Source organism: Eublepharis macularius, chromosome 5 (genome assembly GCF_028583425.1).
Source record: "Eublepharis macularius isolate TG4126 chromosome 5, MPM_Emac_v1.0, whole genome shotgun sequence".
Classification (NCBI taxonomy): Eukaryota; Metazoa; Chordata; class Lepidosauria; order Squamata; family Eublepharidae; genus Eublepharis; species Eublepharis macularius.
The window spans coordinates 18,957,992-19,029,250 of record NC_072794.1 but is presented as its reverse complement, the minus strand read 5'-3'; the positions used below and the strand labels follow the sequence as shown (position 1 = coordinate 19,029,250).

General features: G+C 44.2%; 3 protein-coding genes across 3 annotated transcripts; all 3 read right to left on the bottom strand.

The window, feature by feature from the left end:
- Positions 1–7,526: 7,526 nt before the first annotated feature.
- Positions 7,527–21,189, bottom strand: LOC129330270 (vomeronasal type-2 receptor 26-like). The gene is made up of 5 exons (XM_054980309.1): positions 20,899–21,189; positions 18,938–19,744; positions 11,577–11,804; positions 10,783–10,909; positions 7,527–8,428 (listed from the first exon to the last, which is right to left on the bottom strand). The coding sequence occupies exons 1-5, from the start codon at positions 21,187–21,189 to the stop codon at positions 7,527–7,529; spliced, it is 2,355 nt and encodes a 784-aa protein (XP_054836284.1).
- An 8,951-nt stretch (positions 21,190–30,140) lies between these two features.
- LOC129330269 (vomeronasal type-2 receptor 26-like) lies at positions 30,141–48,476 on the bottom strand. Its single transcript, XM_054980308.1, has 5 exons — positions 48,334–48,476; positions 36,369–36,660; positions 34,856–35,719; positions 33,389–33,611; positions 30,141–31,045 (listed from the first exon to the last, which is right to left on the bottom strand). The coding sequence occupies exons 1-5, from the start codon at positions 48,474–48,476 to the stop codon at positions 30,141–30,143; spliced, it is 2,427 nt and encodes an 808-aa protein (XP_054836283.1).
- A 7,844-nt stretch (positions 48,477–56,320) lies between these two features.
- On the bottom strand, positions 56,321–67,455 carry LOC129330268 (vomeronasal type-2 receptor 26-like). The gene is made up of 6 exons (XM_054980307.1): positions 67,313–67,455; positions 65,569–65,860; positions 64,063–64,926; positions 62,575–62,802; positions 61,161–61,287; positions 56,321–57,225 (listed from the first exon to the last, which is right to left on the bottom strand). The coding sequence occupies exons 1-6, from the start codon at positions 67,453–67,455 to the stop codon at positions 56,321–56,323; spliced, it is 2,559 nt and encodes an 852-aa protein (XP_054836282.1).
- Between the last annotated feature and the right edge of the window lie 3,804 nt (positions 67,456–71,259).

The window sequence follows — 71,259 nt, the reverse complement described above, 5'->3', positions numbered from 1 at the left end:
GGAGGAAGGTGAATGTCAGGGGGTGTTCAAAAGCTTTCTGACCAAAAGCTTGGCTTTGGGGAAAAGGGATTCCCAACTTTCAGGCCCCAGAATAGCTCAGAAGAGAAATATTAATGATTCAGCATTCAGGTCAGACACACTGGGAATGATTCCAAAGTCTCTGTAGAAGCCTCACTATTCATTACTTAGCTTTCTTTCCCCCCTCGAGGTGTTACACAACACTCAGTTTTTCTTTTCAATTGCAAAGGACAAGAAAGACAGACAGACAGAGGTAACAGCTAATCCTTCAAACAGAAGAAAGTCCCCAATAAGCTGAAATTTCACTCTGCCAGGTCCTTTTTTACTTCATCCTAAGAAGTGGGGAGGGGGGACTTGGAGTTAGGGTTGCCAGGTCCCTTTATCCTCCTGGTGGGAGAGGGGACTCAGTATTCACCTTTCTGTTCCCCCTTGTGCATGCTTTGCACATGTGCACTCCCAGGGCAGCGCGATGATGTAACTTCTGGGAAGTGACACCATTATGCAGGCCTCAGGAGCATGCGAGTGGCTTCACAGCGGGCTGATTGGGGCCCGAAACAGGCTTGATCCAGCCCACTGTGAAGCACAGGAGAGCTCCCAGGGTGGCGTGATGATATCACTCCCAGGAGTGACATTGTCACACTGCCCCAGGAGCATGCCTGGGAGGCCTATTCCCTGCCTTTCCCCCCACCCATCAACCAAGTGAGTGGTGGTGCAGGGAGGAGGGTGGGATCTCCTGCCCCCACTGGGGGACCTGGAATCTCTCCTGAGAGGGGAGATTAATCCCAGTCGCAAATCAGAGGCCATTAAATATTGCAAATCAGAGGACATTTGAACAAAATATTCATCAGAAATGCACTTGATGAACTTGGACTTCTTAAAACTGTCTGGCAACTTCCCGGTAAGGAAAGCTACAGTCAAGCTGAAGAGGAACAGAAGCCCCATGTAGCCCAAAACAATATAAATCATAACATACCCTCCAATACGTTCTGCTACGATCTTGTTAGTTAATGTCTGCATATCCAAATCCAGGAGGAGAGGTGAGGTTTGTAGCAACACTGTATAAAGGACTACTTAAGGAGGAGAACAGAAAAGGGCAGTGGAGGGGGTCAGTTTTTCTCCCACCCGTTTCTTTATGAAAGAAAGAAGAAAAGCTAATGTTTTGTAGTGTTTAGTTATCATTTGTTCCAGCTTATATGAGCAGCAAAGGGAAATACATGGTAGCTGTGAAGATCTTCTCTATCTTAGCCTCAAGCACTAGATGGTTAGCTTGTATCTTTCCCCCCAAATTCTACATAATTCTGCTAGGATTGAATTGAACAACAGGGAACAGCTAATATCAAGAAAGAATTTAAAAAATACAACATTCCTATCAATGTTTCTAATCTTGGAGTTATCTTGGGTTGCCATAATGTAGAGGAGCTTTGACTGGAGTAACAGCTAATCCAGTAATTGTTGTTTAGACTAGGGATGCTGTGAATTTTGGGTCAAAGATGTCCAACAATAGAAATCACTGTGTTCAAATACTGTGTACAAACACTTCCACTCCAAATAGATTGGCAGCTATTTACAGACATAAATACATAAAGCTGCCTTAGAATGAATCAGACCTTTGGTCCATCAAGATCAGTATGGTCTACTCAGACTGTCCGAAGCTCTGCAGAGTTTTAGGATATAGTGTCTTAGGACACAGAGACCTGCTGTAGTATAGTGGTTAAGAGACTGGGCTGTGAATGCCCCCTTTGCTGGTTTGAATCCCACTACTGCCATGAGCTCAGCAAGAGCTCTTAGATAAGCCACTCCTTTCATCCTCAGCTCCCCAGCTGTATTGTGGAGATAATAATGACACTGACTTTTTTCACTGCTCTGAGTAGAAAGTAATCTGTTCAGAAAGACAGTATATAAGCACACTTATCATTATCATTATCATTATCATTATCATTATCATTATCATTATCGCTATCGCTATCGCTATCGCTATCGCTATCGCTATCGCTATCGCTATCGCTATCGCCATTGTTATTTACCTGTCTATGGCGATATCCTCACAACAAGCCACCATTTCCCTGTATTTTCCCATTTCTCAAAAAATAGTAATTGCTACAGTTTTAAAGGGGAATGTGATAGAGGTTTATAAAATTATTCATGAGATAGACAGAATGTACCTGGAAGGCCCACGTAAGCCTGATCTTGTCAGATCAGCAGGGTTGTCCTTCGTTAGTAATTGGATGGGAGACCTCCAACAAAGGCCAGGGTTGCAGAGGAAGGGAATGGCAAACCACCTCTGATAGTCTCTTGCCATGAAAACCCCACCAGGGGTTGCTATAAGTCAGCCATGACTTGAGGGCACAACACACACACACATGTATGTGCTTGTACAGTTTTTGTTTCTATATTTAAAAAAAGATTATTTTCATTATCTACAAATTTTGCAATGCCTCAGAAATCTGGCTTTTAGGGAGTTTCTTTTTCAAGTCCCTTAACTTTTCTTTGTCATATCCTTGTAAATGAGTGTCCTGCATCTAAATGCACCCGTAATTGCCCCCCTCCTCATTTGGAATGAAGACAGAAGGCTTGGCTATAAATCTGGGCAATTTATTGACCAACATTAAACTTAGTAACAGCAAGGGCATACTAGCAGTACAGGTCAAGCCTCGGGGACACTGAACGGAGCCTACTTTGCTAGCCACGCAAGGCAACAAAAGCAGCATCAGTATGACTGCCACCATCTGACAGCACCAATTCTGCCTGGACACAGGATCTTGTGCACATCTGCAGATGGCAATGACTTCCTTGGATGGTGCCTGAGCCAGCCAAAGCGCTTCTTCAAAGAAAATGGATTGACCTTCTTTTCAGTATCAACAGGGACCAAAAAAGAAATGAACACCTGGATTCCCAGTGGAGACAGCAAATATTCCTGATTTCAGCTCTAACTTATTAAAGAAAAAGATAAAGCTCAAATTAACAGAGCTTTGTCTACTCCTTCCTCCCACCTCTCCAAGGTTTACACACACACACACACACACACACACACTCACACACACACAATTTCTTTCAGTCTTGTTTATTGAATATTTTCTGGTGTCTTCTGTAAAGCCGCTGGAGTTTTGGCCAAGTGAGCAAATTACAATGATTTCAATAATTCCAGAGGGAAACAATTATCTTAGTCAACTTGGCTATGACTGCTAGATTCCCCTTTCTCCCTCAAAAAACAGGCTCTAAAATGATGTAATTTACTTGAATGGAGATGGTGCGATTCTAAGAGAGTGACCCTAAGCTAAAAATGCATACAATGATAACTAAGCCCCATCCTGGCGCAGCTGGTATACCTAGAGATGTGCTGGTGGCCACCCCCACTAGCAAGGCCTAGGTGCTGCTCAGGTGTACCTGCTTCACTGGAGTAGAACTGGGAATCACCAAGGGTATACCATGGACAGAACTGCAATGAGTCAGCTTCCTAAGCCTCTACAGCCCTGGACCTACCCCCAAAATGGCATAAAGTAACACCAGCAACAACCCTCATGTATCCTGTAGAGTTTGCAGGAGGGAGGAATCACTTGAAAGATCCCTGTCCCCCAAACCTGTCTCTCCAGGGTTCTGCATATTCTCAAACTTGAATAGACTCCAATCCCTCTCTCCTTTTTCTTTTTAATAGGCTCTGAGCCACTCCTACTATTTGGTACCTCCTGGACTACGTTCAGTCCTCAAAGGTGTTTTGTCTAGTTGTGTATGCTCCTTGTGCTGTTACAGCTGAGAATAGAAATGCCTGTGTATTGGCAACAGACATCAATAGGAAATAGAGTCTGTGCCTTTAAGAACAGACTTATGGGGATTGTAGTCAGATACTCCTTTCTGCCCCTCTTCTCTTTGGGATGCAACAGAACATATGAGCCTTTTATTGCCCTTTTTCCTGTCTTTGTTTCACTAATTATTTCTCACCAACGAGGGATGGAGGAATCAATCCATTTTTAATGCAAGTCTTGAATGAATTTCACTAAATGAATAAAAGTATTTACCCATTAGAACTAATGTCTGCACTGATATGAACTGTTAGTAGAACTCATTTGAAAGCCAGAATATTTAATGTCTGCATGTTGAAACTTTCCCAGAACTAGCTGAGTAGCTGCAGTATAGCGATACTCCTTATTGATCAGTGTTCAGTGACAGGAGGAGATCCAGATATTCAATATGCATTTTCTGTTCTGAGATAAAATTCAGCTACTCCACAAGGCCATGTAGAGGGTGGGTCATGGAGGACAGATCCATAAATGGCTATTAGCTATATGACTTAATAGAATCTTTCTGTTCACAGGTAGTAACCCTTTGAATACCAGTGCTAGAAGGCAACAACAGGGGGAGGCTTCTGCTTCCATGCCCTGCTAGTAGGTCGTAGGGAGCATCTTGACAGCCAGTTTGGTGTAGTGTTTAAGAGCAGCAGGACACCAATCTGGAGAGCCAGGTTGGATTTCGTGCTCCTCCACTTGAAGCCAGCTTGGTGACCTTCAGTCAGTCACAGTTCTTCCAGAGTTCTTTCAACCCCACCCACCTCACAGGGTGATTGTCATGTGGATAATAACAACAGACTTTGTAATCTCCTCTGAGTGGGTGTTAAGTTGTCCTGAAGGGCGGTATATAAATTGAATGTTGTTGTTGTTTGTTGTTATCATCATCTCGTTGGCCACAGTGTGAAACAGTGTGCTTAACGAGATGAATTGCTAGTCTCATCCAGCATGCTTTCTCTTATGTTCTCATGACTAGACATGGGCACGAATGGAAAAAAAACCAGAACAGTATGTTCAACATTCGGTGCCATCCACAAACAATGAACATGGACAAACATTAACTGTTCCCAGATATGTTTGTTGTTTGCGGGGGCCAGAAACACCCAACCCCCCACACTTAGCCCCCCTCCCCTCAAACACACTTACCGGGCCCTTTAAAGATCCCTTTAAATCCACTGGCAGGCGGCAGGGATTCCCCCTGCCGCCTGCCAGCTGATAGTTTAAAGGGCCCTTTCCTGCCACGTGCAAGGAGCAGGGCCTTTTAAATATCCCATAAACTGACCTTCCCAATGTCCAATACCCACCACATTTGCAGGGGACATAGTCCTCACTATCCTCCGAAGATCCCCCAAGTTTCAGAGAGATTGCAGTCTGGGAAAGGCATGATCCATGTGTCCCCTCCCCTTGCTGTCATTTTCTCTTCACAGTGGGGAAAAAAGGGGACAGCATTTTGGAAGGCAGCTACTTTGAGGGGTTACAAACTGACCTTCCCAATGTCCAATACCCACCAAATTTGCAGGGGACATAGTCCTCACTGTCCTCCAAAGACCTCCCAAGTTTCAGAGAGATTGTACCCCGGAAAAGGCATGATCCATGGGTCCTTCCCTTTGTTGTCATTTTCTGTTCACAGTGGCAAAAACGGGACTCTCTGGTGGAAGCTAATTTGAGGGGTTACAAACTGACCTTTCCAATGTCCAATACCCACCAAATTTGCAAGGGACATAGTGCTCACTGTCCTCCAAAGACCCCCCCAAATTTCAGAGAGATTGCACCCCAGGAAAGGCATGATGCATGGGTCTCCCCCTTTGTTGTCATTTTCTCTTCACAGTGGCAAAAACAGGACTCTCCGCTGGAAGTACTTTGAAGGGTTAAAGCCAGAAGGAAAGCCAGAAGGAGTTCAGAAAGAGTTCAGTCCCTCCCTCCCTCCGGTTGCCAAGGGGATTGATTGCAGCAGGCGCCAGACTGCCTGTCTTGCCGAAGGGCTGCCAAAGGCAATGAACAAGGCTTTTAATGATCACCTGTTCATTTAGAATGGGGCCTCACGAACAGCTTGCTCGTGAACAGCAGATTGGGCTGTTCGTGTTTTTTTTCTGTTCGTAATGCTGTTCGTGCCCATGTGACCCTCAAGTGGAAGCAACATATGTTGAGAAATGCAAAAGTTCTAGAAATACAAATTGGTCATATGTATGTTTGGTGAGCCAGTTTGGTGTAGTGGTTAAGAGTGCGGGACTCTAATCTGGAGAACTGGGTTTGATTCCCCACTCCTCCACTTGTAGCCAGCTGGGTGACCTTGGGCTAGTCACAGCTCTCTGGAGCTCTCTCAGTCCCACCCACCTCACAGGCTGTTTTGTTGTGGGGATAATAATGGCATACTTTGTAAACCGCTCTGAGTGGGCATTAAGTTGTCCTGAAGGGCGGTATATAAATCGAATGTTATTATGTACATGTTGCCTGTTTATATGCCACCAGTGAAAAAGTTTGTGTATGAACTGTCATTGCGTAATTTTTGCCAGCTCCATATAGGTCAGACCAGACTATTATTCTGACTAAAGTTATGACTATCACATTTCTGGTTCACATAATCATAAATTTATAGTCACCTGGTGACACCGTGGTCTCTGAACCGCTGTAGTTGAATGGTTAAGGGAAACCAAGCTGAAACTCATTCCAGACAAGACAGAGCTAAGGCCAGCTGGGAAGCCCAAAGACCCAAAAGACATTGGGAATCTCCACTTTTGATGGGGTCCAATGGTATCTCACGGACTATAGGTCAGTGGTGAACCTAGGGGAGATTTATTGCTGAAGAAGCAAGCTTATGCAGCTGTAAAAAGGGCCTTCTACCAACTCCACTTAGCTTGGAAGATGGCACCCTACTGGACTTGGCTGACATGGCCATGTGGATCCATACTATCACTTACAAAATCCTTCATGGCATTGGACCCTCATACCTCCAGGACTGCCTCTCTGGTTAGGTTTCACTGTGACAGCTTTGCAACCAGTGCAAAGCCTTCTGAAGGGGCCAGCCAGCAAACAGGCAAAATCAGCAATGCCTCCATGCTTCTATCATTTCACAAAATGTGCAAAACTAAATTGTTCAGAAGGGTATTCTTATAGAAGAATAGAGTTGTGATGTAATGGGCCAGCACAGGAGATGACCTCTGTTAAGGATACTGTTTTTTTCCCTTCAGTTCTTCAATACTACTTGACCCACCACCAAATTATGTTGTTATGAGGATAAAATAGAGGAGAGGAGAACGATGTAAGCTGCTTTTGGTTCCTACTGGGGAGAAAGGCAAGGTATAAATGCACAAACAAAAGTGTAGTAATTACTATTTTTTGAAAAATGGGAAAATGCAAGGAAATGGTGCCACTCAGCTCCTTATCCTATAAGGGGGAAAGCCTCCCTTAAAACTCATCCTCTAGAATCCTGAGTAGAATTCTGACCTTGATGGATCTGAGTCACTCTAAGGCTTAGGCAACTTCACGTGCTAATTGCTGCCGATCTATTCAGAGTGGAGGTGTTTGTACACAGTATTTGCACACAGTGATTTTTATTGTTGAACATCTTTGATACAAAATTCACAGCATCCCTAATCTTAACAATGATTACTGGATCAGCTGCTACTCCAATCAAGAGCTCCTCTACCTTATGGTCGACCAAGCGGTCTACGTTCTTCAGTTCTTTGCAACACAGCAAAAAAGATGCACATAACAGGACTGTTACTCTTATTATTTCTTTCTCAGTATTAGCTGTTCCCTGTTGTTCAATGCAGGCCTAAACAGAATGATATAGCATTTGGGGGAAAAGATACAAGCTAACAACCCAGTGCTGGAAGCTAAGATAGAGAAGATCTCCACAGCTACCATGTATTTCCCTTTGGTGCTCAGATAAGCTGGAACAAATGATAACCAAACACTACAAAACACCAGCATGCTGAAGGTGATGAACTTGGACTCATTGAAACTGTCTGGCAACTTCCTAGCTAGGAAAGCCACAGTCAAGCATATAAGGGACAAGAGTCCCATGTAGCCCAGGACGAAATAAAGCATAATTACTGACCCTTCATTACATTCTGCTATGATCTCTTTAGTCAGTGTGTGCATATCCAAATCAGGGAAGGGGGGTGAGGTTCCGAGCCACACCATACAAAGGACTATTTGAAGAAGAGAACAGAAAAGGACAATTGAAATGGTCAGTTTTTTCCCCACCCATTTCCTCATGTTGGACCCTGGTTTGGTTGCCATGAAAGCTACAACCACAGTGATGGTTTTGGCCAACAAACAAGATATAGCCACTGAAAAGATGATACTGAAAGTGGATTGCCGGAGGATGCAGGTGACCTTGCTTGGTTGTCCAAGGAATAGCAAGGAACAGAGGAAGCACAGGAGAAGGGAAATGAGAAGAGTGTAGGTGATATTGCGGTTGTTGGCTTTGATAATGGGTGTATCTCTGTGCTTAATAAAAATTCCTAGAACCAGACATGTGACCAGGGAGAAAGAAAAAGTAATGGAAGTCACAGTCACCCCTAAAGGCTCTTCATAAGACAGAAAACTTTTAATCTTGGGCATACATCGATCACGCTCCATGCTCGGGTATTGATGTTCTGGACATTGGACACAGTCATCCATATCTGAAAAAAAGAGCATTTCCCTTCTTAGTTTCAGTTCACAGATGATTTATCTCTGATTCTAATTGTTACATTTGATGTTAGAGCAATGAGCGAGAAGTTCCTAATGATGTGTTCTATAGGATATTTTAGTTTGAGCCAGTATGGTGTAGAAGTTATGAGCAGCAGGACTCTAATCTGGAGAGCCAGGTTTGATTCCCCACTCCTCCACTTGAAGCCAGCTGGGTGACCTTGGGTCAGTCACAGCTTTCTCCATAGCCCTCTCAGCCCCACCCACCTCATAGGGTGATTGTTGTAGGGATAATAATAACATATTTTGTAAACTGCTCTGAATGGGTGTTGTCCTGAAGGGCTGTATATAAATGGAATGTTGTTGTTGTTGTTGTTGGCTCTTTACTCATAAACATACCCTGCAGTTTACAGTTTTACTTACTCTTGGGGGTTTAGCAGCAAGGCCATGTCTTGTATTCTCAAAGTGTAGTACATTTTGATGGTGAAACATATGTCCAAAGACATAGAATTATCACCAGATTCAAGGAACTTCTGGCATACCTGATGACCCAAGAACCAAACCTGAACCAGAATTGTAGCCAAACAGTGAACTGAGTTTTAAGGAGGAACAACCCAATCCAACTCAATCCATATATCAACTCATGGACCAGCTATGTCTCCAATCAACAGAGCTTCTTTGTTGCCGCTATGAAGCTTCAGTATTTTTAGCACTGTTTTGAAAACTTGGTTCGACATTCTACAACATTCTTTAGGAATGGATGAAAATGAGAATAAAACAGAGTATAGTTGATAAGGGTGTGCACTGAAAAAAATTCCATTTCAGTTTTGGATCTGGGGGTTCCAAACCAACTATGCACCATTATTGTTTTTTTCCGGCTGGGGAGATGCTGGTCATCCCTATACTTTGCAATGAGGACTTCCAGGCTCTTTGGGGCACCTGTTTTTGCACTGAATGGCACCAATATCACACAGAACACAATCCTCCCTCTAAACCATTGACCACAAAATTTTCCCTCCATTACACTACACACAACAACAACAGACCCTGAAGAAGGCGAGTATCAGCAGGTATACATGGTGAGAAACTAGGTTTCTAAGGGAAAGTGGGGCAGAAATAGCTGCATTAAAAACATTATGTTCACTTTTTTCCCCCTATAATGCCAGTAAACAATTACCTTTGGTGGCATGTTTCTTTGGGCTTTCTCCCAGGGAAGTGTCTTTGGAATTGCAATCTACATAAAGTTTTCCAGGGCTTTTATCAAGTCTGATTGATCAAACAGACCTTTCCTTCCCCACCCATCCACCCCGCCACCATCCTCTCCACAACACTTTTCATCATAGTGATATCAAATGCCCTGATTTGGGGTGAGGGAGACTGGCCAGTGCCTGGGCAGCACTACCAAGATGCAGCCCAGCAGGTCTACTCAGATGCAAGTCCCATGTTATTCAATAGTGCCTACTCCCAGGGAAGTGTCTTCTGAATTGCAGCCTATGATTGAAGTCTCCCTATCAAATGTTTCCAAAGCTGATAGGAAGGGACAGGAGGGTTCTCCCCTTGCAAAGACCCAATTGGCTGGGAGAGAATGCTATTTCTCAGGTAGCAATGGGGTGGCAGGGGGGAACGCACTCATGTGCATTGCATTCACTTCCCCTTCCCGCCAACAAGGGCTCTTACCCCTTGGGATCCAATTGGTGAATGCTGTTCAGGAAAACAATATACTGGCCTGAAAGGCAAGCCCAGTGCCTGCCAATTGCAGCAAGGTATGAACTGAAACAAAACACACAAATGTTTTGGTGGATGGGACTCATTACAATTTAGTTTCAAGATTCAGTTCAGCTTTTGGAAGCTGCTTTAAAAAAACAAAACAGCAATTTCAGGGTGTATTTTTTGCTCTTTTTTCTGTTATGCATACCCCTGATAGCTGGATTACATAAGACACACTGCCAAACCTAGACAACTTCATAGGCCAGGTCACCAGGAAGCTGACCACCAAAATAATGACTCAAGGTCATTGGTGCCTTCAGACTTTTGAAATCCATTCCTAACCACATAAGAAAATTCTGGAGCCATCAGGCAGGGCAATGGGTATGTGAGCATATATTTATGTGGCGCCACTTGTATTTTGCTATATTTTGTAATTACTTTTTAAAGAAAAGAAATGTTTTGGAGATGAGCTCTGCCAAGTTTGCAATCCTATACAAAAATCCTACAAATGATTTAAGAGAATAAAAACTTAGCTGGGTTATTGAAGAGGTTACAATCACAAGGTGATGAGATAATCTTTGGGAAATAGTCATCTGAATTTTTCAACAGGCTGGAAAATGTGTTGCAATGCATCACCTACCCTTCTGATTTGAAATCTTCCCTTCCTGGCATGGAGCACAATCATAGCAGCAAAATTTCTCCCCTTCTTTCTTTTTCTTATGATAACCAGGCTGACAGTAGTCATTACAGACAGAACTAGGGAGCACCTATTCATAAACATATCAACAGTATAGCATGTACCAAATGATTTCATTTACTAATGAGCAGTTAACATTTAATTATGCCTAACACAGTCTGCTAGTATCTGTTTGATTATGGTGTATATTACATTTGTAATCTTTAAATTAGAAATGAGAAAAAAATGAATACTAATATGGAGCCAGTTTAGTGTAGTGATTAAGAGTGGCGGGACTCTAATCTGGAGAACCGGGTTTGATTGCCCACTCCTCTGTTTGAAACCAGCTGGGTGACCTTGGGTCTGTCACAGTTCTCTCAGAGCTCTCTCAGCCCCATCCACCTCACAGGGCGATTGTTGTGGGGATAATAACATACTTGGTAAATCGCTCTGAGGGGGTGTTGTCCTGAAGGGTTGTATATAAATCGAATGTTATCATACTAGAGGTTGAAAGCCAACTGGGGGTGATCAGTTATAAACCATGACTAAGTTCTTATTTTATCTAAAATTGCTTTGCAATGTTCAAATGAACAGTTTTAAAACACTTAACAAAGTCACATCTCTCTTTAGTTTTGCACTTCTTCACAAAAGATTACATGGACTTTTGTATGGAGCTTAACTTTAAATAAATGTCAGAATCCTTGCTAGCAAGTCATCTGCATAGAGAAAGATCCCTCAAAATACCCTAGAATCCACACCTGGTTGAACAGTTGAGGCCACACAATTTGATCCTCATGAATGATGAACTCCTGTCCTTTGGGAGCATTGGGATTCACTCTTCCAACTTTCACTTTCAAGAAGGAATTATTTGGAAAGGTGACCACATTCATTATATCAAATCCAGCTGCCATTTCCTTGTTATCATTAAAATATACTGTTTCGCCTGCTGAATTGTTAAACAAAATTCCTTGAAGAAATGGATGAAGCTAATTTTTTTTTTAAGAAAAGGAAGAATGGATTGACAGACAAATAAATCTTGACAAAACTCCATTATTTCATCTCAGTCTAGCCCATGGTGAAAAGTTAGCAGTAAATTTTCACATTCCAAGTATCTGATGAAAATGCAAACTCACAGAACAGTCCTCTCCAGAAGGGGTGTGCAACAAGAAAGTAATTCGTATAATTTTGGGTCCATGATTTGGGGGAGGGGCGAATCCAGGATTTTACCATGATTACTGGTTTGGGGATAGGACATTACTGATCCAGGGTTCAAATCCATGTATGCTTTTTGTTTGGCTCCAGAATTTTGGGACCATTATTTTCAATGACGAACCAATTCAAGGGTATGGGACAGCTGCTTTTAAAGATAATGGCACCAAATTCTCACAAAATGTAGTCCTTTCTTGAATATAAAGACCTGCTAATTTTTTTTCATTGTTTAAATCTTTATTCTATTAAATATCTTAGCAAGCAATATTACAATTATTTAAGTATATGATGATGGCGACAAGAGTAATATTTGCAGCAAAGCAGAAGGCAGTGAAATGTCCAAATCTGAAGAAATGGAAGAATAAACTGAATGAATATATGACAAATATGGCAAAATTTACATTTTTATACACGATAGAATGTCAAGAAAAATAGATTTTTAAAAATGATATAGCTGAAAATCAAGATTAAAATTAAATCAAAACTGAGAATGACTAAAGAAAGACTTGGGTAATGCATATTAAGAGATGGGAAAGAGAAAATAAAAGCATTTAAACAGAAGTGAAATATTAAAAAGTAAATATAATTAAAAGTAAGTAAAGTAAAGCATAAATGTATGATTTGATTGTAAAAGATTATAGATTATGAATTTTATGTCTGTATGTTTCTAAAATGAAATAATCATAATCCTAATCCTAATCCTAATCACAATCCTAATCCTAATCCTAATCCTAATCCTAATCCTAATCCTAATCCTAATCCTAATCCTAATCCTAATCCTAACCATAACCATAACCATAACCATAATCATAATCATAATCATAATAAACACCTGCTATGTTTCAAGCAGAATGGACAACAGGGTTTCGCCAACGACAACAGCCTTCGACAACGTCAATTGGAGGTTTATGGTAGAACAACTAAAGGAGATGAAATGTGGAGCCTAATTTATAAACATGATTCAAATGATATATAGAGAACAAAAGGCAAAAATAAGTGTGAATGGGGACTTAACAGAAAGCATAAAAATAGGAAAAGGAACAAGACAGGGATGTCCTCTATCACCACTCCTATTCATCTTGACACTGGAAGTGCTAAATAATGAAATTAGAAAGATGGAAGCAATAAAAGGAACAAAAATAAAAGGAGAAGAATACAAGCTACAAGCATTTGCAGACGATATGTATTCTGGAAGAACCTATAGAAGCAATTGATCCTTTGATGGAGGAAATAAGAGCATTTGGCAAAATGGCAGAAATGAAAGTTAATTACCAAAAAACAAAGATAATCACCAAGAATATGACAAAAATACAAATTAAGTTAATGGAGAAATTTGGCTTTCAATGGGGAAAAAAGTACCTTTACCTACTTAAGAATCCACATAAATAACAGAGTTACATCTTTAATGGAAGACAATTATCAGAAACTACTAAAAGAAGTTAAGGAAGACCTGAATAAATGGAAAGACATGAATATATCTCTCTTGGGCCGAATAGCTACAATTAAAATGAACATATTACCAAAATATGTTTCTATTTCAGACATTCCAATTATAAGAAACAATCATATTTTCAAGAATTAAACAAAATAATTTCAAAATTCATATGGCAAAGTAAAAGACCAAGAATAAGATTCAAAGTCCTACAGAACTCTAAAGAGAAAGCAGGCTGAGATTTACCTGATTGGGAGCTATATTATAAGGCCTGTAAATTGGTATGGATAAAAGAATGGATCCTACTGTGAAACTCAAGACTTCTAAAATTAGAAGGGCATGATCTTAAGCTGGGATGGCATGTCTTCCTCTGGTGCCAAAAAACAGACACACGTAAATATTTTAAGGATCATATAAGAAAATCCCTGATGAATGTTTGGGAGAAAATAAAATACAAATATACACAAAAACGCCAAGATGGGTATCACCAGTGGAAGCATTTACCCAAACAAACTTACTAAAATGGGAGAATGTGAACACTTATGAACAACTACAAAGGGGGGATGGAAAGCTAAAGTCAACAGAAGAGCTAAAAGAGCAAAAACATAGAGACAGGATGGTGGCTAAGAGTGCAAATAGAATCCAGATTTACCAAAGATAAAACTCAAGGATTCTACATGAAAAGATGCCCTTTCGATAAGCTGCTGCTAGAAACAAATGAAAAACTAATGAGAAAACTATACACCTTCATAAAACAATTGAGACGAGACTCCAGGAAGATGGCGGAGGAGTAAGACGTGCCGCAGGAGGCTCCGCGTTTTATCTTTATTTTATTGCTATTTTAACTAGTAGCAGCTTCTTATCTATAATTTACAGCTGTGGACTTTGTATTTTAACCTTGACCTCCCTAGCGGAGAGTATTTTAAGAAACTAATTAAATTAAGGAGTCTTCAGCATGGCAGCTAAGAAGCGAAGACGCTGACCATCCCCGGAACATTCTGCCTCCAAGGCTGGTAAGCAAATGAGAATGGACAATTTTATAAAGGAAAAAGAAGAAGAAAATATTTTAACTAAGGATTTAAGCCAGCTACTGTCTTCAAACAGATATGCCTCCTTGCAGCATAACACCTCCGCCCAGGAAAGTGATTTAGAGCAACAGAGCTCACCCGTGGCGTCTCAGGAGCTGCTGAATACAATTGAGCATCTGAAGAGAGCAAGTAAGGGAAACATTCTCTCTAAGCAAACTGCCCTCATTGCTGATACTCTGATAAGCCTGTATACTAAGATAGATGAGATTAACCTTAAGGTAAACAAACTGAAAGAAGCAGTTGAACTTTTCTCCGGGAAGCTGCAAAACTTACAGGCGCAGAGAGAGAGTTCTCATTCCACCTCTACGAAGTTAACTTATGTGAGCCCTACAAACAACACAGATATTAAGGAACTAGAGGACTCCCAACCTCTCTTTTCCCATGGTATGAGTAGTCGAATTCTGCAAAACAATCAGTTGGCTTTTTGCATAGGACATCTAAGAATAAATTATGGTCGTTGGGGCAATAAAAGAGCAGTTGAAAGCTCACTTAACCAGATACTGCAAATGGATTGTTTAAAGGTGAACTTGAGTCAATGCTTCTGGCTTCCAAGTAATCACTTCTACAAGAGGGTGATTGTAACGCTGAAACAGAAAGAAACCTACTCTCGGCTTTTGGATAGCCGTAAACATCTCGAAAGGTTTCAAATTTATGTCACAAGGGTGTTCAAAGATAACAGGCTGCATTCAATGTGCAAAAAAAGAACGAACCCCCATTCAACTAATAGCAATGGTTTACCAATCACGGGAAATATTGTACCAGCACATCCTGGACATTTAGCCAGTCGCTCTCAGCTTCAAACACCTATAAAATCTGCTACTAGTGTTGTCACCCCTAAAGACTATAAAACAGGCTTCCCTGCATAACACAGGGGGAAGATCGAAGCCTCTCTGTAGAAGCGATACTAACAAGATTATGCAAGAACGGTGCGCCAATGCCCTCTTAATGTGCTCCCCTCAGCCTAGTACCTCCTCCTGTTCCCAGGAGGAAAAGGATCAATCTAAACTTAGCCTGAATAAGTCCACAGAATTGCAAACAGCTGGTTCCCTTCACGAATCCTCCAGTGTTATGGCAGTAGAAGAGTCTCCATAAAACAATTGAAGATAGAAGAGGAGGCACTAAAAGATAATATGGCAAAGTGGGAACAAAACCTGGGATATGAAATAGATTTGAAACAATGGGTACAGATATGGAGAATAAATGTCAAAATAACAAAATCGGCCACATTCAAAGAAAACCTATATAAAATGTTTTATAGGTGGTATGCAACACCAGAAAAATTAGCAAAGATGTATCCTGAAGTACCCAATAAATGCTGGAAGCGTAAAGAGAAAACGGGCACCTTTTTCCATATACGGTGGCTATGCAAAAAGCGAAGAAATATTGGAAAGGGATACATGAATTGTTGCAAGAGGCACTAGAAATGAATATACCTTTCAAACCAGAAATGCTCCTACTAAATATAATGCTGGATGAGATAAACAGGGAAAATAGACATTTGATAATTCATATAATAACAGCCAGATACTGGAAAAATACAGATATACCGACAAAGAAGAACTGATAGAGAAAATTTTAGAGACGGTAGAACTGGACACACTGACAGAATTAATAAAAGAAAAAAATAGACATAATGGGAAACAAAAATGGACCCCACTCTATAGATGGATTGAACGAAAATATAAAGTAGAGACTTAGCTGCACGTTAGCAAAACACAATTAAATGAATGGGAAAAGGAAAAAAGTATTAGAACTAAAAGAAGGTAGACTTACAGTGATAATAACTTAGTGAAAGGTAATATAACTATGATGGAATTGTAGAAATGGAATGAAGTGCATGGTATATAACGTAACAAAAAATGTAAGATCTTGATTAATTCTGTTATCAGAGTGAACTAGAACTAAAACCAATTAAAATATATATTAAAAAAAGAAAAAAGAAAATGCCAGCCAGGGTCACCAGAAGTTGGCTATGACTTGAAGGCGCATTCCATCACTACCCCATTACTATTTAAGGAGTTGCTAGAGGAGAAGGAGGGGGTGGTGGCAGGAGCTAGAGCATGTGATTCTGAAGGTGAAGCTACATGATACATTTGTATACAAGTTGTCTCTGAGTTCAGTGCTTTAATCAGAGTCACGCATCAGCTCCGAGAATGTTGTTTAAAAGCCATAGAACCGTGATGGCGAACCTTTTTGAACCCAAGTGCCCAAACTGCAACACAAACCCAACTTATTTATTTCAAAGAGCCAACACTGCAATTAAACCTGAATACTGAGGTTTTAGTTAAGAAAAAATAATTCATACAGTTGTCCGAACTAATTAACATCTCTCTCTCTCACTCACTCACTCACTCACTCACTCACTCACTCACTCACTCACTCACTCACTCACTCACTCACTCACTCACTCACTCACTCGCCACGAATGAAAGTAAAGCAAGTTAAATCAAAAGCAGTTTGCCCTTCTTTACACCAGCAGCCCTGCTTGAAAGCTCTCTCTCTCTCTCTCTCACTCACTCACTCACGAGCCACAACTGAAAGTAATGCAAATTAAATCAAAGCAGCTTGCTCTTCTTTAGAAAGCCAGCCCCAGCAGACCGGCTGCTGCCTCCGCTTCCTGCTGCTAAACAGACGGGCAGCAGGGAGGCAGCCTTGAGGAAAAGGAATCACATGGGCAGGGCCAAAACCCACGTGATCTCTGCTCAGAGCTACTGGAACGCTGTTCCAGGCGTTCCCCCTTCAAATGAGCCCTGGACCTAGCGATCCGGCAACTTGGCTCATGTGCCCACAGAGAGGGCTCTGCATGCCAGCTGTGGCACGTGTGCCATAGGTTCGCCATCACTGTCATAGAAGCTGATTTTGCTTCTAAAAGGAGGGGAGGGGTAGAGGAGGGGGCTCCTGATTCCCATCCACCCAGCCAGCCTTTTGTGTGTGTGTGTAAAGTGCTGTCAAGTTGGCGACCCCAACAAGAGGCTTTCAAAGCAAGTGAGAAGCAGAAGTGGTTTGCCATTGACTTCCTCTGCAGAGTTTTCCCTGGTGGTCTCCCATCCAAATGCCAACCTTGCTTAGTTTACAAGATCTGATGAGATCGGGCTATGCCAATGCTGCCTTCTCTCCCATGCCTAGCCTTTTCCCTGATCTTAAAAAAAAAGTGGTAGTTAGTTGCATAAATCTGGAGCTTCACATGGAGTATTCTGACCACTGTCAGCTCAACATAGACTCCTCCATAGAAATTCCTTCCTTTGTCTCCAAAGAAGATTGGCTGGGGGTACTTGCCTCCTGATCCCTTGCAAAGATCTAAAGGAAGGAAGAAATGCCACTGCCTGGGTAAACAGGAGAATCAAAGAAAAACAAGACACCAGCTACTGCTGATGGCAAGTGCCAATACATCAAAAACTACATGGAATTTTTGGGGGTGGGGAGGGAGTAATAATGTGTAAATATCCTGGCTAGACATGGGCACGAATAGGGAAAAAAACCCTGAACACCCTGTTTGTCATTCGTTGCCATCCACGAACAACGAACGTGGACGAACATGAACTGTTCCTGGACATGTTCGTTGTTCATGGGGGCGAGAACCCCACCCCACCCCAACGCCACCCCACTTAGCCCCCCTCCCCTCAAACCCACTTACCTGGCCCTTTAAAGATCCCTTTAAACTATCAGCTGGCAGGCAGCAGGGGGGATTCCCCCTTGCCACCTGCCAGCTGATAGTTTAAAGGGCCCTATCCTGGCAAAAACAGCAGTGTCTGCTGGCAGCTAGTTTAAGGGGTTACAAACTGGCCTTCCCAATGTCTAATACCCACCAAATTTGTAGGGGACATAGTTCTCACTGTCCTGTGAAGAACTCCCAAGTTTCAGAGAGATTGCACGCCGGGAAAGGCATGATCCACGGGTCTCCCCGTTGGCTGTCATTTTCTCTTCACCATGGCAAAAACGGGACTCTCTGCTGGATGTACTTTGAAGGGTTAAAGCCAGAAGGAAAGCCAGAAGGAGTTCAGACAGAGTTCAGTCCCTGCCTCTGGTTGCCAAAGGGATTGATTGCAGGTGCCAGACTGCCTTGCTTGATGAACGGCTGCCGAAGGCAACGAACGAGGCTTGCAATGACCACCTGTTCGTTTGGTCACCATTTCAGAAAGATAGGGCAATACAGTTTTTCTGTTTAGCATGGACTGAAACTGTACGTATGCAGAATGCATTTCCCTGCTCACATTAAATTGTGACTGTGTGTGTCAGGTGTATCAAGGCTATCAAAACCGTATACCCAAACCACAAATGCGTCCAACATCCTCTCACAGTTATTCATGTTAGAGGAAGTTGGGATTTATAGCAATTAATGTACTACCTGCCAGGGCTGAAGATCTTGAAATTCAGTTCCTTTCCTGCCCACCTTCGATCTGTGGTTGGATCTGGAAGAGTACATGGACTGCAAAGCATGTGCCACGGCATAGACAGCATTATAGATGCTATAACTCTGGCCAGTCATGCTCATTTCAAAAACAGACCCAGGAAGATCATCAAGATTCTCCTCCCCAGAACATGTCTTTTTGAGTTCCATCGATTCCTGGGTCTTTGGAAATGAACAGTCAAATGCTTGTTCCCAGAACTGCTTGAGGAAACTATCTCCTTGGGCCCAGTAAGATTTCATATTTTGGAGAAATTTCTGAAAACCTTCAAGGTTTTCTGAGTGAATTGTGAAGAAAACAGCACCGTGATAGAACTGAAAATCCCAGTTCCTTTGGAGGCCTGTCAATGCAAAATCGACCTGGCCAGTCATAATCCACACCTTTTTAAATGGAGCATTTTCCTTAGCAGCACCTTCAAAGGATATTAAAGTCATCAGCCAGGTAATTGTAGTAGGTCTCCCATAGAGGATAAATGTACTTGGTTTGCTATATGTGAAAGGAAGGTATGCTTTGGAACTTAGATAACTGAGATAATCAACACTCACTATAACAGATCTGGTTACGATTCTTTCTATGAAGGCTAAACAGATTCCATTTTGGGTAAGTAATGGCTCCAGAACATGCAAGAAATAATCTCCACTGTCATCATCCATGATGAAAAGCCCAACCCAAGTCCACCTGAAATGTTTAAGTAACACCGTGGTCTGATGGGCTTCATTTAGCACCATGTGGTAAAAGGAAGGGGGGTGTCTTGTCTCCTTCTCCTCTTGGGCAAGCAACCCATATGCGAGCTAGAAGTAGATAAAGATAGAGATGAGACAGGACAAATATGATTACAAACATGCCTGGTAGTCAATAAATATTTGTTGGAAAATATTTGAAGATTCTGTGAAAGTTGAAGCTCTTTCTGTCTGAATGTTCTAAGATCATGAGCATATCGTGGAAATCCTGGGAAAGTAATTGTAATGATTTCACATAAATGTGTGCATGTATCTTTAAATGCTTGGTGTGAGATAGGTGAAGACTGGGGTGAAAGAAAGGGATGAGTGAGTGATATGATTGGTTGATGACCGAGAGTGTGGGCACAGTGAATGCAGTTTGAGACTGAGAGTGGAAAGCAAAGATTTAGTCAGGAAAAGAAAGGCTAGCTGTGTGCTGCCTGAGCATGTTTAAGTGTTACTGAGAGAAAAAATAACCTATGTGGAAACCTGAACTGAGTATGTTTGTGAAAGAACATTCAGTCAGAAGAAAGCAGGCAAGCTATGTGCTGCCTGAGCAGTTTAAGCATTTCTGTGAAAAATATTTAGTCAGGGAAAGAGAGGCTAGCTGTGTGCTGCCTGAGTAACTTTAAGCACGTCTGTGAGAAATATTGAGCCAGAGAAAGAGGCTAACTGTGTGAAGCCTTAGAAGAGATCTGTGTGAATGAGTTTGAATGAAGTAACTTTAAGAACCGAGAACTACTTTTATGAAACAGATACCCTTCTCGGGGAAAAAATAAAAGTTTGTTTTGTCTTTGTTATATCCCAGAGTAGCTGCCATTGCTATATCCCATTCCTATCCTCAGGGCCACATAGAACCACGAAGGAGCCTGACGCTTAGGCACGTTACCAAAGGGAAAACTTAAATAAAATATCTTGGAATATAATATTCCTGGTGGCAGCAATCTACCCAGAGCGTGTAAGGGAAAGATTAAAGGCAAAATCTACCCTAGAGAAAGTAAGGGTCGTAACAGTAATCTACTATGAAGAACTTACTGTATCATGTACTTCCTGATACCTCAGGACTCCTTTCAGGTTTCCACGTAGTTCTTTTTCTTTTCTTGCTTTTTTTGCATCTGATGAGACTTCTTTCATTCCCTCTACTCTTACCTTGCAAATCATAATATAACTCCCAGAAAAATTGATATCTTTGATGAAATCATCAGTTTCCTGTGCACAGAGCTTACCTGAGGAATCTTGTTGAGCTCTAGAATATCTGCAATATGAAAGGAGATCTCAGAGCTAACTCCTCCAATGACCGCAATTAGACTCTTTTCAGTGTCACATCTGTAGTTGGGGACAAATCTATTGGATTTGAAGAGCAAGTTCAGAGTACTGTGATAGGTTATCCACTCATCATAATAGCTGTCATAGATGCGGAACCCAAGAGTGATGTTTGGCAATACCTTCGGACTCTCATTGATCTCCTTGACAGCAAACTTCAGTGCCAGAATATTTTGGTAGTTCTTTGTCATCATACTGTAAGCAGAATTTGGTGTTCATAGAAGAATTCTGAACTGTTTAAATGGTTTATAATCTATTTCAACGTATTGGGTATGTATAATTATATTAGGAAGGATTCCTCTTTGTAGTGTTTTATAAATGAATGTAAATAAAGAAAGCAAGTAAAGAAATACTGAAGACATTGAAAGGTGCCGCAAGCTTCATACTCTCAAATCCTGGGATTAATTAAATTTAAAAGTTCTCAGAATTGAAGAGGAATTTAAGAACCATACAACTCAAGACCAAGTGAAACAACCACACAATAAAATGTTAGAATAATGGTCACCCACTCAACCCTAATATACACAGAGATCATTTTAATAATGAAAGTCATTTGATATGTCTAGCAATTTTTAAGTAAAAGAAGAATCATCTGGCTTTCCAGCTGCAGCAGGAAATTTGAAAACAGAGCTTTCATTATGACACAAGAAATATGCAATAATTAATAAAAAGACACAAAAAGTACAAATGATTGGGAGTGCATGGACAAGGATAAATTTTATCTTGCAAGTACTTATTCTGACTGTGATTAAGCCTAGTTCACTGGAAGACAGAGGGAAAAAATTCTTACATTGCATTCTCAAACATGTCCAAGGAATTAAATTCCGTGAAAGAAAATTCAGGGCAAAGGTTAACAATCAGAGAGACAATTCCACCCAAAACGATGTTCCCTAACTGATAACTCTCATGTAAGGCAGGGATGAAATCTTTCAAGAGACATGGATCTATTTTGCATGCTGTGAGAGGCAACAGAAAAATCCAGGTGACTACCTGTAATGCCATCTGATACAGCACCCGCCCAATTTAAACCACTGGCTGGGATGGGAATTGACAATGCTGATATACTTCTCAAAGAGGGAATGTATCCGGCAGCATTTTAGCCTCAATGGAGACAAAACTTCATGCCTCAAATCCTACATGAAATTTAGTGTGGATTCTGGATTATCAAAGCAACATGCGAGAGATCAAAGTGACAAGCGCTGCCTGCCTCTTCTCCCTTCTTTCATTTTTCAACAACGAAGGAGGTGCTTTATTGAACCAACACAGACATACTCAGTCATTGATTTCTATTCCCTTCTGAAAATTCTCTGGAGCTTTGGCTTCATGTGTACATTACAGTAATTTGAATAATTCCAAGGGGAGGTAATTACCTTTGCCACATTTGCCTCAGGTTGGCAGCATTAGTAGGAGAAAATATCTGTTTGCAGACCTCCTCTGAACTTTAGTGGGATATTGGGAAATAGAATCTGAACCAGGGGTGGTCCAAGTGTTTTGGGGGCCCTAGGAGAACAATGCCCCCCCCCATTCAGCACACAAAAAATGAGAAGGCCTCCCATCACGTCCCTATTAAAGGGATGGGACATTTTTCTCCAGGTGATTGGCAATCCTAGACAGGACAATCGTCTGACAGTATAAGACAGCACATCAATCAGTACAGACTTTTGGGCACTCCACTAATTCTGGCACCCTAGGTGATTGCTGATCTGAACTTCTATGATGAGAAAAAAAACAAGAAGAAAGTTGGGCTGGTAGATTGATCAAGGTGACAGAAAGCAATCCGAAGCAGGTCTTCTCTGCTGAACCTATTCCAGTCAATTCAATGGGGCTTACTCCCGGGAAAGGGTTCTTAGGATGGGTCTGATAAAATAATCCATATTTTCCACCACAATACCTAACATGGACCAACACCACCTCATCCAGTGGAAGGCATGATGCAGTTTCTATGAGAAAAATAACACCAGCTGCCCCAGTACCAGTTCAGTAGAACTTTGAACCCTCATCCTGGAATTCTACGAGCCAAAGAACCCCAGCCGGGATTCCTGAGATGGGTCCCCCTGAACTGGAACCCCAAAGGAGAACTTGCCCCCATTATTAGACATGGGCGTGAACGGGAAAAAAGACCCAAACAGGCTGTTTGTTCCCGATGACAAACACAAACAGACGAATGGAACCGAACATGTCCCGTTAACGAATGTGTTCGGTGTTTGTTGTTCATCGGCATCAGAGCGGCCCCCCCCTAGCACTGCGAGAGCGCATATTCACAGTGAATGTGGAGCAGGCTCTTCTCCAGCCATCACCCAAGTTTGGTCAAGATTGCAGTATGGATCTCAGAGTTATACATTCCCAAATTAGATGCCCCTAGGAAACTCCCATTCAGTACAAATGGAGCCACCCTCTCCAGTTCACTTTGACCCCGTGCGGTGGACCTGAAGGCAGACCCCCCTTAGGGACAGGGGATGTGGCCGCTGGGCAGCGGCACCCCCCCCCATATGCCCGCCCGCCAGGCCTCCGGGCCGGAGGACACTTATCCGCTCACACAGCAAGGTGGTTGATTACTGCGGCTGCCGGGCCTGGTGGGCTCAGGGAGGTGGTGGTGGTCTGCCTCCCCTCTCAGGGATAGGGGGTCTGGCCACTCACTGGCAGCAGCCCCCATCTGCCCGCCCACCAGGCCTCCGGGTGGGCAGTGTCATGGGCTGGTAGCCCAGGTACTAACACGAAGCCAAGGAGTGTTCAAGAGTCACAAGCTGAGTCCAGTCTGTAGTCAGAGCCCAAGGTAAACACCAGGGGTGTGTTCAAGATCCAAAAAGCCAAGCCAAGTCCAGTCTGTAGGTCAGAGCACAAGGGTATCAAGGCAAGGTGCTGGCAAGAGCAAGATGCAAGGTACCAGGAAGTGGTTGCAGGTAATTGACACAGTGCTTCCAGGCCTGGCAGTTGCTCCTGACTGGCTTTTATAGCCAGGCGTGATTTTCAGCCAGCTGCTGGGGCTCCATCCTGATGCTACTCATCGTTGCTCTTCAGCAGCTGGCGTTGGCTCAGGAGACAAGCACTGCACCGTCTCTCCTGCAGTTCCAGTCTCTGGCAGTGTCTGTGGTGCTCTCTAGGCGTGGGTGAGCCTGGGGGGGTGGAAGCCCCTGGCTGGGCTTCCCCTGTGGTGCTGGCAGTCCCTGACTGAGCTTCCCCTGTGGAAGTTCCTGGCTGAACTTCCCCTGTGGTATTGGGGCTAGAGGGTGCTGGTGTCTCAGCTGCTAGCTGTGAGCTTTGATCAGCCAGCAGCTGCTGCTCCTGATTGCCGGCTTCTGCTGAGTCAGGACTAGGGCTGGCTACACAGAACTCTTTTTCTCCTGAGGAGTCCTGGCTGGCTACACGAGGCTCCTCTCCTCCAGAGGAGACCTCACTCTCAGACTGGGCCATGACACCATCCCCCCTCCCAAGGCCCCCCCTCCTCTGATGCCTGGGCGGCCCCGGTTTCTGAGGATAGGCCCAATGGAATTGTCGGACTAGGCATGAACGTTCACGGCAGGCTCCCATGAGTGGTCTTCCGGTCCATACCCCTTCCAGTCTACCAAGTACTGCACTTGCCCCCACCGGTGACGGCAGTCCAGGATCTGGGCGACCTCATATTCTTCTTGCTCCTCAATGGTAATCGGAGGTGGACGGGGGGGTGGCCCGGAATGGTGCGGGTCCAGGGGTGATGCCGGGACTAGAAGGGACCAATGAAACACAGGATGGATCGGGAGGGCCGGTGGTAGTTGCAGGCGGTAGGCTACGGGGTTCACCTGGTCTGTGATCACAAAGGGTCCAAGGAACTGAGCATCTAGCTTTTTGGAGGGTCGTTGGCTGCGGATATGGTGGGTGGATAACCAGACCTGATCACCTACGGACAGGGGAACACTAGGTTGCCGTTTCCGATCCGCAGCCCCCCTGTAGTTTTCCTTGGCAAGCTGGAGTTGCTCCCGCAACAGCTCATGCATGGATTGGAGTTCCTGGAGGCGATCGTCTGCGGCTGGGATTCCTGATGAGGGTGCGGTGCTAGGAAAGAAGCGAGGGTGATGGCCGTAATTAGCCATAAAGGGGGTCTGTTGGGTGGAGGAGTGCACTGCATTGTTATATGCGAACTCGGCCAAAGGCAGTAGGGCTAGCCAGTCATCCTGTTGATGGTTTGTATAGCATCTCAGATACTGCTCCAGGGTTTCATTGGTGCGTTCCGTTTGCCCATCGGACTGGGGATGGTGTGCTGAGGATAAATGGACTTTGGTGCCAAGAAGGGAGTGCAGTGCCCGCCAAAACCTAGAGGTGAATTGAACTCCCTGATCGGAAATTACATGGTCTGGTCGTCCATGAAGTCGAAAGACGTGCTGAAGGTACAGGTGTGTGGTGTCCTGAGCGGTGGGGGGTCCAGAACAGGGAATGAAATGGGCCATTTTTGTGAACAAGTCCACCACCACCAGGATGCAGGTATGGCCTTTGGAGCAGGGCAGGTCTGTAATGAAATCCATGGAAATAGTCCTCCATGGCCCGGTGGGTGTGGGTAGCAGATGCAGAAGGCCAGAGGGTTTGCCAGGGGAATCCTTGGCCCGCCTACATGTCTCACAGACTGCCACGTACCGGGCCACATCTGATTGCACCCGGGGCCACCAGAAGTCACGGGTCAAGAGATGGGTTGTCTTGTGGCAGCCGAAGTGCCCAGTGGGTCTGGAATCATGGACCAGTCGCAGGACTTTCGTTCGCAGCGAGCCTGGTGGTACATAAATCCGGCCTCGGTGGGTCAGTAGCCCCTCTTCCTCTGCGAAGCCATCCACCTGGAGCTGGTGCGGCTCCCGGACCTTCGGGAGGTATTTCTAGGCAACTGGGTCCAGTACCTGTTGAGCCTGTATCTCCTCAACCAGCCCCTGGGAGGGTTGCGTGGCAGCAAAAGTTTTGGGAGCCAGGATAGTAGTTAGAGGCTCTTCCCAGCTCGGGGGTGAGTTGTACTCCGGTTTCTGGGACAGAGCATCGGCTTTCTTATTCTGGGAACTGGGGACATACGTGATCCTGAAGTCAAAGCGGAAGAAAAACAACAACCAGCAGATCTGTCTCTGGTTGAGGCGGTGGACGGTTTGGAGATGTTCAAGGTTCTGGTGATCACTGAGCACTCGGACTGGGTGTTGAGCCCCCTCCAGATGGTGCCGCCAAACCTCGAAGGCTGCCTTTATTGCCAGCAGCTCCCGCTCCCAGATGGTATAGTTCCTTTCTGCGGGGGTAAGCTGGCGAGAGTAGTAGGCACAGGGTTGGGGGACACTGGAGGAGGTTGTGCGTTGTGAGAGCACCACTCCGATAGCAGTGCTGGAGGCCTCTGCCTCAACTGTGAAGGGTAGCTGGGGATCTGGGTATCGGCGTACCGGTTGTGTGACGAAACATGCCTTCAAGGTCTGGAATGCCTCATTGGCTTCCAGTGTCGAATGGAAGGGTTCTCGAAGCCGGAGAAGCCGGGTAAGGGGAACAGCTATGGATGCAAACCGGGGGATGAACTGCCGATAATAGTTGGCAAACCCCAGAAATTGTTGCACATCCTTCCATGAGCGGGGGGCTTGCCAGGTCTGTACAGCTTCAACCTTAGCTGGGTCCATTTGGATGCCCCGGGGCAAGATCACATGGCCAAGGAATTCTACGGCAGGCAGGTGGAATGCACATTTTTCCAGCTTAGCAAACAGGCCATGCTGCCGGAGTCTTTGCAGCACCATGCACACGCGCTGGGGGTGTCGAGCCGGGTTCCGGGAATAAATTAATATATCATCCAGGTAAATGATGATGAACTGATCCAGCTGGTCACGAAAGATGTCATTCATAAACCTCTGAAACACCGAGGGCGCGTTAGTCAGGCCAAAGGGCATTACCAGGTACTCGTATTGTCCATATCTGATACCAAAGGCAGTTTTCCACTCATCACCTTCCTGGATGCGCACCAGGTTGGAGGCTCCCCGAAGATCCAGCTTGGTGTAGATCTGGGCTCCCTTAACTTGCTCCAGGACGTCGGAGATCAGCGGCAGTGGATACCGGTCTCAGACAGAGATTTTGTTCAGGGCCTGGTAGTCATTGCAGAGCCGGAGTTCTCCACTTTTCTTTTTAACAAAGAGGACTGGGGCAGAGGTGGGCGAGGTGGAGGGGCGGATGAACCCTCAATGCAGATTGGTTGTGAGGAAGTCCCGGAGTGCGGCCAGCTCAGGCTCTGATAACAAGTACAGGCGTCCCACTGGCAGGGGGGCGCCAGGGATTAAGTCAATAGCGCAATCATACGGCTGATGCGGGGGGAGTTGGTCTTCCCCTTTTGCCTCAAACACATCTGCAAAATCTGCATATACCTCCAGTAGTGCAGAGGCCCCTTGTGCAGCGGCTGCAATTGGACCCGTGCGTTGATTTTCATGTGGGCATGGCGTCCAGAAGCGAAGGTCCTGCTGGCCCCACAGAATAACCGGATCATGGCAACAGAGCCAGGAGAGCCCCAGGAGCAGCGGAAAGTGGGGGATGCCCACAACATCAAAGCAGAGCTGCTCACGGTGATGCTGGATCTGCAAGAGAAGGTCCTGGGTTTCCTTGACCACTGGCCCAGAACGCAGAGGCCGCCCATCAATGGCCTCAACTACGGTGGGGGTCTTCTTTGCCCGCAAGGGAATCCTGCGCTGTATGGCAAACTTGACATCCATGAAGCAGAGGAATGCCCCTGAATCTACCATGGCATACACGAATAGCCATCGGCCGTCGGGCAGGCACAGCTTTATAGGCACTAGGAATGGTTCGGGATGGTCATAGGAGGCGTTCGCTGTTCCAACAAGTTGTTTAGCAGGAGCCCGCTCCAGAGCTATAGCTGGGGGCCTCCTTTTTGCAGGGCAGTCATTGGCGTAATGGCCCACTCCACCACAGTACCAGCAGAGGTTGTGGGTGTGATGCCGCTCCTTCTCCTCAGGAGGCAAATGGGTACAAGGCATGCGCGATGGTGCTGGTTCTGCTGTCTTGGCAGGCGAGGCCTGGGGCGGAGGACAGCTTAGCACACGGGCTTGTCTCCGGTTCTCTAGCTGCCCATCGATTCGGAAGCATAGGAGAATGAGCGCTTGTAATTCTCTTGGTCCTTCGGATCGGGCCACTTCATCCAATACCTCCTCAGATAGGCCCTCCGGGTACTGGTCGGCGAGGGCAGCTTTGTTCCAGTCCAGGTCCTGGGACAGTAACTGGAATTCAGTGGTGTATTGGGCCACAGTCCCATTCCCCTGGGTGAGGGCACGCATTCTTTGCTTTGCTTTGATGGCCTTCAGGGGGTTCGCAAAGGCAGCAGAAATGTGGACCACAAAGTTTGGGAAATCCCCTAGCAGTGGGGATTTGGCCAGTAACAAGGGTGTGGCCCATCTTGCCGCCTGCCCCTTTAACAAGCTGAGGATAAAGCCAACCTTGCTTTTATCTGTGGGAAACTCTCTGGCCCGGAGTTCAATATACAGCTGGCAGTGGGCAAGAAATGCTGGGAGTTCCTCCATGTCGCCCTCAAAACTGTCAGGAAGCTTCACTGGGCATTTAGCAGGTGGAAGTGCAGCAGGGGAAGCAAGTAGGGTGGCAATCTGCTGCTGCAAAGTCACCAGTGCTTGAGTCAATTGCAGTACCTGGTCCTGCAGCAGTGCCAGGCTCCCCAGGGTGGGCGTCGCCGTGTCCATGCTGGGAAGTTTTGCGGTGGAAGCAATCTGTCATGGGCTGGTAGCCCAGGTACTAACATGAAGCCAAGGAGTGTTCAAGAGTCACAAGCCGAGTCCAGTCTGTAGTCAGAGCCCAAGATAAATGCCAGGGGTGTGTCTAAGATCCATAAAGCCAAGCCAAGTCCAGTCCGTAGGTCAGAGCACAAGGGTATCAAGGCAAGGTGCTGGCAAGAGTGAGCTGCAAGGTACCAGGAAGTGGTTGCAGGTAATTGACACATTGCCTCCATGCCTGGCAGTTGCTCCTGATTGGCTTTTATAGCCAGGTGTGATTTTCAGCCAGCTGCGGGGGCTCCATCCTGATGCTACTCATCGTCGCTCTCCAGCAGCTGGCGTTGGCTCAGGAGACGAGCACTGCGCCGTCTCTCCTGCAGTTCCAGTCTCTGGCGCTGTCTGCGGCACTCTCTAGGCGTGGGTGAGTCTGGGGGGGGTGGAAGCCCCTGGCTGGGCTTCCCCTGTGGTATTGGGGCTAGAGGGTGCTGGTGTCTCAGCTGCTAGCTGTGAGCTTTGATCAGCCAGCAGCTGCTGCTCCTGATTGTCGGCTTCTGCTGAGTCAGGGCTAGGGCTGGCTACACAGAACTCTTCTTCTCCTGAGGAGTCCTGGCTGGCTACACGAGGCTCCTCTCCTTCAGAGGAGACCTCAGTCTCAGACTGGGCCATGACAGGCAGACACTTATCCGCTCATGCAGCAAGGTGGATGATGCCTGTGGCCGCCAGGCCTAGCAGGCTCAGGGAGGTGATGGTGGGCTGCCTCCCCTCTTGGGGGCAGGGGATCTGGCCACTCACCAGATTCGGGTTTTTGCCCCTGCACACCAGGACATCACTGGCATGGCACTGCACAGCACAGGGGTCATTAGGAAGGGCCCGAAAGTGCCTCCATATGGAGGCATCGAAACGTGGACCACTTACTGTCCCAGGGGAAGGAGGATGAATGGTTACAGGCTGCGCTGTGGAGCTGGCCACAGACAATGGAGTGAGAGGTAGACTGCAGGCAGGGACACGACTGAGAGTTTGGGATGGGGATGGGAGGGATGTTTCATAAAACACAAACCATTCCTCCAGGGATCCATTACCCACCTCCTCCACAAAATGTTGAGAGAGATCCTCTCCCCCCAGAGGAAAGACCTCTTTGGCCTCCTCCACAGAGGGAAAACAGCAAATAAGAACTGATTGATAAAGCATGGTTGATGGAAAATTTAATAAACAACTGATCAAGAGACAACACATTTACAATGGAGGACAGACCTCAAAAGTCTGCATGTCAAGAAACAATACTCAGTAATTGTACGATCACAAGTTTAATTCATATGAATTAGCCATAAATTGGTTGTGTTTCCTTCAGATGTGCGAGATGAATGGATTAGACTGACACTTCTATTAGACCCATTGTCATTTTTCCATATATGATCAAGAATACAAATAATAGGATGGTTTTAATATTTTTTCCTCCTAATTAGCTGTTCCCTATTATTCAGCTCAGGTCTCAAAACAATAATGTAGCATTTGGGGGAAAAGATGCAGATCAGTAACCCAGCACCGGATGCCAAGATAGAGAAGACCTCCACGGCGACCATGTATTTCCCTTTGGTGCTCAGGTAAGTTGGAATGAAAGACACCCAAACACTGCAAAATACCAGCATGCTGAAGGTGATGAACTTGGCTTCATTAAAGCTGTCTGGCAGATGCCTGGCTAGGAAAGCCACACTCAAGCTGACGAGGGACAGAAGTCCCAAGTAGCCCAAGGAAATGTAAAACAGGACGGCGGATCCTTCATTGCACTGAACTATGATCTCCCTGGTCAGCGAATGTGAGTCAGAATCTGGAAACGGGGGAGAGGTTCCCAGCCACACGATACAAATGGCTGCTTCGATAAGGGAACAGGAAAGGACAATGAAGTTGGCCAATCTTTTCCCCACCCATTTCCTGATGTTGGATCCCGGTTTGGTAGCCATGAAAGCTACAACCACAGTGATGGTTTTGGCCAGCACACAGGAAACAGCCGCTGAGAAGATGATACTGAAAGCAGATTGTTGGATGGAACAGGTCATCTGCCCAGGTCGTCCAATGAAGAGCAAGGAACAGAGGAAGCACAGCAAGAGGGAAATGAGGAGAGCGTAGGTGATATCGCGGTTGTTGGCCTTAACTATGGGGGTATCTTGGTGTGTGATGAAAACTGCTAGAACCCAAAATGTGATCAGGGAAAAAGAAAGAGCAACAGCCGTCAAAGTGATCCCTAAAATTTCTTGATAAGACAGAAACTGTAGAGTCTTGGGCACACATCGATCACCTTCTGTCCTTGGATGCTGATCTTCTGGACATTTGATACAATCCTCCATATCTGGGGGTAAAAAGGGGGAAATGGGTCATTTCTCAGTCTCAAGTCAGGTCCAATTTTCAATACTGCCTTTGCTATCAGGTCAAAGAGGGGAAAATCCCTTATGATGAATTTTCAGTGTTTGTTTTTTTAAAAAAGAGGCATTTTACAGGCTCTCGTTCCGGCTTCTTTTTATTATCAATGAGTGAGAGTTGCAGTGACATTTTCAAGAGCATTGCTAGGAGGATGGGATCGCATTGGGCCAGCCCTTACATCTCAAACAAGGCTTAGGGCACTAGTGGCTAAATTGTATTTGTGAGGGAGTCTAGTAAGAAATAATCAAGACCCTTCCTGGGCTGCATTCAGACTTGGAAACAGACTCCTCAGAGGACAAACACCTCAAGGGAAGATTCAGGGCTCAGAATATATCCAGCAACACCAGACTGGACCCACCTCCAGTGTTCCGGAACTCCGAGGCCTTGGCTGAAGGCCTTTCCTGAGGCCTCAGCTCAATGAACCACTCTCAGCTTCTCAGACCCATGAGTAACTCCCTTGGGCTAGACCCAGAGAATCAGCCCCCAGGTTCTCCCCCAGGGCTACCAGCTTGCAGGTGGGGCCTGGTGTTCTCCTGGAATGACCACTGACCTCCCTTGGAAACAAAATAGCAACTTCAGAGGGTTGACTCTGTTGGGCTCCTTCTTCTCCTCACACTCCACTCTCTCCAGGCTCCGTCCTCAGATCTCCAGGAATTTACCCACCCTGTTCTTCCCTATTCTCACCAACAAAGACAGCAGGCCCATGAAGAGATCACACAATAGTGAAGAAGAGACAGACTTGCAGCCCTTCATCCTGTAGTGAGCCAGATGCCTTCTGTGGTGTATAGAGTCCTAGTTCCTTGCAGGAGTAGATTATGAAAGGCATTATGTGCACAATGTGGCCACACATCAACTACCTGTCTTGTCTGTGATCTTCCCTTCTGGGCATGGAGCACAATCATAGCAGCAAAATTTCTCCCCTTCCTTCTTTTTCTTCTGGTAGCCGGGCTTGCAGCGGTCATTACACAGAGACAGGGGCTGTCCCTATCGAAAAATGGGGGGAAGGATTTAGGATAGGACATTAGCTGATGTAACTGTAAAGGGGTTTTGGGGGACCCCCTCCTCTAAAACTAGTATGTGAGCATTCATTCAAGCAAAAACACACAGACACATGAGGTAAACTGGCTCTGATGGCAAATTCTTTCTCCCTCACTTCTGAGATTAACTGCAGATCTCATGGTAGGCAAGAAAAGTCTCTGAGCAAATGGTAAACATCATCTTGTTTTCATTCCATGACCAAGATTTTAGCCTTGGAGAAGCTTTTTCCCAAAAGTGTTTCCAACTCATAACAAAAATATGGATTCGGCTTTTGAAACGTTTGTATAACTGACCTGTCACTTAACTGTTTCAGGGACCATGCATTCTGGGACAATACAATTTGGAAGGGTTGTTTGTATTAACCTTTTTGATTTTTTATTCTGTAAACAATGCAACGGTAGATAGGATTCTCTGATGTAACTGTTATTTATGCTTATGGGCTAAGGATCTGAGCTTTATTTGGAAATAATAAAACTCATATTTCTTTTGTAACACTGTGATTGGAGTCTTGGGGAAGTGGTAGTAGGGAAATTTATAATTGATAGCAGAGTACAATTATTTTTAAAGTTCTCCCATCAGAAACCAACTGCTGAAATAGAATTTCATAGAACATTAGGGATCCAGTAACCTGCTAGTACATTTCAGATCAGAATATTATTTTTGCAGCATTTCTCTTTCCTGGGGAAAATATAAAAACCAAAGAAACGAAATGTATTGCTCAGCCTTCACTCCATAGCAGAAATGTTATCTGGCTCCTTCACAAACGCTCCACATTTTATCAAAGACATGAACAAGAGGTCAAGGTGTTTTGTATGTTTTCAAATATTTGGCACTTTGAAGTCAAATATCTCTTTTGTTTTGAATGTGAATTAATGAGCTTTCTCAGCATAAAAAACCTAGAATTGGGACTCTTCAGCTCCAGTCATCCAAATCAGTATAACTAATTTTGAAGACGGTCAGATCTGTGGATAATCTGGAGACGGGAGACATGAACAGACAAGGCAGATGGTTCTACAAACCTGAAAAAAAGACCCAGATTTGTGAGAAAATCTGAAATCTAAAAAGAAAAGTCTATTAGGAGATTAACTCTCCCTCCAAATAATAGAAGCAGTGCCTATAGCTTAAAGAACCTCAGTATCGTTGTGGCAATTGCTTGGCAACCACGAGAGTATTGTGAGATGCCCCCACAATTCTTTGGGGGTCCCCTGCTTGTACTTTATAATCTTCACCTTACTAAAACTTCTTGGCCAGACAATCAAATTCTCATGAATCATGAATTCTTTCCCTTCCACACCACTGGGATCCACTCTTCCAACTTTCACCATCTTGAAGGATTTGTTTGGGAAAGTGACAAAGTTCATTATGTTCAATCTAGCTCCCATTTCTCGGTTATCATTAAAAGATATTGTTTCACCAGCTGAGTTATTAAATAAAATTCCTTGAAGGAACGGGCGGATCTGGTTGAAGAAGAAAAAGAGATACAAATATACCGATGTCTTCATGCCAAGATTTACAGATATTGATCCTTGCTGATACATTTTGTGTCATTGCATCTAGACCCAGACTGGCAATGCAGCCATTTTGTTGTGCTTTGTGTGGAGTACCTGCTAGATCACACCAGTGGTTCAACTACTGGGTAGTTCCTAAGCTGTTTAATAATTCAGTCATGGAATTTGCCTATGCTCTGTTTCAACACTGTTAAAAACCTTTTTTTTCATTCTTTCTTTTTCTATAAATCTTGCAAATTGCATAGATATACCCATTACATGTACACTGAAATGTCGACTCATGATATTGACTGTACTGACTCACACTATGTAATCCATCTTGCGTCTCAATGAGAAAGGTGGCCTATAACTGATATATATTTTTTAAAATCCACTTTTTCCACCCTGGCATAATTTTTTAAACCATTATCCTGTCCCCCTTTTGGTCATCTATTTTTCTAAACTGAAAAGCTCCAGATTCTTTATCCATCCTGCAGGCACTCCAGACAGTTAATTCTCTTGGTTGACTACAATTTATTTGTTTCTGTTAAAGATGTTGCAATTAGATATGAAGCAGGGGCTATTGAGCCTCATCTCCTTGTGCCTCCTGAATCACAGATGCAACCCCTTCTAAAAACTCCTGCTCAGCTCTATAATAATAGGAAAGGTTTTTGCAATAGCCGGGCTGTGGTTGTTTCTTCTTTGTCCATACTTTAATGTGAGGGATAAGTGAGAACAGGGTCCGAGGATTTGCGCTTATACCACTTTTCCTTTGAGTCCTTGCTTGCATGCTTACACTTCAATTACGTTAGTAAACTCTCTCTTCATTTGGATGCTGTTAGCCTGGACTCCAAGATCATTCCACACCCAGTTGGGACACACTTCCCCAGGAGAGGCAAGGGGTAGAGGGCAGAAGGTGATCTCTTCAGCCCCAAGTTGCATCTGAGTGGAGCCTTTTAATGGGAAAGCAGTAAAGGGTGTGAAAACCTAGCTGTTTAGGAGGAGGTGCCATTTGAGAGCCAGAAGGTGGCAGAAACTCAAAGAGAAGGAAAAGGGGAGCAGAAAAAGAGAAGGGGCCAAGCTGCAGAGGGATCCAGGAAGGCTGGCTAGCTTTTTTCTCTCCCATATGCCCAGAAATTGAGAAACCCACAAAACCCCAGAAGCAATCGGATGTGACCTCCACCCCCATCCTGACATGCTTGTGGAAGCATTACCTGCCAAGGCGAGACATCTTGAAGTTCAGCTCTTTGACCACCCGTCATCAATCTCTGCTTGGATCTGGAAGAGTCAATGAGTTGCAAAGCATGCCCTATGGCATAGACAGCATTGTAGATACTGTAGCTGTGGCCAGTTGTGTGTATTTCAAAAGCAGACCCAGGGAGGCTCTCCAGTTTCTCCTCCCCAGTACATGAATCATTAACATCCATTGGCTCCATGGCACTGGAAAATGTACAGTCGAATGCTTGCTCCCAGAAGTCCTTGAAGAAACCGTCTCCTTGTTTCCCAGGAGGTTTGATGTCCTGAAAAAATTTCTGGAATTCTAGAAGCTCCTTTGAGTGAATTCTGAAGACAAGGGCACCGTGGAAGAACTCAAAATCCCATCCCTTTTGAAGGCCTGATAATACAAAATCCAGCTGGGCAGTCATAACCCACACCTTCCTAAACGAGGTGATTTCCTTGTATTTCAGATTGCCTATTAGCAGCAAAGTATTAAGTGCTCCAATAGTCTTTGTATCTCCATAGAGGATAAATGTGTTGGCTTTGCTGTCAATGAGAGGCACATATATATTTGAGACTGAATCTACAAGAACATGAAAGGAATTCAAATGCTCTCGGTTTAAGATTCTTTCTGTGAAGTCCAAACATATCCCATTCCGGGACAGCAATGGCTCCAGTACCTGCAGGAAATGTTCTCCGTCGTCATCATCTGCAGCAAAGAGCCCAACCCATCTCCATCCAAAATGCTGAAGCAACCAGATAATCCCCATATACTGAGGAGATTCGTTAGGAATCATATGAATAAATGAAGTCACTTGTGTTGCATCCCTCTCCTTGGGGGCAAATGAGCCATATGGGAGCTAAAGGGAAATACAAAGATATTTTAGGGATGAGTTCATGTCTTTTTCCATGTTAGCAATTAATAGACAAATTTTCCTGAATCGTTAGAGTACATGATGCAATTTCTGGGAAACAGTCAGGAGGAAGAAATTTTCCAAAAAAAGTATATACCCAGTACTTCCTGAGACCCCCCCCCACCTAAAAAGAAGACCTTTCCTGTGACATTGTGGCTCCCTCCCATCCATTGCCCCTTGCGGGGCCACTGTTGGTGTCTTTGCAGCTTCTGAAAGGCCAATACCTCTGCCTAATTTGAAGATAGGATCTCCACCCACTAAAGCAGTCCTCTGGGCATCTTTGGCCCCTTCAGGTAACCAGGTAAGTCAAGGGGTTAACGAAGACACAGCTGACTCATATTTATTTTGTTTGTTTATCAGGCAGCAATTGATTCTACTGTTAACCATATTTCTCCCTGATTGTCGACCTCATGGAGGATCAGGTCAAATCAGTATGCCCTGCTGTTGGCCCTGCAGACTAACTGGATAGCCACTTCATGAGAGAGGATGCTGAACTAGATGGACCACTGCTCTGACCCAGCAGGGCTCTTCTTACATTCTTAATCCTACAGAAAAGAGTGCAATTTGTGAAATCCCTCCCATGCACAGATCCTACCTGCAGAATCTTGTAAAGACGGAGGATGTTTGCCATGCATAAGGAGATATCAGAGCCGAGTCCTCCAATGACAGCCATTAGGTTTTTCCGGGTGTCGCATTCATAGTTTGGAAAATATCTATGCAGTTTGAACAACATATCCATAGTTGTACGATACGCCATTCTCAGGTCACTGTAGCTGTCATAGATGTGGAACCCGAGAGTGACATTGGACAAGATCTTGGGGTTCTCATTGATCTCATTTACTGCAAACACCAATGCAAGGACGTGCTGGTAGAACTTTGTCAACATACTGTAAGGAGATTTAAACGTCCCTTAACAGGAGAGTTGTTTTATACATTCAGGCAAATAGGGGTTTTCCTCTGAAAGCTTTAGCTGTAATTTATTTGTAATTGTTTATAATGCCAGCATTTCTGTGCTCATTATGCTACATTGTGGAGGTAGCTTAATATTAGAAGAACAAGTTTGCTCCGATTTTGAGTTTCTTGGTCTTCAGTTGAGATTCTTCAGTATTTCAAAACCAGGCTCAAGAAAGAACTGATTCAAGACTTTTAAAAGCAAAGGTTTCATAACACCTTCAAGGGCCAGGATTGAAAACTTCATAGCAGGATGAAGTAAGAATATTTAAACATGTTACTCTATGTTTATCATTATGTCATAATCTCCAAACCAGTATTAAACAATAATTTACCCGCGTAATCTTACTAATACCTTTAAAGTTTATTATATGCAACACGTATAGTTACCACAGTTGTATAGTCAATTGATTAAACCACATATATCATTGATACCCCTACTGTATAATCAGAAAAACATTTGTACAAGCATCCTCATTTTTCTGTTACAATTAATAAAGTGCTTAGTGCTCAAAGTGCTTCCGTAGTTGTTATTGCACCAATTGATAAAGTGCAAATGCAGAATTAGCACCATATAAACACCAATCCTTTAAACGACATCCAAGATCCTGAGTGCTTTATGTTCAGACCGTGGGGTGAATGCGGTTTCAAAAGTTCATTCCAGCCGACTGTATGAATCACAGAACATGATTAATCCATTTCTACTTCTTATAATACAAAAATAATTCTTCTGTGATAATAAATCCTCTTCTAACGGTTGGTCTAGATCCTTATCACTCAAGAATCTCTTTGTCAAAGAATACAGTTACTAGGAAAAAATACAGTATTGGAACCATTGTCCATATATTTTGACCATTTCCTGCAGGGATTTGTAAGGAAATTACCAACTTTTTTACTAGATTCCAGAGACTTTATACATAAGTTTGAGGGCTTCAAGTTACCCCGGGGTGTGACTTTTGTTACCCTCAATGTCTCCACATTGTATACGAATATTCCTCATGAGGAGGCACGATCAGTGGTTATGGATGCACTGGAACAAAGGGAAGATCCCAATCCACCTACCTTTTTTCTAGTATCACTTTTGGAGATAGTGCTGGAAAACAACTACTTTCGAGTTGAGGATAGATTTTTCTTACAAGTGAGGGGCATCGCTATGGGCTGTTCGGCGGCCCCTAGCGTTGCAAACCTATTTATGGGCAGATTAGAACGTGATTTCATCTGTAATCCAGATAAGTGTCAGACTGTGGCTAAATAAGGCACTCACTACAGGGTTCCCTTTAGAAGCAAACACAAGTCCATTGTTTGGAAAAGGAAACTTTACTGCAGAAAAGGTCCATTATAGTCCACTGTCCTGAATAGGAGAATCAGGATGGTACATGATCATTGTTACCAATGAAGAGCAAGCATAAGATACAGAGTAACAATACCCATCTGGATCAGCCTCCCCCCACAGTTCTCAAAACAACATCTCTCAGTCCTGGGAAGCTGCTCTCCTTCAAGGCCAATGCTTGGTGGAACGGTGTTAGACAAAACAGTCTCCTCCGGTGGGAATGCTGCATGGGAACTGGTGCACCTGGGAAGAGAACACTCAAACACTAGAAGCATTAGAAAATGGAGTCAGTACAGTTTAGATATACACTGGACCTGACATTCTGCCCCCCTTAAAACAGATCCCCCCCTGGCTTATATGGGTAGCGAGTATGAAAAGCTTTGGTTAGTCTAGGAGCATGAACATGTGCAGAGTGCACCCATTCATCGTAACCAGAATCAAAGTCCTTCCATCTAATGAGGTAAAAAAGCTGATTTCGTTTGAGTTTAGAGTCCAAGATTTGCTGTACCTCATAGTGTATTTGGTCGTCAATTAAAGTTGGAATGGGTGGAGCTTTGACGTGCCATTTGTTGTCGGTGGGAGCTTTCTTTAGAAGACTGACATGGAACGTGTCATGCACATGGCGCAGGTTCTTGGGCAAAGTTACAGCAACAGTCACTTTATTTATTATCTTGCGCACAGGAAAAGGTCCCAGGAATTTCAGAGCGAGTTTGCGGCTGGTCTGAGCAAGTTTTAGATTTTTTGTGGAAATATACACATGATCACCGGGTTGTAATTCCCATTCGGCCGCACGATGGCGGTCTGCGTATTTTTTGTAATCCAGTTTGGCTTTGTCAAGGTGCTTCTTAATAAGAGTCCATTGCTGCGCCGCCTCCCCCCACCACGAAGATACATCTGGCAATTTAGAGGAATGGAGAGGGGGGGCATCCAACGGGAAGGGATTGAAGTGAGTTCCGTAGACAATTTTGAAGGGGGCCTCCCCCGTTGAAGCGTGTACACTGTTGTTATATGAGAACTCGGCCAGAGGGAGAAGGTCCACCCAATTATCTTGTTGAAAATTAATGTAGCAACGAAGAAACTGTTCTAATATTTGGTTTGTTTTTTCGGATTGCCCGTCGGTTTGTGGGTGGTGGCTTGAACTGAGGCCTTGTTCAATATTCAACATTTTCAAAAGCTCCCGCCAGAAGTTGGCAACGAACTGTCCGCCGCGATCCGAAATCACCTTGGACGGAAAAGAATGTAATTTTACGATGTGTTTTAGAAACAAATCTGCTAGTTTTCGAGCGGAGGGTATAGCAGTACAGGGGATAAAATGAGCTTGTTTGGAGAACAGATCTACCACCACTAAAATGCAATTATGTCCTTTTGAGATAGGTAGATCAGTGATAAAGTCCATAGATATTATTTCCCAGGGTCTGTTTGGCGTTTCCAATGGTTGCAGGAGACCCGGAGGCTTCCCTTTTCTGGTTTTGGCGCTGAGGCAAATAGGACAGGAACTAACGTATTGGGAAATGTCTTTGCGCATGCCCGGCCACCAGAATTGTCTTTGGATGAGGTGCAAAGTTTTCAGATACCCATAATGTCCAGCAGTGGGAGCATCATGACAGCGCTGCAAAACTTCCAGTCGGAGGCTGTCTGGGACATAAAATTTGCTCCCGGCTAACCAATCCCCTTGTGGGGATTGGGTCAGTTTGCTTCGCGGAGCCCTATCCCCCTCCTTCTCTACCTCAGTTTTGAGTTTCGATTTCCACTCTTGGTTGGCCGGGAGGGGCTGCTTGGCATGGCTGCGAGTAGTCACCACGCCCCCAAGTTGCGTAGGCGAGAAGACAGTGTCGACAGTCTCCTCCCGTTTGCTCTTATGTTGGGGCATGCGTGATAGGGCGTCTGCCAAAAAGTTAGTTTTGCCCGGGAGATAATTTAGAGTGAAGTTGAATTTGGAAAAGAATTCCGCCCATCGCAATTGCTTGGCATTCAGTCTGCGTGGGCTTCGGAGGGCCTCCAGATTTTTATGATCCGTCCAGACCTCGAAAGGGTATCGCGCCCCCTCCAGCCAATGTCTCCAGTTAGTAAGGGCCGCTTTTACTGCAAAGGCCTCCTTCTCCCACACATTCCAATTTCTTTCCGCCTCCGAAAATTTTCTAGACAAGAAAGCACACGGCCGCAGCCTACCATCCTCCCCCTTCTGCAGTAAAACCCCCCCTATCGCCGCATCGCTGGCGTCAACCTGTACTATGAAAGGGGAGTGTTCGTTGGGGTGGGAGAGGATGGGTTCTGTTACAAATTGCTTTTTTAGACAATCGAAGGCCGTTTGGCAATCGGGGGTCCATTGCAGTTTGGTAGAGGGTTTTTTAGCTTGGTCCCCTTTATCTTTGGTTTTCAGCAAGTCTGTTAAAGGGAGCGTGATTTGGGCGAAATTTGCTATGAAGTCTCTATAGAAGTTGGCAAACCCCAGGAAGGATTGTAGTTCTTTACGGGTGGTGGGTTTCTGCCAATCCTGGATCGCCTGTATTTTGGCTGGATCCATTTTCAGACCTTCTTGGGAGATACAGTAGCCGAGGTAAGTGAGTTCGGTTTTATGGAATTCACATTTGGACAGTTTGATGGGCAGTTTATTCTTCATCAGGGTGGCTAAAACTTTTTGTACCGTTTGAATGTGTTCTTCCTCGGTGTCCGAGTAAATTAACACATCATCAAGGTACACTACCACCCCTTTGTACAGAAATTCGTGTAGAACCTCGTTTATCATGGACATGAATACGGACGGGGCTCCCGTCAAACCAAAAGGCATAACTAAGTATTCATATTGTCCGAGGGGCGTATTGAAAGCGGTTTTCCACTCATCCCCTGCCTTGATACGAACGTGGAAGTAAGCATCTTTTAGATCTAATTTCGTAAAGATCTTACCTTGGGCCACGACGTTGAGAAGGTCTCGGATGAGCGGTATAGGATAGGCGTTGTTGGTGGACACTGCATTCAAGCCTCGGAAATCTGTGCACAGTCGAAGTCCCCCATCCTTTTTTTTCACGAAGAGGACTGGGGCGGCGTGGGGGCTAGCGGCTGGGCGGATGAACCCTCGTTGGAGGTTGGTGTCGATGAATTTCCGGAGCTCTTCGCGTTCATGGAGACTCATGGGATAAAGTCGTCCTTTGGGCAGTGAGGCTCCGGGTAAAATTTCTACCGCACAGTCCGTTCGTCGGTGCGGGGGTAGAGTATCTGCTTCCTCTTCAGAGAAAGCATTTAGAAAAGGCCAGTACGGTTCGGGTATTTGGTTGACTTCTTCTTGGGTGAGGAGGGCCTTTTCTTTATGAGTTGGATCTTCGCCCCAGTTTTGATTCCAATGGTGATTTTTGCAGTTGGTATGACTGAAGGTAATACATCCTTGTGCCCAGTCTATGTAGGGATTGTGATCACATAGCCATTTGCTGCCTAGAATTAACGGGTACTTGGCAGTCGAGCTGATGACAAAGGACCTCTTTTCCCAATGTTGTCCCATGCCTGTGATCACTGGGATGGTTTCAGTTGTTACAGGATTCATGTTGGTACCATCCATTTGCTCAAAGATTACTGGATTTTGTAGATCCCGAGTTGGTAGGACTAGTCCATTGACTAGAGCAGGGGCAATGATGTCTCTTGAGCAGCCCGAGTCAATAAGAGCTTGCACCCGAATATGCATCTTCCTCTCTGGGTTGATTAGAGTCACTGGCATGAATAAGATGGACCCAGGCGGCCGGTTCCGTGCAGGGACGGGCTTAGGGCGGATCTGTCGCTTGGGTCCTTTCACGACAGATCCATTTCGTTTCCCGACTGGGGACTTTCTGGATTAGCTTCTGCGGTTGGGGAAGCGGGATCATATTCCATGACTTCTTCCGCTTCCAGCCCTCTCTCCGAGGCTGGCCTTTGGGAAGCGCCGCGGCCTCTATTTGCTCGTGGTGCTGGAGTCGGGCGTTGGAGCGTAGGAAATGGAGCAAGGGTTGGACGCCGTAATTGGAGCGGAGGTCTTTGCACAGGCCGGTAAGGGCATTGTGCTGCAAAGTGACCAGCCTGTCCGCAATGCAAACACAGCCCTTGTTGCCATCTAGCATCTCTCGCTCCACGGGTGGCGTAGCTAGCTCCCCGTGTTCCCCTCTGTAAGGTCAATGCTCTTCTTTGTCCCGTTTGTTGTTGTTGTTCAACCAAACGGACTTCCAAAATGCGATTTTCTACTTCGCAAACAAGTTGGATCCACCCTAACAACGTGGGGGGATTGTCTTGCATGAGGGCTCTGTCCAAAAGTCTCGGGTTAAGGCCTTGTTTGAACAGGATAATCTTGGTGGACTCCTCACACCTAGGGCACTTGGCTGCTAATTGCCGGAATTTTGTGACATAGTCTCTTGCTGACATGCTGCCTTGTTTGATGGCTTGCAATTCTGTTCGGGCCCGGGTTTCTTCTAAGGGGTCTTCATATTGCGCTCGGATGGCATCCACTAACCCCTGAAGAGTATCGAGTTCTGGGGCCCCGACATTGTATAGTCCTACATACCAGTCTGCTGCTTTGCCCTGTAAACGAGATCCAAGATGTTCGATTTGACTGGCCTCACTGCCGAAGAGGTGCCCCCACCGGTTGAAAAACTGTACCACTTGGACTAAGAAAAATCCCAATTTAGATGGATCCCCATCGAAGGTGGCTTCCAGCTTCACCCAGCCCATCGGGAGTTCCTGTCTCGGAGCAGGCGCTGGGTAAAAGTCCATCGGCAGTCTTAGTTGCGCCTGAGGCACAGGAGGAGGTAACTGGAGTCTCGGTCGGGGCAACGGTGCCGGCTGTACGGGTGGCGGTTGAACCGGCAGTGCCGGCTGGGGTTGGGCTGGTTGTGCGGGCGGAGGTTGCCGTGGTTGCTGTGTCGGGGTTGGTCTTGGTTGGGCCGGAGGCTGTAGTGGCAGGCGAGCAGGAGGCGGCAGTCTCGGTCTGGCCGGTAACACGGGAGGCGTTGGTGGCAGTTGTCGAGGTGGAGGAGGTTGGAGTGTTTGAGTGGAGATCGGCCGCTGAGGAGGGGGTTGAAGGTGTCGTAATGGTGCAGGCCGTCCCGGTTGGTTCGGGGGTGGTAAAACGGGCTGGTCCTGGGGCTGCTGCAACAGTATGAGCTGCGGTCGAGGTGAGAGGGGCCGCAGCGGCGAGGGTTGAACAGGTGGAAGGCCGCGCGGGCTTGCCCCTCCGGGTGTTGTTAATCTGGGAAGCAGCGGCTGGCCTCTTGGCGCTGTTAGACCGTCCCCCGTAGGTTGCCCGACGGGGACAAGGTCTCGCGGTTGACGAGGGGCTCCCTCTTCGGATGGAGCCGCGTGTGCTCCCGCTTGGTCCGGCCGGACCGTTATAGGAGAAGTAAGAGGGGGTCTCACCGGTGTATCACTGGGCTTTTCTTCCCCTTCCGTAGGCCTCTCAACGGGAGTTTCGTCTGGCGGCGCAACCCCTGTCTGGTTAGGAAGTTCGGTGGGGGTCTCTCCGGGTGGTTCAACCGGGTCTTCCTTGCTCGGTGGAATTTCCTGCTGTGCTGGAAGTTCCTTGGGTTGCTCTCCCGCTTCGCCCGAATGGGTGTCCCCCTCGCCGGTAGGTGACGGCCGCTGCTGGACATCCTCCATCGGATAGGAGATAACACTTTGAAGGGTAGCTATCTGTATCGCCATCTCTTCAGGGGACAGTCTTTCCCCTGCTCCCATTGCCGAAATTAAATGGATGGCATGAGCCAAACTTTCTTCCATATCCATCAGTTTAGCTTCTAACTGTTGCATTCGACTTGCCCCCGGTTGCTCGCTTATTGAAGCTTCATTCGTTGCACTCACCGGGGACAAGGGGCCCCAAGGAGGAGGGTCCCCTTGGACGACTCTCGATCTCGCAGCTAGGATTCCCTTGGCCATACCCGTCACGGCCGAGATGCTGGTATCCACCGCATAGGTGCGACCTTGTATCTGCTCCCAACTTTGTTCAGGGACCTCCGTTGGCTCTTTCCATGAAACAAGTTCGGAGTAATCCCAACTCAGGGCGCCGCGGCGAGACGTGTCCCCCTCCGCCTGCTCGGATGTCCTGTTCCAATATCTCCATGGTTGGCTGCTGTCTAGCTCCGGGACGGTTCCTAGGCTTCGGCGCCCTTCCATCGAAACTAGTGGATGGAGTCCACCTGCCCGACGCTCTCTGGTTTCTCGGGGTCTGGCTCCCCACTCCGACGGGGTGGGTACCGAAATCAAAGGGAGAGCAGTCGCTTTTGGCCTTGCCCCGAGGTCAGCTTTGGTCTCGTCCCGAGTACTGAGATCGATGAGAGGCGGGGTGGAAGTGGAGGCTCCGGTTCCGTTCCCGGCTGCTCCCAGCTCCTGGGAGTCTTGGGCTTGCACGGGTTGCACAGGTTGATTGTCGGGAGACGCATACGGATCAAACAAAGGATCCCTGTCCGGGACAACCTTGGATTCCGTTGGGCCCGACTCAGACATGATTGGTAACAAAATGTCAGACTGTGGCTAAATAAGGCACTCACTACAGGGTTCCCTTTAGAAGCAAACACAAGTCCATTGTTTGGAAAAGGAAACTTTACTGCAGAAAAGGTCCATTATAGTCCACTGTCCTGAATAGGAGAATCAGGATGGTACATGATCATTGTTACCAATGAAGAGCAAGCATAAGATACAGAGTAACAATACCCATCTGGATCAGCCTCCCCCCACAGTTCTCAAAACAACATCTCTCAGTCCTGGGAAGCTGCTCTCCTTCAAGGCCAATGCTTGGTGGAACGGTGTTAGACAAAACAGTCTCCTCCGGTGGGAATGCTGCATGGGAACTGGTGCACCTGGGAAGAGAACACTCAAACACTAGAAGCATTAGAAAATGGAGTCAGTACAGTTTAGATATACACTGGACCTGACAATAAGAACCCTTATTGGAATGGCATCCTCATCTTCGTCCGTTTCATTGATGATTTATTTTTGGTGGTGAATGATACCATAAATATCACTGAATTGGGGTATTGGATGAATGGCATTCATCCAAATATTAAATTTACCTGGCAATCTAGCGGAGAGAGGGTTAATTATTTAGATGTAACTGTTTACCAATCAGCCGACAATACATTAGCAGTGCGTCCCTACAAGAAAAAAACTGATAAAAATTCTGTTTTGCACTATAGATCATTCCATCCTGGGCATTTAAGAAGCAATCTGCCCTTTGGTCAATTCCTCCAGGTTAAAAGAAACTCAGCCAATATAGCTGATTTTGATGTTGAAAGTAGCAGGATGATTGAGGACTTTAAAGAACGCGGTTATCCGGGTAGAGTTTTAAATAGAGCCAAACAACATGCAACTAACATAAATAGGACTGATTTGTTAACATCAAGAGAAAATGTAAAACAAGAACGTATAGTGGGCGTTTTTGATTATAGCATTAAGGCTAAATCCATCAGACAGGCTATTTTAAAATACTGGCCCCTTGTTAATGACATCCCTGGTTGCCAGGCTCCCCTGTTAATAGCTTTCAGGAGAACACGTAATGTTAGGGATATCATCATTCACTCAGATCTACATCATACCAAGAATAACTGTGCTTCAGGTTTCCCCACAGGTTTACATAAATGTGGAAGATGTAAACAGTGTTCCCTGATTATGACAAAGGATGAAATAGAACAGCTTGATGTTTGGACCACACGTGAATTTGTTAATTGCAACATGGAGGGCATAGTATATCTCTTAAAGTGCCCGTGTGGTCTATTATATGTGGGTAGTATGATTCACTCCATTAGGACTAGGTTAACTGAACATCAGTCTCGAATAAAAAATCGTGTACTGGAAGCTCCGCTAGTACAACACTATCTAGAAAAAAAACACAGTGAAACTGACATGTGATTCACGGTATTATTCAAGGCTAATACAAGGACTCCGGCAAATGTTATGAGGGAACTCCGTAGGAAGGAGAACTTTTGGATTTATAAGTTGAACAGTTTGATACCCAGAGGCTTAAATATGGCTAATGATTTTTCGTGCTTTCTGGGATAAACCAGCAACTTTGTAACGATAGCTTTAAATAGAGGCTCTCCTCAGCAGGAAGGCGTGGTTGGCTTTTCATATATAAAGTTCAATGAGAAGGGGATGTGCTCATAGCAATGACACAGGAAATGGTTCTATTATTGGGTACTCAAGAGATATGTTGGAATGTAATTCAAGTAAGTGTTCTTATGTCTGTTACTGTTTTATGGATTGTAATTTATTAAGACCACGTGTTGTGTATTATTATTGATTTATTGTATTTTTCCCTAGTGACTGTATTCTTTGACAAAGAGATGCTTGAAATGGGAGTGATAAGGATCTAGACCCCCCGTTAGAAGAGGATTTATTATCACAGAAAAATTATTTTTGTATTATAAGAAGTAGAAATGGACTAATCATGTTCTGTGATTCATACGGTCAGCTGGAATGAAATTTTGAAACCGCATTCACCCCACGGTCTGAACATAAAGCACTCAGGATCTTGGATATCGTTTAAAGGATTGGTGTTTATATGGTGCTAATTCTGCATTTGCACTTTATCAATTGGTGCAATAACAACTACAGAAGCACTTTGAGCACTAAGCACTTTATTAATTGTAACAGAGACCTGAGGGTGCTTGTACAAATGTTTTTTCTGACTATACAGTAGGGGTATCAATGATATATGTGGTTTAATCAATTGACTATACAACTGTGGTAACTATACATGTTACATATAATAAACTTTAAAGGTATTAGTAAGATTACGCGGGTAAATTGTTGTTTAATACTGATCTGTTTACCACGTTACTCTCTATTATGGATAATTACCAAACCAGGCTGTTGCATATCACATTTTGCTTTTCTTGAATAAATGCATCAGATCTTCAGCATGTGGTCTCCTAGCTCTTACCACGTAGGAGGGAATGCAGACTAAAAGAGTTTGGTGTGCAACTATTGTTCTCTGTTTTTCATCAGCAAAATGTTTCACAGCACAAATGGTCCCAAATGTTTTCATCTGTTCTCCCCATATATTCTTTTACTCTTAACAATGTATATGTGACCATTTTGAAAAAAACAATAGATTTGGATCCAGTCTCATTTTGCAGTTCCCTTCAATTCTCCCTTCCTGTTGAAGATCCCCTCCCCAGATAGTTCATCAAAGTCCACAACTACTCAAGGTACATCATTTCATGGAGTCAAAGGACTAAAAAGAGTGGGGGAGGCAGGAACGTGTTGTTGCTGCCTGCCAAAATTTAGTCTCGATCCCAACATTAAACCAAAGCAAAGAAATAAGGGAGAGACATTTTCAAAATTCAAAATCAGGGATGCATGATGCTAACAAGACAAGTTTTTCATTTAAAAAGACATGGGACAACACACGGAAAAAAGAGAGAAACTGCTGTCTGCCAAATCCTACAAACATCATGAGATTTCAGCATTAGAAAGAAGAAGAAAATATGGTGTCTAAGAAGTAGAGAAGGAAACCATGAAGAATATTGAGAAAGAATTGGGAGGGACAACAAAACACAGTCTAAAATGACGTCAGAGATTTTATTGGGTGGAAAAAGCACAATTGGGGAAAAAGATAAGATGGGGAGAAAGAGATAAGAGCTTCAGCATTTCTATATTGGATTTTTTGCCATGTCTTTGTAAACTTTACGAAACATCTTCTCATTTTCATATATTTTCTCCGTGTTTCTCAATCACTCATACATTTGACTTTTGAACAAAGTTTTTATGTTTCTGTCATCCCCCCATCCCCCTCTTTTCCACAATCTTATACATTTGTTCTCTGTAGAATTTCCTCATTTCTAACTAGATGCAACTTTGGTATGACTTATACCCCACCCCTAAGATATCTCCTTATGCCTCCCTCTCACTCTGACATATAAAGAAATCTTATTGTAACATCAAAAGACCTCCATGGATACAGATAAACGCAGGAGGCACAAAAGTCAGAAATAGACCAAAAAGGAAGATTCTGTAACGAAGAGAGCCTCATACATTTGTTCTCTATAGAATTTGCCTGTTTCGAACTACATGCAGATTTGGTGTGACTTATGCCCTCCTAATAACTCCTTAAGCCCCCCCCCTTTGCTCCAAACTTTAAAGAAATCTCATTGTGGGATCAAAAGGCCCCATAAGTACATAAGCACACAATTCAGATAGAGACCACAAAGGAGGATTCTGTAGTGAAAACAGCTCATGCGCTCTGTGTTTAACCTGACATACATTATAAATGTTGTTAGGGTTTACGATCTCCTTACAAGAAGCAAGCGAAAAAACATGTTTGATTCCTTACTGTGGTACCTTGAGCAGCTCCTGTGAAGGATGGCCATCGAAGGTTAGTTCATGGAAATGGTAAAGACTCAAGAAAGCAGTCCCACCAATGAGGAGGTCCCCTGGCTGGTACCACTCGTGAGGAATAGGGATGGAGTCCTTCATCGTGCACTTTGTTGTGTCTGTTCGGCATGCCACTGGAAGCACCACCAGCAGCAACACCACTGGCCCCAACATCTGCAAGCAACCCTTGACTCTGGATCTAACTTCTCCTGTACCCATCTAAAGTTTCAGCCTGACTTAATCCAGCTGTCTTAGATGGTGGCTGATTCTGCCAATACACTTTATAATTTCTAGGCTAGAGAATCAGTACAATTGCAAATATGTGCCTTGAATGCCAGCTGCAAACATTCTGAATTCCAGGCTGGCTTCACAAAGCAAAATGTATGAGCTCAAACAGACAGATCCCTGCATGTTCTGTTCCCTTAGGTTTGAATGGCAAAGAGATTTTTAAAAACCACTTTCTGACTTGTTTTGTTGTTTTCTAGAGTCTTGTTCAAGGAAAGAAATTGTAGTGATTTAGATAATTGTGGAGGGAGATGGTTGCAGAATGTGGATAGGAAATATTTCCCCAGATCAGGCCGCTAGTCTCATCTGTGTCTTAGTTGGGATTGCCAGCTGATGTCTGGCAACCAGTGGAGGGGGGCACACAGGGATGGGGAGGAACGGCGCAGCACTGGTGGCTTGACATACCTTCTGCCGAATAACAGAAGTGATGATATATTGCTGGAGTTATGTCAAGGCAACTCTGTAGGGTTTAGGGGAAACTCTACAGTAAAACCAGTGATTTGGCCAAATCCTAGAGCATCACTTCAACATCACACCAGCAATGTGACATCACTTTTCCGGAAGTGACATCACTCCAGCAATGTGAAAGCATTTTTTAAATATCATCCCAACAGTAGAGTAGCCAGACCAAGTCTTACAACCATGGGAGGGCTTCGGACAGGAGCTGTGGTTTTCTGTGATGTCAGTGATGTCGCTGACATCTATACATCACTTCCAGATACACTCAGAAATGGCAAAAGGTAGCTCTAGGGATTGTAGGAAACTCTACAGTAAACTCAATTGCCTTAGCAGGAGTCCTGGAAGGTCTACCCATTGGTCCTTAGGGGGACAACAGGAAATGAAAAGGTGGATGAGGAGGCTGCCTTAGCCTTAATGGAACATAAAGCCTGAAGTGGGTTCCAGATTTTCATAGCATAATCCAGCAGAAGATCCCAACCTTAAAATGAAGCAACCGGTTTGACTGGGGACTTGATTCAGTGTTTCATTGGAAGCCTGCTTATTCAATCTAATTGTATTGGTTTAAACGGATGTGCTTGCATATGTGCCTGGTGTTAGGCAGTTAGGTACTGGGCTGGAGCTCATTAGCTTGGAGCTGGTCGTGTGCTGCAGAAGATGGATGCTGCTGTAGGAATGTAGTCCACAGGTGGGGCCTGAAGTTCTTCTGGAACCAATCTCCAGACTACAGAGATTGGTTCCCTTGGAGGTAATGGCAGCTTTGGAGGATGGATTCTATGAAATCAAATCCACAATGGGCTCCCTCTCCTCCCAAAACTCCACCCTCCACAAGCTGCACCCTCAAATCTCCAGGAATTTCCCAAGCCAGATCTGGAACTGGCTTATTGCATTGGAAAAGAAATAGAAGACCTTTATTGTAAAGGAACCCCATGCTGAGACAGTAAAGGGAGAGAAAAGATGGAGAAAGATTGCAGAGAGAACATCTTGCATTCCAGTTGGAGAAAGAAGCAGGAAAGGGAGGAGTTAGCTAGAAGGAAGGCTCTCCTACGAGTAGCATTGTGGACCCTCAAAGGAACAGCAACCAACCAAACGAGAGGAAGGATACAAGAACTGACCTATCTAGCCTTGCGAGCTCTACTGCCTCCTGGGAAGCACTTGTCTGCCCTGTGCAAAGGAACATTGCACAGTCCTTTACTTCCAACTCAGAACAGATCTCTTCGTGATTCTTTCTTGTTCCTTTGTGGCTTCCGGATTTTTCATTTAACTGTTAGGGAATCTTGGGAGTGCTCTATTGTTTTTTCCCTGTGTCCTCATCTCCCCTCATTCCATCCAGTATTTTGGTTGTAATAACATGAAGGTCTTGCTGTGTACAGTCATTTTGCACTCTGAGAACAAATGAAGGCTACATATGTTTCCTTCCTGCTCTATTCTTACCCTTGGATATGACCTTCCTCAGCAATGTAGAGATAATTACAGAATCTTTCTGACAGTTTGTTACATGACCTGAAAAGAAACATAATCTCAGCTATACATGGGCACGAACAGCATTACAAACAGAAAAAAACAACGAACAGCCCATTCGTCTGTTCGTGAACAAACCGTACGCGAAGCTCCATTCTAAACGAACAAGTTTAGCCAGACAATCTGGGGCCTTTCAATCAATTCCTCTGGCAATGGCAGGGGCTGAACTCTCTCTAAACTCCTTCTGGCTTTCCTTCTGGCTTTCACCCTTCAAAGTACTTCCAGCAGATTCCTTTTTTGCCACCGTGAAGAGAAAATGACAACAAAGGTATCATGCCTTTCCCGGGGTGCAATCTCTCTGAAACTTGCGGGGGGGGGGAATCTTCAGAGGACAGTGAGGACCATGTTCCCTGCAAATTTGGTGGGTATTGGACATTGGGAAAGTCAGTTTGTGGGGTGTTTAAAGGGCTCTATCCCTTGCACATGGCAGGAACGGGCCCTTTAAACTATGAGCGGGCAGGCGACAGGGGGGAAATTCCCCCTGCCACCTGCCAGCTGATAGTTTAAAGGGATCTTTAAGGGGCCATGAACAATGAACATGTTTGTGAACAGGGTCATATCCGTTACTGTTTGTTGTTCGTTGTTTGTGGATGGCAATGTACAACAAACAGCTTGTTCGGTGGGGTTTTCCGTTCATGCCCATGTCTAATCTCAATTTGTCAATCTATCTGAACATCATGAGACATTCATTTGGTTTTTTATATATCTTGTAATACTCCTCTGTACTGCAAGCATCTGTTGTTTACTTGCATCATGCCTGTGTGACGGTATAAATGTAAGTGCTGCTTGTTTTTTGACATGTGCCCTGCTGTGATAGTGTGTGCATCAGGCTTATCTATGAGAACTTCTCATAATAAACCTTTTATGCTTCTAAGATCACCAAGTTTGAAGCCCTGATTTATTATTCAGACAAGGAGAGAAGGGGGACCTCATAATTGACAAAGAAAGGTAACTAAAGTTTCCGCCAATGATAATCTTATCCTGATTCTGGAATTTCAGATTCATTATTCTTGTTTTACATATGGAATCAATAAACAGAGGCTGCTTTTCACCCCTTTTGGTTTCTTGACAACAGATAGAAGCATGTGTTTACCTCAATAAACTCTGCACAAACTTATAGAGGGGCAGCCATGTGCACTGGTCACAGCAAAAACAAACAAGAGACTTGTGGCACCTGGAAGACTGCAAGTAGGGCTCACTTGCTGCCGCGATTAATGGCTTTTTCTTCATGAACACTTCTGTGTTAGTCACCTGCAGCCAAATGGATTCATGCAGAGTAATGATGGGTCAAAACACACGAGACAAAGTTCACGAGTCTATGCTCTTGTCAAGAATTGTGTCAGTTCGTATCTGCTACCTCTCTGCAATTCAGAAGCGTTCATGGGCTGTTTATCCAGTGCATCCGGTGAAGGGAGTTCTAAGCCAAGAAAAATTGTACATAGATTAAAAAGTTAAGTGTTTAACATGCCACAAGGCTCTTCTTTGTTTTTACTGCACAAATGTGAGCCTTGTTGCAGTAATATACACAGCCGCATCCAGGCTGCAATTTTGCCATATTTCATCAATACACATATGTGCAGTAATATTTTAAAGAGAGGGAAATAATATAAAGAAAGTGAAGAAACTTAAAATATGTGATAAATAGTGCATGGTTTGATTCAGGACTTAAGTTTAGAAATTCTCCAAGTTAATAGAAGAATGAGGAAATATGCCTGTCCCTCAGATAAAATATTGTGTTTTAGAAACATTTAATAACAAGGACAGCAGAAACATGATTTAATTCGAAATGGTGATCTCTTTGTGGGATGAGAGTGCTGTTGAAAACAGTGGCCTGTATCAAGCCAGCCTTTTTCACTTGATCTTACCCAATTCCTCTCCGTATTATGGCTGTCACCCCACCTGGCTTTTGTCCATGCATGTCCCATGGTCTCCAGTGAAACCTTTTCAAGTGATCAAATGGGACACCTTTTTCCTTTCTCACCAGCAAAAAAACTCAGTGACAAAGCTATCCAGATCAACATACATGTGAGGAGGAAATAGCCCACAAAATATAAACCAATTATCACTTGATGTCCAAAGATGCATTTCCCCCGAAACCAGAATTTAAAACCTGAGAAATAAGTATGCATGCTAAATTAAATGTCGTGGTAGGATCTGAGTCCAATGGCACCTTAAAGACAATAACAACAACAACATTCAATTTATATACCATTCTTCTGGACAACTTAACACCCACTCAGAATGGTTTACAAAGTATATTATTATCCTTACAACCACCACCCTGTGAGGTGGGTGGGGCAAAGAGAGCCCAGAGAGAGCTGTGACTGACCCACGGTCACCCAGCTGGCTTAAAGCAGAGGAGTGCAAATTCAAACCTGGTTTTCTAGATTAGAGTCCTGCCACTCTTAACCACTACATCAAACTGGCTCTCAGCTTTTAATAACCTAGGAGGGTATCTAATGAAGGGAGCTTTGAGTCTTGAAAAATTATACCCTGAAACTCTTTTTGGCCTTTTTTGGCCTCTAAGGTACCACGGGGCTCAAATCCTGCTATTCTACTGCAGACTAATATGGCTTACTGCCTGAAATAAAAAGGGCTAATCCACATCATAGTATGTTCCTTCCTTAACTAGGATAGCTCACCACCACTAACAGGTGGTCTCTTAGGCTACCAGCATGCTAGGCAGATATAATTTGGCTCTACAATCTGATGGCATCACTTCAGACCACATTTTTCTTGCCTGCATGGCCAAGCTGTACTGAGAAGTGTCACACCTCACACTCCCCTCTTGCCTCCCTCTTGGGAAGGGGCTGTGGCTCAGACCTAGATCTTCCTGGTGCCAGGCTCAACCCCTGACATCTCCAGTTAGAAAGGAACAGGCAGTAGGTGATGTGAAAGACCTCTGCCTGAGATCCTGAAAAGCTGATGTCTGTCTGAGTAGACAATACTGACCATGGTGGACCAATGGACTGATTCAGTATAAAGCAGCTTCCCGTTTCCCCAGTTTATTAAGTGTTCATTTGCTACACCAAAAGAATCCTTCTCCAGCCCATTCCTGCACAAGCCAATAGTGTGTCGCTTGGAAAACTTCCCCTAATTGTCTTCTGTCTCAGAGGGTTTTCCAGGTATCCCTACCGATGCACTAACTGCCCACATTGTACTTGCTATACCAAGGTATGATCTAACAAGTCCCATTGGACCCGGCCTGTTAATGCTAGAGCCCAACCTGAAGAACAACTTGAAACAGGTGGGAAAGTCCCCTTTCAGATCCAAAATGAATACGTTTTTGAAAATTTCTGCCTGGTTGTAAAAGGTGTCCAGTTATTTCCACACTCTTGTGTCCTTTTAAAAAGAGAGTGGATGGGCAGCTGCTGAAAGAAAAGTCAATAGTTGAGAGTCAAAGCCAACTTTTATAATCTCTCCTGTGCCTCTCTCGATTGGCTGGGACTGGTAATGGCCCAGGCCTGCCCCTTTACAACTTCAAGTCTCATGCCCTAAAGTAGGTGGAGACAAAGGCTCAGCTGGGTATGTTTAGCCTGGAGAGGAGATGACTGAGAGGTGGTATGATAACCATCTTCAAGTACTTGAAGGGCCAACATATACAGGATGGCACGGAGTTGTTTTCTGCTGCCCCAGAAGATTGGACCAGACCCAATGGGTTGAAATTAAATCAAAAGAGTTTTCAGCTAAACATTAGGAAGAACTTCCTGACAGAGCAATCCCTATGTGGAACAGACTTCCATAGGAGGTGGTGAGCTCTCCTTTTTTGGAGGTTTTTAAGCAGAGCCTAGATGGCCATCTGACAGCAACGCTGATTCTGTGAACCTAGGCAGATCATGAGAGGGAGGACAGGAAGGGTTACATCAGTGTTTAGTTCTCGTGGTCCCTTCTTACATATCCAGGGTAAGGCCGATCGCCACCTTGGGGTCCAGATAGCAATTTTCCCCAGGTCAGTTCACCTCAGGAACCTGACAGTGTTTAGCCATCTTCTGAGAATGGAGCAGGGGTCACTGGGGGGTGTGGGGGGGAGGTACTTGTGAATTTCCTGCATTGTGCAGGGGGTTGGATTAGATGACCTAGATATCCCTTCCAACCGTATGGTTGGGTTCTATGGTTCTAGGGATAGAGAACAAACCTCTCAGAAGAACATAAGATGGAAACTGTAAATATGAAGGACAGAACTCTATTATGATATATGATTATAGCTGCAAGACTGTTGTACGTGCAATATTGGAAGCAGGATAAGATACCAGAGGTTGATGAATGGATACAAAGACTTTTGCACATGGTGGAAATGGACAAACTAACTAGAAAGTTAAAAGAACAAAGCTCAAATGATTTTTTGATGGATTGGGAAAAAATTAAAGATTATTTGGAAAAGAATTGGGATGTAAAGGACCAATTGTGGTCCATGGACATTTTTTGATGAGCATTATGTAATCTGTTGAATTCTATATTGACTGTAACTTTACCTTAGAAGAAAATGAGAAATAGTAGGATTAGAGGGAATATTATGTGAATTAAATGTTATAACATTTGGTCAAGAAAGCAACTGCGGAAGTTGTTCTGTGGAGACTTTGCTTTGTCTTCATTTCTATTCTGTGAAAAAAACCCTGCAAATCTTTTGAAGAAATCATAGCTGACTCTATCATGAAGACAAATTCTATTAATTCAATTTTACCCAGTTTCTCCCTGAAATCCAACAATCAGTCTCATTTCCTCTGTTTAGGAATTTGGAGTCTGTTTCTAATCAATTCTATTATGAATAAATAGGACATTTGAAGAGAGGAAGGGCAGGGAAAGAAGTTCAACCAAATTTCAGATTTTGACTAGCTGGTCAGAGGCAGGCAATGTCTTCCCAAACCTTCCTGTCCGCCTGCTAGAGCACCACCTTGTGGTGCGTAACATAAAATAACTGAAAGCACTGAGGTTAGAAGGGAGCGCGATTGATTTCCCTACAAAGAGAAATGAAAGAGAAACCTTGCTTTTAAAGCAGAAAGAAAAGAATAAAAGGAATCAGTGGATCTATCTAGAAAAGTGAATTTTGGAAAAAGAAATTCCCCTTCTCATGACAACTCTGGTTGACTCCATACAGCAATTCAATGCAAAATTGGAACATTTCCTAGAACAAATCTGATCTGGGGTCAAAATGGTGCAGGCTTGCTTCTCTCTGAAGTCACACAAGTATGTCTTCAAATACCTCCACGAACAAATTTTTCCTCCCGCTGAACTGCCTGACGGCTGCTAGTTCTGTGCCTGCAACTCCACACGCCACAAGATGGAGATACGTACACAAAAAGGATCCAGCCTCGGCTCTTAAGTGAGTCAGCAAGAGGGAAGCATGACGTCCTTCAAGAGACCTCTTCCATTGTCTGAAAAACGGTTGCTGTGCATGTAGTGAAATTCACTTTTCAATTCAATTCAATCCATACATACCCCTATACACATTTGACAGTAATGGTACATGTGGACATTCCATATATGCTCATTTAAAACTCCAAAATTCTGCATGTCAAGAAACAAAATTCAGTAATCATGCGATCACAAGTGTAATTTATAGGAATTAGTCATAAATTGGTTGTGTTTCCTTCAGATATATAAGCGGAATGGATTAGACTGGCACCTCTATTAGACCCATGGTCATTTTTCTATGTATGATCCAGAATACAAATAATAGGATGGTTTTAATATTTTGCCCTCCTCATTAGCTGTCCCCTATTATTCAGCTCAGGCCTCAGAACAATAATGTAGCATTTGGGGGAAAAGATGCAGATCAGTAACCCAGCACCGGATGCCAAGATAGAGAAGACCTCCACGGCGACCATGTATTTCCCTTTGGTGCTTAGGTAGGTTGGAAGGAAAGACACCCAAACACTGCAAAATACCAGCATGCTGAAGGTGATGAACTTGGCTTCATTAAAGCTGTCTGGCAGATGTCTGGTTAGGAAAGCCACACTCAAGCTGATGAGGGACAGAAGTCCCAAGTAGCCCAAGGAAATATAAAACAGGATGGCAGATCCTTCATTGCACTGAATTATGATCTCCCTAGTCAGCGAATGTGCGTCAGAATCGGGAAACGGGGGAGAGGTTCCCAGCCACACGATACAAATGGCTGCTTCAATAAGGGAACAGGAAAGGACAATGAAGTTGGCCAGTCTTTTCCCCACCCATTTCCTGATGTTGGATCCCGGTTTGGTAGCCATGAAAGCTACAACCACAGTGATGGTTTTGGCCAGCACACAGGAAACAGCCACTGAGAAGATGATACTGAAAGCAGATTGTTGGATGGAACAGGTTGTCTGCCCAGGTCGTCCAATGAAGAGAAAGGAACAGAGGAAGCACAGCAAGAGGGAAATGAGGAGTGTGTAGGTGATATCGCGGTTGTTGGCCTTAACTATGGGGGTATCTTGGTGTGTGATGAAAACTGCTAGAACCCAAAATGTGATCAGGGAAAAAGAAAGAGCAACAGCCGTCAAAGTGATCCCTAAAAGTTCTTGATAAGACAGAAACTGTAGAGTCTTGGGCACACATCGATCACCTTCTGTCCTTGGATACTGATCTTCTGGACACTTGATACAATCCTCCATATCTGGAAAAAAATGGAAGTGAGTCGTATCTCAGTCTCATTTCAGGTCCAACTTCCATCCATTCCAATTCAGGTCCAACTTTCATTGCTGCCTTTGCAATCAGGTCAGAGAGGGAGGAATTCCTTGCAATGATTTCTCAGTGTTTGTTTTTTTTTATTGAAAGGAGGCATTTTATAGGCTCTCATTCCTGCTTACTTTTATTATCAACGAGCTTCACTATGGTATTTAATTTCTTTGAATCCAGTTATAATACTTTCGGTAAGTAACATTGCTTGATTGGGGGGGGGGGTTGAGTTGGTTTTGTAGTATAATAGCATAGTACCCAAGCTTCACAAAAGTGTTTGAATAAAGCAAAGCATGTCACCCCTATTCTGGAGTCTTGTATCATCGTTTTGCCACTTTGAGATCCCGCACTGACTCATTCCCCTCTACAGAATTGTTAATAAAATTTTATGATCTTGTGGTTGGAAAAAAAATTCGTTTTGCTGATCAATTTTATTTTCAAAAGAAAGGGGTATCCATGCAGTGTGCCACGGCCCCGAGTGTGGGTAATCTCTATATGTCAAATTTGGAGGAGACTATGATGTTCAATGAGTCCCTCAATCCTTTTTTCCATAACATTGTAGTTTATCGGAGATTCATTGATGATTGTTTTTTTATTATTTCTAATGTTAATGACATGGACTCTTTTGGTAAATGGTTCAGTTCTGTAGATAGCAATATTCAGTTTACGTGGCAGGTTAGTGGGGAGAGTATAAATTTTTTGGATCTCACTGTATATAAGAGGACTGACAATATCCTAGGAGTCAAGCCCTTTAAGAAGTTGACAGATCATAATTCATATTTAGAGTTTGGTTCACATCATCCCCATCAACTTAAAGTTAACATTCCATATGGCCAATTGCTCCATCTCAAACGTAATGCTACTGAACATTTGGAATACAAGAGAGTGGCTACTAATGTAGTACAATCATTTTAGAACAGAGGGTACCCCAGTGAAGTGTTGCAGAGAGCTAGTATTCATGCTAATCAGATACCTAGTGGTGAGTTATTGAAAGTGAAGTCCAGGCCAGTTCATGACCGCATCAGGTGGGCTATTGATTTTACACCTAAAGCCCAACAAATTCGGAGAGTGATTCATAAACGTTGGCCAATCATACGAGACATTCCTGGCTGTGATATACCTCCATCAATAGGCTTTAGGAGGACAAGAAATTTGAAGGATCTTGTTGTGCACTCTGATTTTAAGGGTAATTACAATATTCCTAATTCCCCACGTGGCCATGATACGTGCGCCCATTGCTGCTTATGCCCCTTAGCCATTACAGGAGAGCACATTTCTGTTCCAACATATGGCAAGGTTGTTCAAATAAAATCTTTCACCACTGGTCAATCTACAGGTGTAGTTTATCTCATTGTTGGCAAGTGCAATAAATTGTACATAGGGAGCACGAAGAGACAGTAAAAAACTCGGCTGTTGGAACACGTCCCGTATATGTTGAAAAACACTTGAAGCCCCACTGGTGGACAACTTTGTCAGATGTGGTCACCGAGAGGGGCTGATTTCACATTTGTAGTTTTATTTTCCATCCAGAGCGTCCCTATACGTGATCAGCAAAAAACATTACTCAGGAGAGAGGCACAGTGGATCTTTACGTTGAATAGCCTGAAACCCGAGGGTCTCAATAGAGAACTGGAGCTTTCTTGATTTTTATAGAATTGTTGTTCTTTTATAAGAATTTTAGTTTAAGCGGGCCCAACTATAGGGGCCCCTTTAAATCAGATCAAAGCGTTAATTAGTGCTGTGTATAATAATCCCACCCTGTTGTTAAGCACTGCGCAAGAGGACGCCATATGTGACTGCTCCGTAATTGACTAAATACTTAATTGAGTACTTTGACTATCATTCACTGGTAATAGGGTCGATATTCTTAATTTTTTTACACAATTATGTATGTTCATGTACTAGCATATTGTTAATTGATGTTTTTTGTAGTACAGTGGGAGAACTTTGCCCCTGAAGATGTTATAGACACGAAACAGCGGAATCAAGACAGCGCTGACTGTCGGGCATCATGGGCTCTGCTACTGGCATCCCACTATCTTCTTCTTCTCCACCTGGAACACTACAGATAATTGAGCTAATTGGAACTTGCATTGACCTAGACTTACATTATTTTTGGGATTCCACTTGCTGGATGTTTTCCCATGTATTTTCGTTGCACTGTGAATGTTTGTGTGACATACTTTGTGTTACTTAACATTTGACTTGGTGATTTTGGCTGAATTTCCACCTATATATTGTATTGACTGCCTTTATTTGTTTATTTGTGTCTCTATATCCGACTCATGTGTATTCCTGTCCATTGAGTGTCTATTTGAGTGGTTGCTCCTTTTCGCTGTTAGCCATACAAGAAAGCCAGGCCCCACAGGGGGATTGGCAACTCTAGTGAACTTTTAGGGGAAGACTGGGAGGTGGATTTTACCTCAAGACATATTCAATGACTCCCAATAGCAACGGCATACTGTTTAGAATGGGGGGGGGGGGGTGAGGCCCAATCAGGCCGTATATGCAAATGACCTTGAAAGGTTGGCCCAATCAGGGAAGAGTGGCCGAGCTGGCAGTGGGCGGGGGTGCAAGCAGGCATCAGCCTGCCAGCCACTCAGGGGAGCTGTATCCTTTGGGAAAACACATTTTACCTCTTTTTACACCTTTAGGGAAGCAAATTTCTTAAAATCCCTTCTCATTGGGTCTTTACATCATGAAAGGAATGTACTCTCCAAATTTAGGTCCAGGGGTATGGGCTAGGCGTTAATGAATCAGTCCGGAGACTTGTCTTTATATATATATAAAAGAGTGAGAATTGCTACAACATTTTGAAGAGCATTATGAGGACAATGGTTGCCATTGGGCTAGCCCTTACATCTCAAACAAGGCTTAGGGCACTGATGGCTAAACTGTATTTGTGGGAGAGGCTAGTAAGAGATTGTCAAGACTCTTCCTGGGCTGGACTTAGACTCAGAAACAGACTCTTCAGAGGACAAACACCTCAAGGGAAGGTTCAGGGCTCACAATATATCCAGCAATGCCAGGCTGGACCCACCTCCAGAGTTCCAGAACTCTGAGGCCTTGGCTGAAGGCCTTTCCTGAAGCGTCAGCTCAATGAACCACTCTGAACTTCTCAGACCCAAGAGTAGCTACCCAAGGGCTACGCTAGGATTTCTAGGTCCCTCTATCCTCTCAGTGGGAGGATAGGGGCCTGGCAGCAGCATGGTGACATCACTTCTGGAAGTGACGTCACCACCTGAAGTGCATGGCGACATCACTTCTGGAAGTGATGTCATCGCACCAGTTTAGGGCCAAATCAAAGCACAGGGATGCTCCTGCCGCCAGTGTGAGGGGTGGGAACACAAGCATGGTGCATGCTCCTGAGGTGCGTGCCTGTGGTGGGTACGCTCCGGGAGTTTGCACCCTCCCGCCCATTGCTCAGCAATCGATGGATAAGGGGCCACCAGTGGGCACCTGGTAACGTTAGACTAGACCCAGAGCATCCACAGTTGCCAATCTGCAGGTGGGGCCTGGAGTTCTCCTGAAATGACCACAGACTTCCAGACTATAGAGGTGAGCTACCTTAGAAACACAATAGCAGCTTCAGAAGGTTAACTCTTTGGCACCACATCCCAGCTGGCCTCCCTTTCCTCCCCACACTCCACCCTCACAGGCTCCAGCCTCAGCTCTCCAGGAAGTTAGCCTTCCAGAGTTGGTAGACCTATTCCCCACTCACCTGACAGGACCAACAAAGACAGCAGGCCCATGAAGAGATCATGCAATAGCAAAGAAGAGCCAGATGCCTGCTGTGGTGTACACACTCCTAGTTCCTTGCAGGAGTGGATTATCAAAGGCATTATGTGCACAATGTGGCCACACATCAACTACCTGTCTTGTCTGTGATCTTCCCTTCTGGGCATGGAGAACAATCATAGCAGCAAAATTTCTCCCCTTCCTTCTTTTTCTTCTGGTAGCCAGGCTTGCAGCGGTCATTACACAGAGACAGGGGCTGTCCCTATCGAAAAATGTGAAAAGGACTTAGGATGGGCCAGTAGCTGATGAAACTGTTAAGGCATTTTTGGGGACCCCTCCTCTAAACCTATTGTGTGAGCATTCATTCAAGCAAAAACACAGAGACACATGAGGTAAACATGCTATGATGGCAAATTCTTTTTCCCTCACTTCTGAGATTAACTGCAGATCTCATGGTAGGCAAGAAAAGTCTCTGGGCAAATGGTAAATATCATCTTGTTTTCATTCCATGACCAAGATTTTAGCCTTGGAGAAGCTTCTTCCCCAAAGTGTTTCGAACTCATAACAAAAATATGGCTCTGGCTTTTGAAATGTTTGTATAACTGACCTGTCACTTAAGCGTTTTGGGGGCCATGCATTCTGGGAAAATGTAATTTGGAAGGGATGTTTGTATTAACCTTTTTTATTCAGTAAACAATTAGTGCAAAGGTATATAGGATTCTCTGATGTAACTGTTCTTTATGCTTATGGGTAAAGGAGAGTATGCAACTGAGCTTTATTTGGAAATAGTAAAACTCATATTTCTTTTGTATCACTGTGATTGGAGTCTTGGAATATATTTTGGGAAGCAGTAGTAGGGAAGTTTATAATTGACAGCAGAGTACATTTTTTTTTAAATTCTCCTATCAGAAACCAACTGTTGAAATGGAATGTCACAGAACATTAGGGATCCAGTAGGGATCCAGTAACCTGCTAGTACATTTCTGATCAGGATATTATTTTTGCAGCATCTCTCTTTCATGAGGAAAATATAAAAACCAAAGAAATGAAATGTATTGCTCAGCCTTCACTCGATAGCTGAAATGTTATCTGCTTGCCTCAGAAACCCTCCAAATTTTAACAAAGGCATGGACAAGCAGTCATGGTGTTTCATATGTTTTCAAATATTTGGGACTTTGAAGTCAAATTTCTCTTTAGTTTTTGAATGTGAATTATCGAGCTTTCTCAGCATAAAAAAACCTAGAATTGGAATTCTTCAGCTCCAGTCATCCAAATCAGTATATCTAATTTTGAAGACGGTCAGATCTGTGGATGATCTGGAGATGGGAGACATGAACAGACAAGGCAGATGGTTCTACAAATCTGAAACAAGCCCCAGATTTGTAAGAGAGATCTGAGATTAACTCCCCACCCCCCAAATGATAGAAGCAGTGCCTATAGCTTAAAGAACCTCAGTATCGTTGTGGCAATTGCTTGGCAACCACAAGAGTATTGTGAGATGCCCCCACAATTCTTTGGGGGTCCCCTGCTTGTACTTTATAATCTTCACCTTATTAAAACTTCTTGGCCAGACAATCAAATTCTCATGAATCATGAATTCTTTCCCTTCGACACCATTGGGATCCACTCTTCCAACAATCACCATCTCGAAGGATTTGTTTGGGAAAGTGACCAAGTTCATTATGTCCAATCTAGCTCCCATTTCTCGGTTATCATTAAAGGATATTGTTTCACCAGCTGAGTTATTAAATAAAATGCCTTGAAGGAACGGGTGGATCTGCTTGAAGAAGAAAAAGAGATACACACATATCTATGTCTTCATGCCAGGATTTACAGATATTGTTCCTTGCTGATACATTTTGTGTCATTTCATCTAGACCCAGACTGGCAATGCAGCCGTTTTGTTGTGCTTTGTGTGGAGTACCTGCTGGATCACACCAGTGGTTCAACTACTGGGTAGTTCCTAAGTTGTTTAATAATTCAGTCATGGAATTTGCCTATGCTCTGTTTCAACACTGTTAAAAACCTTTCTTTTCATTCTTTCTTTCTCTGTAAATCTTGCAAATTGTATAGATATACCCATTACATGTAGATTGAAATGTCGTGATATTGATTGTACTGACTCGCACTATGCAATCCGTCTTGAGTCTCAGTGAGATAGGTGGCCTATAACCAATACATATTTTAAAAATCCACTTTTTCCACCCTGGCATAATTTTTTAAACCAATATCCTGTCCCCCTCTTGGTCATCTATTTTTCTAAACTGAAAAGCTCCAGATTCTTTAACCTTCCTGCAGGCACTCCAGACAGTTAATTCTCTTGGTTGACTACAATTTATTTGTTTCTGTTAAAGATGTTGCAATTAGATATGAAGCAGGGGCTATCGAGCCTCATCTCTTTGTGCCTCCTGAATCACAGATGCAACCCCTTCCAAAAACTCCTGCTCAGCCCTATAATAATAGAGAGTGGAGTGAGCTTTTGCAATAGCTGGGCTGTGGTTGTTTCTTCTTTGTCCATACTTTAATGTGAGGGATAAGTGAGAACAGGGTCAGAGGATTTGTGCTTATACCACTTTTCCTTTGAGTCCTTGCTTGCATGCTTACACTTCAATTACGTTATCAAACTCTCTTATAATTTGGATGCTGTTAGTCTAGACTCCAAGATCATTCCACACCCAGTAGGGACACACTTCCCCAGGAGAGGCAAGGGGTAGAGGGCAGAAGGTGATCTCTTCATCCCCAAGTTACAAGTGAGTGGAGCGTTTTAATGGGAAAGCAGTAAAGGGTGTGAAAGCCCTAGCTGTTTAGGAGTAGGTGCCATTTGAGGGCCAGAAGGTGGCAGCAACTCAAAAAGAAGGAAAGGGGGAGCAGAAAAAGAGAGGGAGCCAAGCTGCAGAGGGATCCAGGAAAGCTGGCTAGCTTTTTTCTCTTCCATATGCCCAGAAATGGAGAAACCCATAAAGCCCCAGAGGCAGTGGAATGTGACCTCCACCCCCATCCTGGCATGAGAGAGAGAGAGAGCTTGTGGAAGCATTACCTGCCAAGGAGAGACATCTTGAAGTCCAGCTCTTTGACCACCCATCATCAATCTCTCCTTGGATATGGAAGAGTCGATGAGTTGCAAAGCGTGCCCTGTGGCATAGACAGAATTGTAGATACTGTAGCTGTGGCCAGTTGTGCGCATTTCAAAAACAGGGGCAGGGAGGATCTCCAACCCCTCCTCCCCACTACATGTACCATTAACATCTGTTGGCTCTAAGGCATTGGAAAATGTACAGTCGAATGCTTGCTCCCAGAAGTCCTTGAAGAAACCGTCTCCTTGTTTCCCAGGAGGTTCAACATCCTGAAGAAATTTGTGGAATTCTAGAAGCTCATTTGAGTGAATTCTGAAGACAAGGGCACCATGGAAGAACTCAAAATCCCATCCCCTTTGAAGGCCTGATAATGCAAAATCCAGCTGGGTGGTCATAACCCACACCTTCCTAAATGAGGTGATTTCCTTGTATTTCAGATTGCCTAGTAGCAGCAAAGCATTAAGTGCTGCAATAGTCTTAGTATCTCCATAGAGGATAAATGTGTTGGCTTTGCTGTCAATGAGAGGCACATATATATTTGAGACTAAATCTGCAAGAACGTATAAGGAATTCAAATGCTCTTGGTTTAAGATTCTTTCTGTGAAGGCCAAACATATTCCATTCTGGGACAGCAATGGCTCCAGTACCTGCAGGAAATGTTCTCCGTCGTCATCATCTGCAGCAAAGAGCCCAACCCATCTCCATCCAAAATGCTGAAGCAACCAGATAATCCCCATATACTGAGGAGATTCATTAGGAATCATATGAATAAATGAAGTCACTTGTGTTGCATCCCTCTCCTTGGGGGCAAATGAGCCATACGGGAGCTAAAGGGAAATACCAAGATATTTTAGGGATGAGTTCATGCCTTTTTCATGTTAGCAATTAATAGACAAATTTTCCTGAATCATTAGAATATATAATGCAATTTCTGGGAAACAGTCCTGACGAAGGGATTTTCCAAAAAAAGTATATACCCAGTACTTCCTGAGACCCCCCCCCCCTCATTGTGTTGTGGCTCCCTTTCATCCATTGCCCCTTGTGGGGCCACTGTTGGTGTCTTTGTGGCTTCTGAAAGGCCAATACCTCTGCCTAATTTGAAGATAGGATCTCCACCCACTAAAGCAGTCCTCTGGGCATCTTTGGCCCCTGCAGGTGCCCAGGTAAGTCCAGGGGTTAAGGAAGACCCAGCTGTCTCATATTTATTTTGTTCGTTTATCAGGCAGTGATTGATTTTGCCATTAACCTTATTCCTTCTTGATTGCTGACCTCATGTAGGCAGCAACAGATCAAAGGCATCGGCCTCTGTGCCCTACTGTTGGCCCTGCAGACTAACTGGTTAGCTACTTCGTGAGAGAGGATGCTGAACTAGATGGCCCACTGATCTGATCCAGCAGGGCTTTTCTTAGGTTCTGAATCCTACAGAAAAGAGTGCAATTTGTGAAATGCCTCCCATGCACAGATCCTACCTGCGGAATCTTGTAAAGATGGAGGATGTTTGCCATACAGAAGGAGATATCAGAGCCGAGTCCCCCAATGACAGCCATTAGGTTTTTCCGGGTGTCACATTCATAGTTTGGAAAATATCTATGCAGTTTGAACAACATATCCAGAGTAGTACGATAGGCCATCCTCAGGTCACTGTAGCTGTCGTAGATGTGGAACCCGAGAGTGACATTGGACAAGATCTTGCGGTTCTCATTGATCTCATTTACTGCAAACACCAATGCAAGGATGTGCTGGTAGAACTTCGTGAACATACTGTAAGGAGATTTAAATGTCCCTTAACAGGAGAGTTGTTTTATGCATTCAGGCAAATAGGAGTTTTCCTCTGAAAGCTTTAGCTGCAATTTATTTGTAATTGTTTATAATGCCAGCATTTCTATGCTCATTATGCTATGCTATGGAGGTAGCTTCATATTAGAAGAACAGATTTGCTCCCATTTTGAGTTTCTTGGTTTTCAGTTGAGGTTCTTTAGAATTTCAAAGCCACTCTCAAGAAAGAGGTGAGTCAAGACTTTTAAAAGCAAAGGTTTCATAGTGCCTTCAAGGGCCAGGCTTGAAAACTTCATAGCAGGACGAAGTAAGAACATTTAAACATGTTACTCTATGATTATCATTATGTCATAATTACCAAACCAGGCTGTTCCATATCACATTTTGCTTTTCTTGAGTGAATAAATGCATCAGATCTTCAGCATGTGGTCTCCTAGCTCTTACCATGTAGGAGGGAATGCAGGCTAAAGGAGTTTGGTGAACAATCCCCAGATTGTTTACCACAGTCCGCAACTCCTCGGGGTACATCATTTCATGCAGTCAATGGACTAAAAAGAGTGGGGGAGGCAGGAACGTTTTGTTCTGTGTTGGAAAATTTAGTCTCGATCCCAACATTAAACCAAAGCAAAGAAATAGGGGAGAGACATTTTCAAAATTCAAAATCAGGGATGCATGATGCTAACAAGACAGTTTTCCATTTAAAAAGACATGGGACAACACACAGAAAAAAGATAGAAACTGCTGTCTGCCAAATCCTACAAACATCATGAGATTTCAGCATTAGAAAGAAGAAGAAAATATGGTGTCTAAGAAGTAGAGAAGGAAACCATGAAGAATATTCAGAAAGAACTGGGAGGGACAACAAAACACAGTCTAAAATAATGTCAGAGATTTTATTGGGTGGAAAAAGTGCAACTGGGGGGAAAGATAAGATGGGGAGAAAGAGATAAGAGCTTCAGCATTTCTATATTGGATTTTTTTGCTATGTCTTTGTAAACTTTATGAAGCATCTTCTCATTTTCATACATTTTCTGTGTTTCTCAATCACTCATACATTTGACTTTTGAAGAAGGTTTTTATAAGTTTCTGTCACCCCTCTTTTCCTCCTCTTTTCCACAATCTTATACATTTGTTCTCTATAGAATTTGCTCATTTCTAACTACATGCAACTTTGGTATGACTTATACCCCACCCCTAAGATATCTCCTTATGCCTCCCTCTCGCTCTGAAATATAAAGAAATCTCATTGTGGTATCAAAAGTCCTCCACGGATGCAGATAAACGCAGGAGGCACACAATTCAAAAAGAGACTGAAAAGGAGGATTCTGTAGTGAAAACAGCTCATGCGCTCTGTGTTTAACCTGACACACATTATAAAGCTGGTTAGGGTTTAGGATCTCCTAACAAGAAGCAAGAGAAAAAATGTTGATTCCTTACTGTGGTAGCTTGAGCAGCTCCTGTGAAGGACAGCCATTGAAGGTTAGTTCATAGAAATAGTAAACACTCAGGAAAGCAATCCCACCAATCAGGAGGTCCCCTGGCTGGTACCACTCGTGCGGAATAGGGATGGAGTCCTTCATCGTGCACTTTGCAGTGTCTGTTCGGCATGCCACTGGAAGCAGCAGCAGCAGCAACACTACTGGCCCCAGCATCTGCAAGCAACCCGTGACTCTGGATCTAACTTCTCCTGTACCCATCTAAAGCTTCAGCCTGACTTAATCCAGCTGTCTTAGATGGTGGCTGATTCTGCAAATACACTTCATAATCTCTAAACTAAAGCATCAGTACAACTGCAAATATGTGCCTTGAATGCTAGCTGCAAACATTCTGAATTCAAGACTGGCTTCACAAAGCAAAATGTATGAGCTCAAACGCACAGACCCCCTGCATGTTCTGTTCCCTGAGGTTTGAATGGCAAAGAGATTTTTAAAAACCACTTTCTGACCTGTTTTGTTGTTTTCTAGCGTCTTGTTCAAGGAAAGAAATTGTAGTGATTTAGATAATTGTGGAGGGAGATGGTTCCAGAATGTGGATAGGAAATATTTTCCCTAGATCAGGCCGCTAGTCTCATCTGTGTCTTATCTGGGATTGCCAGATTATGTCTGGCAACCAGTGGAGGGGGGCACACAAGGATGATGAGGAACGGTGCAGCACTGGTGGCTTGACATTCCTTCTGCCGAATAACAGAAGTGACGATATATTGCTGGAGTTATGTCAAGGCAACTCTGTAGGATTTGGGGGAAACTCTACGGTAAAACCAGTGATTTGGCCAAATCCTAGAGCATCACTTCAATATCACACCAGCAATGCGACATCACTTTTCCAGAAGTGACATCACTTCAGCAATGTGGAAGCATTTTTTAAAAATCATCCCAACAGTAGAGTAACCAGACCAAGTCTTACAACCGTTGGAGGGCTGGGGACAGGAGCTGTGGTTTTCTGTGATGTCAATGATGTTGCTGACACCTATATATCACTTCCAGATACACCTAGATATGGCAAAAGGTAGCTCTAGGGATTGTAGGAAACTCTACAGTAAACTCAATGGCCTTAGCGGGAGTCCTGGAAGGTCTACCCATTGGTCCTTACGGGGACAACAGGAAATGAAAAGGTGGATGAGGAGGCTGCCTTAGCCTTAATGGAACATAAAGCCTGAAGTGGGTTCCAGATTTTCATAGCATAATCCAGCGGAAGATCCCAACCTTAAAATGAAGCAATCGGTTTGACTGGGGACTTGATTCCGTGTTTCATTGGAAGCCTGCTCATTCAATCTAATTGTATTGGTTTAAACGGATGTGCTTGCATATGTGCCTGGTGTTAGGCAGTTAGGTACTGGGCTGAGGCTCATTAGCTTGGAGCTGGTCGTGTGCTGCAGAAGATGGATGCTGCTGTAGGAATGAAGTCCACAGGTGGGGCCTGAAGTTCTCCAGGAACCAGTCTCCAGACTACACAGATTAGTTCCCTTGGAGGTAATGGCAGCTTTGGAGGGTGGATTCTATGGAATCAAATCCACAATGGGCTCCCTCTCCTCCCAAAACTCCACCCTCCACAAGCTCCACCCTCGAATCTCCAGGAATTTCCCAAGCCAGATCTGGAACTGGCTTATTGCATTAGAAAAGAAAGAGAAGACCTTTATTGTAAAGAAACCCCATGCTGAGACAGTAAAGGGAGAGAAAGGATGGGAAAAGATTGCAGACAGAACATCTTGCATTCCCATTGGAGAAAGAAGCAGGAAAAGGAGGAGTTAGCTAGAAGGAAGGCTCTCCTATGAGTAGCATTGTGGACCCTCAGAGGAACAGCAACCAACCAAATGAGAGGAAGGATACAAGAACTGGCCTATCTAGCCTTACGAGCTCTACTGCCTCCTGGAAAGCACTTGTCTGCCATGTGCAAAGCAATGACAAGTGGTCGTTGCAAGCCTCATTCGTTGCCTTTGTCAGCCGTTCCTCGAGCCAGACAGTCTGGGGCCTTTCAATCAATTCCTCTGGCAACAGCAGAGGCTGAACTCTCTCTAAACTCCTTCTGGCTTTCCTTCTGGCTTTCACCCTTCAAAGTACTTCCAGCAGAGAGTCCCTTTTTGCCACTGTGAAGAGGAAATGACAACAAAGGTATCATGCCTTTCCCGGGGTGCAATCTCTCTGAAACTTGGGGGCTCATAGGAGGACAGTGAGGACTATGTACTCTGCAACTTTGGTGGGTATTGGACATTGGGAAAGTCAGTTTGTACGGTGTTTAAAGGGCCCTACCCCTTGCACGTGGCAGGAAAGGGCCCTTTAAACTATGAGCTGGCAGGCGGCAGGCGGAAATTCATAATAAACCTTTTATGCTTCTAAGATCACCAAGTTTGAAGCCCTGATTTATTATTCAGACAAGGAGAGAAGGGGGACCTCATAATTGGCAAACAAAGGTAATTAAAGTTTCCACCAATGATAATCTTATCCTGATTCTGGAATTTCAGATTCATTATTCTTGTTTTACATATGGAATCAATAAACAGAGGCTGCTTTTCACCCCTTTCGGTTTCTTGACAACAGATAGAAGCATGTGTTTACCTCAATAAACTCTGCACAAACTTATAGAGGGGCAGCCATGTCCACTGGTCACAGCAAAAACAAACAAGAGACTTGTGGCACCCGGAAGACTGCAAGTAGGGCTCACTTGCTGCCCCGATTAATGGCTTTTTCTTCATGAACACTTCTGTGTTAGTCACCTGCAGCCAAATGGATTCATGGAGAGTAATGATGGGTCAAAACACACGAGACAAAGTTCACGAGTCTATGCTCTTGTCAAGAATTGTGTCAGTTCGTACCTGCTACCTCTCTGCAATTCAGAAGCGTTCATGGGCTGTTTATCCAGTGCATCCGGTGAAGGGAGTTCTAATCCAAGAAAAATTGTACATAAATTAAAAAGTTAAGTGTTTAACATGCCACAAGGCTCTTCTTTGTTTTTATTGCACAAATACGAGCCTTGTTGCAGTAATATACACAGTCTCATCCAGGCTGCAATTTTGCCATATTTCATCAATACACATATGTGCAGTAATATTTTAAAGAGAGGGAAATAATATAAAGAAAGTGAAGAAACTAAAATCTGTGATAAATAGTGCATGGTTTAATTCAGGAGTTAAGTTTTGAAATTCTCCAAGTTAATAGAAGAATGAGGAAATATGTCTATCCCTTGGATAAAATATTGTGTTTTAGACCATTTAATAACAAGGACTGCAGAAACATGATTTAATTCGAAATGGTGATCTCTTTGTGGGATGAGAGTGCTGTTGAAAACAGTGGCCTGTATCGAGCCAGCCTTTTTCACTTGATCTTACCCGATTCCCCTCCGTATTATGGCTGTCATCCCACCTGGCTTTTGTCCATGCATGTCCCATGGTCTCCAGTGAAACCTTTTTGAGTGATCAAAAGGGACACCTTTTTCCTTTCTCACCAGCAAAAAAACTCAATGACAAAGCTACCCAGATCAACATACGTGTGGGGAGGAAATGGCCCACAAAATATAAACCAATTATCACTTTATGTCCAAAGATGCATTTCCCCTGAAACCAGAAATTAAAACCTGAGAAATAAGTATGCATGCTAAATTAAATGTCATGGTAGGATCTGGGTCCAATGGCACCTTAAAGACAACAACAACAACAACAGCAACAACATTCAATTTATATACCATTCTTCAAGACAACTTAACACCCACTCAGAATGGTTTACAAAGTATATTATTATCCTTACAACAACCACCCTGTGAGGTGGGTGGGGCAAAGAGAGCCCAGAGAGAGCTGTGACTGACCCAAGGTCACCCAGCTGGCTTAAAGCAGAGGAGTGCAAAATCAAACCTGGTTTTCTAGATTAGAGTCCTGCCACTCTTAACCACTACAT

What these genes read in the sequence shown, in the direction of transcription:
- LOC129330268 (XM_054980307.1), bottom strand. Translation starts at nt 67,455, where the DNA reads ATGAAGGACTCCATCCCTATTCCGCACGAGTGGTACCAGCCAGGGGAC. An exon ending in GAGCTGCTCAAGCTACCACA is followed by an intron (nt 65,861 to 67,312) that starts GTAAGGAATCAA and finishes ATCTCCTTACAG; the next exon opens with TATGTTCACGAAGTTCTACC. An exon ending in ATCTTTACAAGATTCCGCAG is followed by an intron (nt 64,927 to 65,568) that starts GTAGGATCTGTG and finishes ATTTCCCTTTAG; the next exon opens with CTCCCGTATGGCTCATTTGC.
- LOC129330270 (XM_054980309.1), bottom strand. Translation starts at nt 21,189, where the DNA reads ATGATGACAAAGAACTACCAAAATATTCTGGCACTGAAGTTTGCTGTC. An exon ending in GATCCAACCACAGATCGAAG is followed by an intron (nt 11,805 to 18,937) that starts GTGGGCAGGAAA and finishes AAAAAAAATTAG; the next exon opens with CTTCATCCATTTCTTCAAGG. An exon ending in GAAGATTTCAAATCAGAAGG is followed by an intron (nt 8,429 to 10,782) that starts GTAGGTGATGCA and finishes TCTTTTTTTCAG; the next exon opens with ATATGGATGACTGTGTCCAA.
- LOC129330269 (XM_054980308.1), bottom strand. Translation starts at nt 48,476, where the DNA reads ATGAAGGACTCCATCCCTATTCCTCACGAGTGGTACCAGCCAGGGGAC. An exon ending in GTCTTTACAAGATTCTGCAG is followed by an intron (nt 35,720 to 36,368) that starts GTAGGATCTGTG and finishes ATTTCCCTTTAG; the next exon opens with CTCCCATATGGCTCATTTGC. An exon ending in AAGATGTCTCGCCTTGGCAG is followed by an intron (nt 33,612 to 34,855) that starts GTAATGCTTCCA and finishes TTCTTCAACCAG; the next exon opens with ATCCGCCCGTTCCTTCAAGG.